The sequence below is a fragment of the Mobula hypostoma genome, assembly GCF_963921235.1.
Source record: "Mobula hypostoma chromosome 13 unlocalized genomic scaffold, sMobHyp1.1 SUPER_13_unloc_2, whole genome shotgun sequence".
Taxonomy (NCBI): domain Eukaryota; kingdom Metazoa; phylum Chordata; class Chondrichthyes; order Myliobatiformes; family Myliobatidae; genus Mobula; species Mobula hypostoma.
The window spans coordinates 363,810-435,898 of NW_026948146.1; the positions used below are offsets into that span (position 1 = coordinate 363,810).

Below are 72,089 nucleotides of genomic sequence, written 5' to 3' on the forward strand. Positions count from 1 at the left end.
ATGTTACCAATATGCCAGTAATTGTATAGAAAAATAAGGTCGTTTTAAATGACTTGGAGTTCTTAGGAGGTGAAGTCCTGTTTTAGCTGACAAAGCTGAAAGTTAATGGATCTCTGGGCCAAAGAACATATATGCAAGGGTACTTAAAGAGATCTGTGATTATATATACAAAGCACTAACATGTACTTTTCAAAAGTCATTGAAGACTGGTGAAATTCAAACTCAATCGTAAGGCCAGTGATGTTGTGGGGATGGAACTAGACTCTCTGATGGTGGTGTCTGAAAAGAGGATGCTGTCCAAGTTGCATGCCATCTTGGACAATGTCTCCCATCCACTACATAATGGACTGGTTGGGCACAGGAGTACATTCAGCCAGAGACTCATTCCACTGAGATGCAACACTGAGCGTCATAGGAAGTCATTCCTCCCTGTGGCCATCAACCATTACATCTCCTTCCTTGGAGGGTCAGACACCCTGAGCCAATAGGCTGGTCCTGGACTTATTTCCTGGCATAATTTACATATTACTATTTAATTATTTATGGTTTTATTACTATTTAGTTATTTATGGTGCAACTGTAACGGAAACCAATTTCCATCGGGATTAACGATGACTATGAGTGGAAATGGGCTAATGTTGCCCTGGTTTATAAGAAGGATCTGGAAAAGCAGCTGATGAGAACATGAATGTCAGCCAAAGGCAGCATGCATTCAGAAAGGGAAAATCATGGTTTAGTAATATGCTGGAGTTCAAGAAAGAGGCAACTAAAATTTATGATAACAATAGAAAGGTTAATATTATTTACATTCAGAAGGCTTTTGACAAGAGGTTAATAATCAAAAGTAAGGTGTGCAAATGGTTGCAGAATAGACTCAAAACAGAAAACACCCAGTTATGGTGAGAGAGTAATTTTCACACCTGTAAGATATCAAAATGGGGTTCAGCAGGGATTGGTTTTGGGAGCACTGCTGATTTTAGTTTACACCAATGACCTAGCCTTTTAAAAAGCAGTCATATGCTATGGAAATGGCAAAATGCCGTCCAATCTACCAGAGAGCGTGAAAAGTCTAATCTCATTAACCCTTCCTCAAAGACAAAAGCCCAAACTCACTCAATTTTTCATCATTAGACATGCTCTCTAATCCAGACAGCATCCTTGAAAATCTGCTCTGCACCCTCTCTAGTCCTTCCCTGTGCTTCCTATAATGAAGCGACCAGAACTGAAGACAATAATCTAAAGTGTTGTCTAACAAGAGTTTTATAGAGCTGCAACATCATGTCCATAGAATTCAGTCCCTTGACTAATGAAGACCAACAGGCTCAACTCTCTCTCCGCACCAATCCCATCCTTACCATCACACCTGCAGACAAAGCAGGTGCTGTGGTGAACTGACCTCTACCTTGCTGAGGCAAGGCGGCAGATCCCTGACACCTCCTTATACCTACTCCTTGAAGACAACCTCACTGCAGACTATCAGAAAACTGCTGTACAATCACTGACCTCACCCACTGCCACCAAACTCATAGTTCTCAAACCCTGCATTGCTCGCTTCTACTTCCTACACAAAATCCACAAACCAGACTGTCTGGGAATGTTTGTCTCCACCTGCTCCTATCCCACAGAACTCCTGCCCTAATAGCTGTTCTATCCACCTTGGTTCAGTCCCTTCCCACCAACATCCACAACACTTCCTATATTCTCAATCTTCTTGGTATTTATCCTGGCCATAAGTCCCTCATTTTCACCATGGATGTCCAGTCCCAGTATACTTCCAACCCCATCAAGAGGGGCTTAAGAAGAACCAATCAGTTCCTCTCCACCACCACCCTGCTCCATCTGGGAGAACTAGTCCTGACCTTCAACAGTGTTTACTTTGGCTCCTCCTATTTCTCCAGACATGAAGGATAGCCATGGGCAGCCGCATTGTCGCCAGCTATGTCTGCCTCTTGGTTGGTTATGTAGAGCAGTCCATATTCCAAGCCTTTCCCAGTAATGTTCCCCAACTCTTCCTCCACAACATCGATGGTTGCATTGGTGCTGCGTCAAATGCCCATGCTGAGCCTGTCAATTTAATCAACTTTGCCTCTAACTTCCACCCTGTCCTTAAATTCGTTTGCTCCATTTCGGACGCCTCCATCCCTATTCTCGATCTCTCTTTCTCCATTTCTGGAGTCCACTTGTTGATCAACATCATTTATAAACCTACAGTTCCCGCAGTTATCTTGACTAAACCTCTACCCACCCTGTCTCCTGTAAAAATACTATTCCTTATTCTCAGTTCCTTCGTCTGTCCCACGATGCAGCTTTCCTTTCCAGGACATGAGTAAAGTCCTCCTTCAAGGAATGGGGTTTGCTTTCCTCCACCATTCTTGCTGCCCTCACCAGCATCTCCTCCATTTCCAAAACATCCACACTCACCCCATCTTCCCACCGCCTTAACAGTGATAGAGTTTCTCTTGTCCTGACCAACCACCCCACGACGCTCCACATCTGATACACTATCCTCTGCAACTTCCGCCGGAAGGAATCCAACCACCAAAAATACTTTTACCTCCCGCTCTCTCTGCTTTCCACAGCAATCAACCCCTCCATGATTCACTTGTCTATCTGTCCCTCCCCACTAATCCCCCTCCTGGTACATATCCCTGCAAGTAGCTTCAGTGCTACACCTGCCCATTCACCTCCTCGCTCACCTCCACTCAGGGCTCAAAACAGTTCTTCCAGGCAAGGCAACATTTTACCTGTGAATCTGCTGTGGTTGCCGACTGTGTCCAGTGTTCCAGATGCAGCCTGCTCTATATTGGTGAGACGCATCCTAAATTGGGGTACTGCTTTGTTAAGTCCCTCCGTTCCATCCACCAAAAGCAGAAAATTCCTGGTGGCCAACATTTTGATTATGATTCCCATTGCTACATGTCGGTCCGTGGGTTCCTCTTGCGGGTGGAGGAATGACACCTCATATCCAAATATACACCTTATACAGTATTCTGGGTGGCCTCCAAACTGATGACATGAAGATTGATTTCTCTATCCCATAAAATAATATATTTCCTACCCCTCCCCTCATTTTCTATTCCCCATTCTGGCGTCTTCCTTCTTCCCAGCTTCCTTTAACCTCTCTCTGGGTACTCTCCTCATTCCCTTTCTCCTATGGTTCAAACTCCTATCCTATTAGATTCCTTCCTCTCCAGTACTTTATCTCTCCGACCCACTGGGCTCCACATATCGCCTTCTAGCAATCCTCCTTCCCCTTCCTGCAACTTTTTATTCTGGCATTTACCCCTTCCTTTTCAGTCTTGAAGAAGGACCCAATATGCTGACTATTTATTCATTTTTATTGATTGTGTTCTATCACTGATCGGCAGTGCAAGAAGAAAAGGCAACCTCACACAGATTCGCGAGTGAAAGTTTTAAAACAACAATGCTTCATGGCAGTTTCCAGAGTTTCAACTGGGCTCACTCAGTGAGCGGGATTGCACGAAGTGTTGACTTCATATCGGTCCACAATTGCAGATTCAAAAAATAACAGAGCTTTGTGGCAGTTTAGAGTTCAAAGTCCAAAGTAAACTTTACTATCAGAGTACCCACAGGTCTGCACATACACCCCTGAGATTCTTTTACTGTGGGCAAATCTATAGAACAGGAACTGTAAACAGTAAACCAACTGTGCAAATGCAGAGAAAAATAAATTGCAATAAATAACGAGCATGAAATAACACTATAACAGAGTCCTTAGATGAGTGTAGTTATCCCCTCATGTTCCAGACCCTGATGGTTGAGGGGTAGAAACAGTTCTTGAACCTGGTGGTACAAGTCCTGAGGGTCATGTACCTTCACCTGATGGCAGCAGCAAGAAAAGAGCATGGCCTGGCTGAGGTGCTTTGATGACGGATGCTGCTTTTTTACAGCAATGTTTTCATGTAGATGTGCTCAATGATTGGGATGGTTTTCCTGTGATGTACTGGGCCGAATTCACTACCTTTTGTAGGATTTTCTGCCAAAATGCATTGGTGTTCCCATACCAGGCTGTAATGCAGCCAGTCAGCACACTTTCCACCACACATCTGGAGAAGTTTGCCAAGGTGTGTGATGACATGCCGAACCTGCACAGACTGCTGAAGAAGTAGAGGCACTGTCGTGCTTTCTTCACAATAATATTTATGTGATGGGTCCAGGAAAGGTCCTCTGAGATAGTGATGCTCAGGAATTTAAAATTACTCTACCTCTGATCCTCCGATGATTAATGGCTCATGGACCTCTGGTTTCTCTCACCTGAAGATTACGATCAGTTCCCTGGTCTTATTGATATTGAGTGAGAGATTATTGTTATTGCTCCACAACACCAGGTTTTCAATCTCCCTCCTGTTTACTGATTCATCACCCCCTTTGATACAGCCCACAACAGTGGTGTCATCAGCAATCTTGTATATCGTGTTTGAGCTGTACTTAGACACACATTCAGAGGTGTAAAGTGAATAGAGCAGGGACTACAGTATGTACACTTTCCTGCACAGCTCCTGTGCTGATGGAGATTGTGGAGATGTTTTTGCAAATCTGAACTGAATGGGGTCTACAAGTAAGGAAATCCATGAATCAATTGCACAAGGGAGTACTGAAGCCCACATCTTGGAGTTTACTGATAAGTTTTGAGGTGATGATGAGCATAAAGAGCATTCTGATGTATGCACCTTTGCTGTCCAGATGCCCCAGTGTTGTCTGAAGAGTCAACAATATAGCATCTGCCATAGATCATTTGCTTTGGTAGCCAAATTGGAGTGGATCCAAGTCACCATTCAGACAGAAGCTGATATGATTCAACACCAATCTCTCAAAACCTCCCTTCACTCTTGATGTAAGTACCAATGGGCAATAGACATTTAGACAGGTTACCACACTCTTCTTGGGTACCAGTACGATTGAAGCCTGCTTGAAGCAAGTGGGTACCACATACTGCCAGAGCAAAAGGCTGAAGATATCCATGAATACACCAGCCAGTTGGTCGGCACACGTCTCAATTCTTGGCCAGGTTCTTCACCTGGATCAGATGCTTTCCTTGGATTCACTCTCTTGTAGGCAACCTGCACATTACCTTCAGATACTGAGGACAAAGAATCATCGGGAAACATGGGGTAAATGATGGCTCCTCCTTGCTCTGGTGGTCAAAGCGAGGATAGATGGCAGTGAGGTCAGCTGGAAATGAATCTCTGCTGTCCTCTCTGTCGTAAGGTTAAACTTTTCAGGAGCTTACGACATTCAAACCCTGCCACAGCTGTCCAGCATCCCTCATTGATTCCAGTCTAGTCCGGAATCTCCATCGCCAGAGAGATGGTTTTCGTGAGATCATACCTGCACCTTGTACAGCTCTTGATTTCTGGATTTGAATGCCTCTGATCGGGCTCTCAGCAGGTTCCGGATTTCATTATTCATCCAGGCCTTCTGACTGGGGAAAACCCTGAATGATTTTGTGGGGACACACTCATCCACAGCTGTTTAAATAAAGTCTGTAATGGCCCTGGTGTAGTCATTCAGGTCCTCAGATGGGTTCTTGAACACGGCCCAGTCCACTGACTCAAGGCAATCCTGTAACCATTCCTCTGCCTCCCGTGACCACCTTTTGGTTGTCTTGATCTCTGGAGCCTTGCTCTTTAGGCTCTGTCTGTTTGCAGGAAGCAGGAGCACAGCCAAATGGTCCGACTTGCCAAAACGCAGTTTGGGGAAGAAGCGATAGGCATTCCTTATCACAGTGTAGCAGTGGTTTTGTGTGTTGGAACCTTTGCTGCAACAGGTTACGTGCTGGTGACAACTGACCAGGGTTTTCTTTAAACAGGCCTGGTTAAAGTCACCGAATATGATTTGAAATGATCCAGTATGGGTCGTTTCTTCTTTGATCATACAGTTTCGCGAGTGTGTGATTGGCCGCTGGTGGTATGTAAAATGGAGTTAGGATCACAGATAATAACTCCCGTTGCAAATGAAATGTCTCATTTAATCGTCAGTTAGAAACACAGAGAAACTACGGCACAATACAGGCCCTTCGGCCCATAAAGCTGTGCTGAACATGTACTTATTTCAGAAATTACCTTGCCACCTGTTACCCATAGCCATCTGTTTTTCTAAGCTCCGTGTACCTATCCAGGAGTCTCTAAAGGACCCTATCGTATCCACCTCCAGCACCGTCGCTGGCAGCCCATTCCACACACTCACCACTCTGCATAAAAAATTTACCCCTGACATCACCTCTGTACCTACTTCCAAGCACCTTAAAACTGTGCCCTCTCATGCCATTTCAGCCTTGGGAAAGAGTCTCTGACTATCCACATGATCAATGCTTCTCATCATCTTATACACCTCTATCAGGTCACCGCTCATCTTTCATCGCTCCAAGGAGAAAAGGCCAAGTTCACTCAACGTATTCAGTTCTGGTCGCCTCACTATAGGAAGGATGTGGAAGCATTGGAAAGGGCACAGAGGAGATTTACCAGGATGCTGCCTGGTTTAGAGAGTATGCATTATGATAGAGATTAAGAGAGCGAGGGCTTTACTCTTTGGAGAGAAGGAGGATGAGAGGAGACATGATAGAGGTGCACAAGATAATAAGAGGAATAGATAGAGTGGATAGCCAGCACCTCTTCCCCAGGGCACCACTGCTCAATACAAGAGGACATGACTTTAAGGTAAGGGGTGGGAAGTTCAAGGGGGATATTAGAGGAAGGTTTTTTACTCAGAGTGTGGTTGGTGCGTGGAATGAACTGCCTGAGTCAGTGGTGGAGGCAGATACCCTAGTGAAGTTTAAGAGACTACTAGACAGGTATATGGAGGAATTTAAGGTGGGGGCTTATATGGGAGGCAGGGTTTGAGAGTCGGCACAACATTGTGGGCCGAAGGGCCTGTACTGTGCTGTACTGTTCTATGTTCTATGTTCTATTCTCATGAGGCATGATCCTCAATCCAGGCAACATCCTTGTAAATCTCCTCTGCACCCGTTCTATAGTTGCCACATCCTTCTGTTAGTGAAGTGACCAGAATTGAGCACAGTACTCCAAATGGGGTCTGACCAGGGTCCTACATAGCTGTCGTATTACCTCTCGGTTCTTGAACTCAAACCCATGGTTGATGAAGACCAATGCACCATATGCCTTCTTAACTACACAGTCAACCTGCACAGCTCCATTTGCCTCTGATACAGCAGCTTTACCCTGAGATCGTCAATCTTATTTTCAATTGACAGTACATTCACTAACAAGATGGTAGGCAGAGGAGGCCTCATACCCCTGCGCTCAGTCTGGTTTGAATTCCGTCTCACGTGGCACGCTTTCAACCTTGGCGTTGACCCTTAAAGGTGCCGCACTTAACTGCTCCACATTTAACCGTCGAACGTAGGATCGGAAAATCATTGATGTAATTTCGTAGTCCGTTGTTAAGAGGAAATTTACCTGCTGCAGATTGTAGTGAAAGCATTTCAAAAGGAGTATATTTAAGGACAAATGCCTGCAGCCGGCAGAGAGCTGACGATGTACACCAACGCCACAGTTTGAACTGTACCCAATCAATGAAAGGGGTTCAATAGCAAGGACGACTCAAAATAACGCAGGTGATTGTGGAGCGGCCATTGTGTGAGTGGGCCAGTGTTACGATGGGTTTGGCTGATCAGGCTTGGGCATGGTGAGTATCTGGTAGTTTTCTTCATTCCTTGTCTATTAGGGCAGAGTTAGTGCAGTGAAAATGGCTCCAGGGCTGTGTTGTATTCATTGTGTGGGATGTAGGATTGCAGCTTTTCAGTCAACCACGTCGGTACCAGGTGCTCTGAGCTGCTGTTCTCCAGGGAACATCTTAAGGATCTGGAACTGCAGGTCAATGATCTTCAGATCATATGGGAGGGTGAGAAAGTGATAGGTACTACAGGGAGGTAAACACCCATAGGTTGCAGGAGGCAGGAAACTTGGTGACTGTCAGGAGAAGAAAGGAGAATGGAAATTGGGCAACCAATACAGAGGCTGTTCCCCTCAATAATAAGTGTACCATTTTGGATTCTATTGGGGGTGGATGGGAGCCACAGTGACTGGGTCTTTGGCATTGAGTCTGGTGCTGGTGAAGAGAAGGGAGCTGAAGAGGACTGCAGCACTGATTGCAGCAGATCCCAGAGTTATACAAATAGAGCGGAGACTCTGTCGATGCGACTGAGAAACACAGGTGGTATTTTGCCTTCCAGGTGCCAGGTTCAGGGCTGTCTCAGGTCAGATTCACAGCATTCTAAATAGGGACTACGAGCCGCCAGAAGTCTTGGTACATATTGTCACTGACATGGGTAGGAAAGGGGAGGAAGTCCTGAAGAGAGATTTTAGGGAGCTAGGTAGAAAGCTGAAAAACAGGATGTCCAGGGCAGTAATCTCTGGATCGCTCCCAGTGAGGGAAAGAATAGGAGCATTTCACAGAAAGCTGTGTGGCTGAGGAACTGATGCAGGGGCAGGGTTTCAGATTTCTGGATCATTTGGATCTCTTCCAGGAAAGGTATGTCCTGTAAAAAAAGAATGCTACTTCTGAATCCAAGTGAACGCATATTACTGCAGGCAGGTGTGCCAGAGCCGTTTGGGAGAATTTAACTAATTTGGCAGAGGGAGGGAACTTGACAGGCAGGGTAGAGGTTTACAAACAGAGATAGTGGGTAGTGAGATTGCTAGCAAGGAAAGGCTGATGGGAAGGCAAAATTGGCATCAATGATATGAGTTGCAATGTAAAAGGGGGACCAATCAAAAAGGGTGATGAATACAGGACTGAAGGTGTTATATTTGAATGCACATAGTTTATGGATTAAGGGAGATAAACTTGTATCATAGTTCTAGATTTGCATATAAAACTTTGTTGGCTTCAATGAATTGTGGCTGATTGAAGATGAAAGCTAGGAGCTTAACATCCAAGGATACACATTATATCCAAAGGACAGGCAGCATAGGCAGAGAGATGGCATTGCTCTGTTGGTTTAAAAAAAATGAAATCATAAACACTGAAAGAGAGGACCAGGTATTGTAGAATCGTGGGTAGAGCTAAGAAACTGCAAAGGTAAAGTGACCTTGATGAGAAGGGGAAGCTAAAATCAGATGTATCAGTATTACAGTGAGTAAAGGGAATTACAGAGGCATGAGAGAGAAGCTGGCCCAAAATGATTGGAAAAGAACACTGGCAGGGATCACGGCAAAGCAGCAATGGCTGGAATTTCTGGGAGGAATTCGGAAGGTGGAGGGTACATATATCGCAAAGAGGAAGAGTATTCTAAGAGTAAGGGGTTTCTTCTTATATATTACTGCGTATGTTAATTAAACTGGCTTCTTTGTTATGTTAAATGCTGATAAAGTCTCTAGCTAGCACTTTGCTTGGGTCATAATATAGATAACAGAGTAAATGAACCAATGGGTGTCCATGTTATTCTTTCTTGGGGTGATATACTGTCTCATATGGCTGGGAACCAGGGGGTTTTGGCGGGGAGTTGGAGGAGAGACTGTGAGGACGACGGACGTACGGGGAGTGCTCTGGTCACTTTGAGCGGTCCCGAGCTGCGAGTCGAAGGGGTCCGAGTGGATCGCAGAGGGAAGAAAGGAGGTCCCGAGCTCCAACGTGTGCACGAAGAAATTGAACTTTGGTAAGTCTGGTGCCTTTTCCATTCCTTTTTGTATTGTAATTCTATTAATCTCATAGACTTAGTAATATTTATAAACTGTAATTGGTAAAACGTACATTGTGTGCTGGTTGATGACTGATGTTTGAAGCCGAATCAGGTGGCATTTGTACAGCAACCGACGTAACCGGGAGAGAAGGTGGGCGGCGGACGAGGCTTCCCCAGATAAATATGAGCCAATATAGCTGAGTGTTACATAAAGACACAATGGCACAACCATGGCTGACAAGTGAAGTCAAAGGTAACATAAGAGCCAAAGAGAGGGTACATAATAGAGCAAAAAATTAGTGGTAAGGTAGAGGATTGGGAAACTTTGAAAAACCAACATAATGCAATTAAAGAAATCATAAAGGAGGAAAAGATTGAATACAAAGGTAAGCTAGACAGTAATATTAAAGCGGATACCAAAAGTTTCTTCAGTTAAGTGAAGTGCTAAAGAGAGGTGAGAGTAGATACCAGACCACTGGAAAATGATGCTGGAGAGGGAGTAATGTGGGGCAAAGAAATGCTGGATGAACTGAATAAGCATTTTGCAACAGTCTTCACTCTGAGCAGTATGCTGGATGTTCGAGAGTGTCCTGGGGCAGAAGTGAGTCAACTTGTCATTAACAGGGAGAAGGTTCTTGGGAAACTGAAAGGACTAGATAAATCACCTGGTCCATAAGTTCTACCCCCCTGGGTTCCAAAAGAGGTGGCTGAAGAGATTGAAAGATGAATGATCTTTCAAGAGTCAATAGATTCTGGAGTGGGTCTTCAGGAAGGGAGCGAGGTAGAAGAAAGTAAATTATAGGACAGTTAGTTTGACTTCAGTGGTTACGAAGATGTTGTTAAGATGTTGTTAATTGTTAAGGATGCAGTTTCAGGGAACTTGGAGGCATGTGATAAAATCAGCCAAAATCATCCTGATTTCCTTGAGAGAAAATCTTGCCTGACAAATCTATTGGAATTCTTTGAAGAAATAACAAGCAGGACAGACAAGTGAGAATCAGTGGATGCTGTATACTTGGATTTTCAGAAGCCCTTTGACAATGTGCCAAACATAAGGCTGATTAACAAATTAAGAACCCATGGTATTACAGGAAAGGTACGAGCATGGATAGATCATTGGCTGATTGACAAGGGGCAAAGAGTGGGAATAAAGGGAATCTTTTCTGGTTGGCTGCCAGTGACTACTGGTGTTTCAAAGGGGTCGACGTTTGGACCATTTCTTTTATGTCATGATTTCGATGGCAGAATTGATGGCTTTGTGGCCAAGTTTGAATTGACACAAAGATAGGTGGAGGGGCTCGTAGTGTTGAGGAAGCAGCCAGGCTGTAGAAGGACTTTGACAGATTAGGAGAATGGGCAAAGGAACGGAAGATGGAATACAATGTCGGGAAGTGTATGGTCATCCATTTTGGTCGAAGAGATAAATGTATAAATTATTTTCCAAATGGTGAGAAAATTCAAAAATCTGAAATGCCAAGGGACTTGACAGTCCTTGTCCAGGATTCCGTTAAGGTTACTTTGCAGGTTGAGTCGGTGGAGAGGAAGATAAATGCAATATTCACATTCATTTCAAGATGGTTCTGCAGCAATTCTAAGTAATAGGCAGATTGGAGGACAAAATGTTGCTGCTGTTGGATATATTTCACCTGTCAGATATGATTGAAAACCTGAGTTTATTAACCAAACAATTAAAAGGATAAGAAATGCAATCCTGTATCATGCAAAGAGGCTGCTATTACCACTTCCCTTGGGAAACAATCTTTTCTGCAGAAATATTGCATGTCGTGAGTTTATGCAATTTCCTTCGCTGGCCACTCAGAACAGAATTGCAAGATGATGATCTGACTGTATCTCTTGATCATTTGAAGCCACTGCAAACTGACACACATACCAAATTGGGTGGAGGATCCATTTGGGAAGAATGTGAATGATGTTGACACCACATATAAAACTGCGGTGTGAAATAACAACACAAGCAAAATTCAATTACAGCAATCAAAATTTCTGGGTAACTAGTGATATTCACAATAAGTTTCCACAGCTCTGGGAGAAAACAAAATTGTTTTTGATTAGATTTCCCACCTCCTATTTAGGTGAATGTGGAGTGAGGTGATCTTCGATTACCTTTCGCCAAGTTGCAACCCGATATTCAGTAATTTGCATCAGTCACAATCATCTCACTAAATTTTGAGCAATATTATAGGTGTCTCCATTGCTGAGTTAAAGAATATTATATATGGATTATTATAAATAAAGTATCTTTAGATTTAGATTATTTAGATTTAGATTATGAGGACACTCAGTCCTCGTTTATTGTCATTTAGAAATGCATGCATTAAAAATGATACAACGTTCCTCCAGAATGATATCACAAGAAAACACAGGACAAACCAAGACTGAAACTTACAAAACCACATAATTATAACATATAGTTACCACAGTGCAAAGCGAGACCGTAATTTGATAAAGAGCAGATCATGGGCACGGTAAAAAAAGTCTCAAAGTCCTGATAGCCTCATCATCTCACGCAGGCGGCAGAGGGGAGAAACTCTCCCCACCATTCAACTTCCAAGCGCCGCAAACTTGCCAATGCAGCAGCATTGGAAGCACCCGACCGCAGCGGACTCTGTGTCTGTCCGAAAACTTCGAGCCTCTGACCAGCCCTTCGATACCAAGCACCGAGCACCATCCTCTGCCGAGCGCTTCGACCCTGCCCCGTCCGCTGAGCAACAAGCAAAGCCGAGGACTCGGGGCCTTCCCCTCCGGAGACTCTGGATCACACAGTAGCAGCAGCAGCGAAGCAGGTATTTCAGAAGTTTCACCAGATGTTCCTCTGTGCTCTCACGTCCATCTCCATCAAATCAGGATTGTACACGGCACACTACTTGACAAATAACAGACATCACCACCAGAGTGGCGGCTGCGAGCTGCATCGCGTCGCCATCTTCTCCTCCCTTTCTTATCTTATTCAGAAGTTTGAAATTGTTTCATTTTTCATATACACTTCTAACATTATATTTAACTGAAGGCCTTCTATTCCCGCTTTGAAAAGGAGGATATAAATACAGCTGTGAGGATCTCTGCTACACTTGGTTGCCCTGTGATCTCTTGGGTGGCTGATATCAGGATGTCTTTCACAAGGGTGTACCCTCGCAAGGCAGCAGGACCTGATGGAGTACCTGGTAAGGCTCAGAAAACTTGTGACAACAATCTCTGATATCTGCAGTCAGAAGTTCCCACCTGCTTCAAAAGGGACACATTTATAGCAGTGCCCAAGAAGGGTAGTGTGAGCTGCTTTAACGACAATCATCCAGTTGCACTCACATATACGGTGATGGAATGCTTTGTGGGTTTGGTCATAGACAGAATCAACTGCTGTCTCAGCAAGGACCTGGCCCCAGTAGAATTTGCCTGGGGCTGCAATAGGTCAACGGCTCTTCATGCAGCCTCAGGTCACCCAGACAATATGAACACCTGTCAGGATGCTGTTCCCTACCTGTAGCTCAGTACTTAACACCATCATTACTTCCATCCTGATCGACAAGCTACAGAACCTGGCCTCTGAACCCCACTTCGGTATCATAGGCCAGACCTATGAACTTAATTCAACATTACATTTTGGCACTGCGAGCGAGCTGTGGCTTTTTGAGCATAAATGCATTTCTGTTAGAAGTTATTTAAAAGAGTGTTGGTACATGGCCAAGTGGTGAAGGTGTTTGTCTAGTGATTTGAAGGTCGCTAGTTCGAGCCTTGGCTGAGGCAGCGTGTTGTGTCCTTGAGCAAGGCACTTAACCACACATTACTCTGCAACGACACCAGTGCCAAGCTGTATGGGTCCTAATGCCCTTCCCTTGGACAACATTGGTGGCGTGGAGAGGGCAGACTTGCAGAATGGGCAACTGTTGGTCTTCCATACAACCTTGCCTGGGTCTGCGCCCTGGAAACCTTCCAAGGTGCAAATCCATGGTCTCATGACACTAACGGATGCCTATTATTATTTAAAAGAGAAGACCCTCTGTTTGAGAGTTGCAGAGTCCCAGGGTGGACAAATAACAGCGCAGGCTTCGGAAGTCCTCGCTAACTTACTGATGTGCTCTGGAATGCCCATTGGTTGGACCAGTTAGATTTCACCGGGGCTCAAGCGGGGATGAAACATTGTTTCTATAATCAAATCGCTGCTTTTTCCCGTGAGGAAAGAGAACTGTCGGATGCTTGCTGGCTGTTTGCAACAATTGTGAGACATCAGTATAAAACCATAGCGAGCCTTAAGAATGAATTGGAAGATCTCAGTCAGCGCTACATTGTTCTGAGCGAGTTGCTGTTGATGGCTCAGAGTAGGGAAATGAAGTTCGAAGATACAAATGTACAGATATTTGGTTAATGAAAGTACATGATTTGGAGTTGGCTGGAAGGGCCAGTTAGGAACCTGATACTGTTAAGGGTCGAGCCATGTTGAGACGGTGTGATGATCCCACTGTGGTGCTGGAAGATGGGGATGTCTGGCTGGATGATGAAAATGTGGGAGAGATGAAAATGATGAAAATAGCCTGGACCACTCAGTCTAATCTTTGATGATCACCCTCTCCCACGTGTGTCTGAAACAGAACGGGCCAGGCCAGGGATTACGCATTCCCACACCTGCCATCGCGGGCAATGTACTGGAGTTTCTTCCTTTCAGCGGGGAGAAGGGGGAGGCTCAGAATGTGTTGGGGATGGTGTAGTGGAGACCTTTGAGACAACAGAGCTCAGGGAATTAGGGGATAGGTACAGACAAAAGGCTGGGGAGACTTTGGCTGTGTGGTTACTGAGGTTATGGGATGTGCTGGGGGCAGTGCCAGAGTGAGCCGAACTAATAGCTAATGTCCCAACATGCAATCAATAACACCCTGAGATCACTGCTTGCTTACCCTGAGCACAATGCATCACCATGGATTTGGGTAACAGCAGCGGTTAAACTTGGTTATCCCACTCTTGCTGAATGGAATATAAAACTCCAAGCAGAATGGAGCAGAGTAGAGGAGGGTTCTAAAGTTCTACACCTGTGGGCTGTTATCACAGAAATATACCGTGACAGTGGTACCCCACCAGAGGATGTTGAATTAACTTTTGGAATGGGAGGACACATGATTCATTAGGTGATTTTCCCAATAAAAGAGGACGTGCTGTCTTTTAATAGCACCACATGTTGGTTATCCTATAAGTACGATTCAATAATTACAAGGTTTAGAGAATAGAGAATAGGCTGCATGTAGCCAAGTACAAAAGTTAGATAAGCAGACGGGGTGCGGGGGTGGGGGAAGAGAGGTCCCACATGTCCTGTAAAGAAGTTCTTTTCAGCGTTGTTTAATGTTGGGGTTCCAGAGGAGCAGGTAAATGAGGCTCCTATCCCCAACCTCTATACAATATGGAAATACTGTGAGGAGAAGCAAAAAAGGGAGACTGTTGAGGGGGAAGGGTCTTTCTTCCAGACCTCGGTAGATATGGGTTTCTTTTTTTCTCTGCCAGATTGGCACCTTCCCTTCAGGGTTCACTACAAAGGCTGCTGTCTAACGTTTGCCAGCAGTGGTTCAGGCCTCATTGGTGTCGGTAGGGTGTCGTTTGACCTGCATCCCTCTTCCTATAAATGGAGTGTGAGTGATTTGAATCCGGAGAAATGTGAGATGAGGCCACACACGTCACTTTGCTTGTGTGTGTGTGGACTTTGCTTTAAGAGACTCCGTGAATGCGTTGGGCCCCTTCCAGTTGCTTTTTCCTTATCAGTTGTTCTCTGATAAGTGTGCTCCTTCTCTGTGAGAAATGAGCTTAAGTCTTTGCATTTCCATAGTTAGTTTTAAAGAAGAGGAGTACAGCCTGAGCATTGTGCTTTGTGTTCTAATTTGTTACTTGTTTACTTGTTTTAGGGATGACTCACTTTTGACACTGGCCATATGGAACTTGGGTAGAAATTTGGGCAACTTTGTTTTGCATATGAAATGCCCACAATTCAGTCGGAATTGAGCATTTGGGAAGGAATTCTGGTAGTTTTGTCATTGCTGTGTTTTTTAAATATCCAGTGACAAACCAGGACTAAGTGTATTTGTATCTTCCTGCATCACAGAATACCAATGTGGTGAATGCTGATTTGTGGAAATGCTGTATTTGTGGAGATGCTGTAGAAAATCCTTCTGGATGGCGTTTGAATTAGTACACTGGACCAATGAGTCAGACTGCTGAATTTGTATGAAGACTCCTTACTACATCAGTGAAAGGATGCCACTGGTATCAATCGCTTTGATGACCGAAAAAAAAGGCTGTTGGGGCAAATGATCTGGCTTCTCCAGTTTTGGCATTCTGCTTGAGGGGAGCTGGGAGGCAGTAGTCTAACTCAGCAACCGCTACCCAGAGTATGGTAACAGCCTTAAGGAACTTGAGCCTTAATAACCCTGTCGGAGTAAGTGCTTTAAGGGCTTGAGTTTCCCTACACACCGTTTATATAATTGGAATGTCTTGACCCTTCAACTGATTTCCCCACCTGACGGGGAGTGTTGGTGAAGGTGAGATGTTGAGTACAGGTACTAGGTATAAGGTGGGTGGCAAGTGTCAGCAGGAGCAGTAATCTGTGATGGTTGCGTAGGCCAAATTTTGTTGTGAAGCTGGGCACTTGTTGGAAGCTGAATGGCACTTACTGGATCTGCAGTTGCTAGGCCGACCTATTATTCCCACAGGGTGTCGTGCTTGATATGTGGTGCTATATGTATGCCATCTAGTGCCCTGGGTGAACACCTTGCCCATGCTGTCTGGTAAGAGGGCTATTACAAAGAAAGCGTATTTTGAATGATAGCCTTTCTCAGCATGGTACAGCCAGACTGTCTGGGAACTGATTTTGATGGCCTTGAATTACCTGCTCACAAAGGAAGCTGACACTTAAACTGATATTAGTCAAGAATGTTGCACCTGCATTCCTGATGGATTGGGTAACATCACTCACCTGGTTGATCACATCTAAGAATCACTGTGTGAAATTAAGTGGAAGACCATCTCATTGGCTATTCTGTTGTGATATGTTAGCTTAGAAACTGCAGCTGCTTCTCCTACTTGTGTCCCGTTTCAAATATCCTGGGTATATAAATTAGCATATGGAAGGGACTTGCTCTCTTCTTCCTTTGTGTAAGGCAAGACGATTGGGAAGGTATGCTTTCTCGTACTTTTAACTAAGTATGCTTGTTGAATATTTGAATTTATAGTGTCTGTAACATGGGGGACATGAATGTTTGGTGAATTTTTACCGTTTGCAATTAAATGGTTAATATACTGTACCTATTCACAGAGATTGCTTTCTGTATCTCTTGCCAGACCCACAAACGTGTTTCAACGTTATCCTGGAGACCACAATCTATGCGAATAGGTAATAACATCTCCTCCTCAGTGACAATCAACTCTGCCGCACCTCAGGGTTGTGTGCTTAGCCAATTGCTCTACTCTCTCGAAGGCCATGACTGTGTGGCTTGGCACAGCTCAAATGCCATTGAGAAATTTGCTGATGATGGCAGAATCTCAGATAGTGACGAGAGGAGTAGCGGAGAGAGATATACCAGCAAGTAGAGTGGTGTCGCAGCTACAACCTTGCACTCAATGTCAGGAAGACTAAAGAACTGATTGTGGACTTCAGAAAGGGTAAAACGATGGAACACAACACAATCCTCAGAGGGATCAGAGGTGGAAAGAGTGAGCAATTTCAGGTTCCTTGGATATAACCTGGTCGCAACATATTGAGGTAGCTATAATGAAGGTGAGACAGTAGCTATATTTCATGAGGAGTTTGAGAAGATCTGGTTTGTCACCTAAAACACTGAAAATTATACAGATATACAGTGGAAAATATTCTGACAGGTTGCATCAGCGTCTGGAATGGGGTAGGGCTACTGCACAGGAGCAAAAGAAGCTACAGAAAATTGTAAAATTAGTCAGCTCTATCATAGGTACAAGGCACTGCAGTACACTAAGACACCTTTAAAAAGTATTGCCTCAGAAAGGGGGCATCCAGTATTAAGGACCCCCATCACCCAGACATACCCTCTTCCCATTGTTTCTGTGGACAAGGAGGTACAGAAGCCTGAAGGCAAACACACAGCAATTCCAGAACAGCATCTTTCCCTCTGCCATCAGATTTTCAAATGGTTATTGAACCAATGAAGACTACATCACTTTTTTATTATTTTTGTTTTTGCATTGCTATTTTTAATTTAACTACTGAATATACATATATATTTACTGTAATTCATTTATTTTTCTAGTTTTTATCGTGTTATGCATTGTATTGCTGCCACCAAGTTAACAAATCTCACAACACATACTAGTGAGCTTAAACTATTAAAACATCCAGATTGTATCAAAAATATTGACAACCACTGCATTATTGTCTTATGTAAGGAATCATGACTTGGATGGGAGTTTATTCCCATGTGCCTTCTGCTTTGACCTTCTACACGGGGTGGGAGCAGACTCGAGAGCCACTGTTAGAGAAGACAATTGGCAAAGTGGCACTCTCCCTCCGTGGTGTAACCCCTGACACACATCGCAATCGATATTGGTCTCGTCGCACTCTCTTGTTGATGCTGCAGTCTCTCTTCTTGAATTTGGTGAAGACACAGATCCAGAGGCAGGCCTCTGTAGCATTGACGGCCACCAGGTCCACGTTTTTCTTCCTGCCCTTGAAGACAATGGTGAAGGAGATGCTGGTGGGCATCTCCTTGGTGTACCACTGCTTGACCTCTGACTGATGACCTGGCTTCAACTCCTGGATGTTGTCAATCAGTACTGCAGGGGTTCAGGGATGGGGATGGGGATGGGGATGGGGGGAGGAGAAAAACAATAGCAGAGATCAGAACAAGAGATTCAGGTTCATAAAGACAAGAGATTCTGCTGATCCTGGGAATTCAGAGTAACACACACAATTTGCTCATTATTTATTTAGAAATATAGCATGGAGCAGGTCCTTCTGTCCCAATGAGAAGCACTGCCCAACAGCCTACCTACTGAACTTAGCCGAACCACAGGACAATTTACAATGACCAGTTACGTTTCTGTAGCACAAATCCTTCACTACTGGTGATGATGAGGGCCTCTGTCAGTCAGAGTTGACCATGGATGTTGTGTCCTCGCTGTCGAGGTACGCAAGTCTGGGCAGTACCACATTGAGAGCAAACTTCCCCTCTCCACACATCTGATGAATTCAAAGGCAGACACCGATAGTTTGGTACCAGAAGCATCACAGAAGTTGCTGGTCAGCATTGAACTCAGTATTCCAGTTCCGGATCTTTCCCTTAGGGTTTACTCCCCAAGCCATCCGCATGAGTGGGTATGGCAGCAAGGCAGCAGAGCTTTGAGATCAGACTTTTCCTTCTCCTAGATGAGCTGCCAACCACAGTTGATGAGCCTCATCTGTCGGAAGTGACTGATTTTAAGGCCACAGTAACTCTCCTTTGCCCCTTCTCACATTAGTAGAAATGGTTCCGCCGGGCTTGGTAGCAAAGCCACAGATGAATTTGGTTATCAGAGGCACACACCACTGGGAGCATTTAATAGATAACGGGAACTTGGCCCCATTACCACCCCTGGCTGTAACAACCTTAAAATAGTCACTCAATCCAAGCTAACTAAATCCCTTCTGCCTACACAATGTCCATATCTCTTCATGTACCTACCCAAGAGCCTTTTCAAATACCTCCATTATAGTTCCCTCTATTACTAACCCCAGCAGCAACCACTCTTGTGTGGAAAAAGAACCTGTCCCATATATTTCTTCTGAATTTACCATTTCTCATCTTAAATGCTTGACCTTTATTCCATTATCCAGTCTGAGTGTACAACTTCAAATGGAGCTGGTATTAGTAACATCCTTTGGTACAGGAGACATTCCCTCTTCGGCAGGTACCCCTCATGCAGTAAATACCTATCCAAGTCCACGTTTGTGCTGTTGGAATCTCACCTGAATTACTCTGCTGCTCCTGGAACCAGAATAACTGTCAGCCTAAAGTATCTTTGGGGCCATTGAATATCTAAGTTGTGGAAGGTTACATTTCAGATGCAGATCACTGGGGCTGATACAGATGTATCTGCATTGAGATGTGGGCCAAAGGGCCTTTTCCCTGCGGTAGGGCTCTGTGACACCTCATGGCCTGACAGATGCTTTAATTAACTGCACTCTCCCATCGTGTTCATTAGCTGTCAGTCAGTGCCAGCATTCACCACTCGAGGTTCAATTCCCACTGCTGTCTGTAGGAGATCTCCTCATGACTGTGTGGGTTTCCTCACACATTTCAAAGTCGTGCAGGTCATGGTTAGTAGGCTGTACTCCTATGTCAGTGTGGGAAGCATGGCGACTCTTGCGGGTCATACCAGCACAATCTCACACTGTTTATTATTGACGCAAATGACACATTTCACATACTAAGGAATAAAGCCCTCGCCTGACCAAGGTGCAAAAAGCAGAGATACAGCTTACGTTTACACCTGTCTTCACTGTGATTCAGGATTCTTGATTGCACTCTGCTATTTTGTGCTCATCACTGTATTTGCTTGTGCAATTTCTTCCATGTGTACTGTTTACTCTGTCAGTTTCCCATAAGCAAGCAATTGCTTTGCATCCTGGTGTTTCTGACAGAAACTGTCTGTACATAATCATACCCAAGCATTTTCCCTTCAGTGATATCAGCGGGTATGAGATGAGAAAGTGCAAGCTAAGCTTTATCAAAAACAACATTAGTTTTATTTCCCACATATACATTGAAACATACAATGAAATGCATTAATTTTACATCGATGACCAACACTGTGCGAGGATGTACTGGGCAGTCTGCAAGTATCACCACACTTCCAGTCCCAACAGAGCACGCCTACAACTTACTAAACTTAACCCGCACATCCTTGGAATGTGGAAGGAAATCTCAGCACACGGAGGAAATCCATGTAGTCACGAGGACAATGTAAAAACTCCTTATAGAGAGCGTCAGAATTGAACTGACTGGTGACCGTGAGCACTGTGAGAGTGTTGCACTGTTACTCTACTGTGCTGTACCAGTGACAAGGGGCAGTTAAATAATTAATGCTGATAGGAAATGGCAGGTAATCAAAGGATCTGTCAGGCCATGAAGTGTAGTACAGCCATACAGCACAGAAACAGGCCCTGAGCCATCTAGATATACTAGTCCCAGTTATCAGCATTTATTCTGTAACATTCTACAACCTGAATATTCAAGTGCCGCAAAGGCTTTGACATACTGACCACTTGACTCTGGCTTCTGCACGCTTCCTTTTCAATCCTGATGAAGGATCTCAGCCTGAAATGTTGACACAATATTCACATCCATGGATGCTGCCTGACCTGCTGATTTCCTCCAGCATTTTGCGTGTTAAGCTTTGAAACATAGTGATGGTTGTATTGTAAACAAAGACCACTTACTAATCAAGAACCCATCACCTTCACTTCATATATTCCCAATGAATTAACCTCTACTACCGTCTGTGGCGATGAGTTCCACAGATTTATCAAACTCTGGCTGAAGAAATTCCATTATCTCTGTTCAAAAGGGATGTCTCTCAATTCTGAGTACGTGCCCATTTGTCCTCGACTCTTCAACTATTGGAAACATACTCTCCATGTCCACTATATCTAAAATTCCAATATTCAATAATTTTCAATGAGATCCCCTCCCCCACTCATTCTTCTAAACCACAGTCAGTACAAACCCAGAGCCATCAAGTGCTCTTCGTATGTAAATTGTTTCATTCGCAGAATCATCCCAGTGAACTTCCTATTAACCCTTTCCAATGCCAGCAATGCTTTCTCAGGTAAGGCTCCCAAAGCTGCTCACAACACTCCAAGAGCAGTCTGAGCAATCTTTGTAAAGCGATAGGATTACACCCATAATTTTATATTCCAGTCCTCTTGAAATGAATGCTAACATTGCCTTTACCTTCCTTACCGCTGACTCAGTCTGCAAGTTACCCTTTAGGGAATCAAGTACAAGGTTGCACAAGTCCCTTTCCAACACTGATTTCTGAATATTTTTCCCATTTATAAATTCCTTTAAAAGTGCAAGACAGGAAATTGGAAGAAACTGGTACCTCCTCATTGAGTCGTTCCAGAAGCTCAGTTGAACATGGTTACCAAGACCTGTTTCAATCAAGCAAGAGTTCAGAACTCCCTCTATTAGTTACCAGCTCGGGTATCACTATTGCCAAGTGGTTAGTGCAATCATTTTGCAGTGCCATGATCATAATTGGGGATTGATTCTCACCAATGTCTGAAAGAATTTTGTATAACTGGAATAGTTGCTTTCGGGTGCTATGGTTTTCTCCCTCATTCCAAAAACGTCTGGGTTCAGGTTAGTGAATGGTAGGCGTATTATGTTGGTCCGAGTACTGTGGGCTGCCCCCTGCACCCCCTCCCCCCGCTAACCACATCCTCAGACTGTGTTGGCCGTTAACACAAAATCAGGCATTTCACTGACTGTTTCAATGCATTTGTGATAAATAAAGCTAATCTTCAAAAGGACAGTCTAAATTACTTCACAGAGAGGTAAAAAGAGAGGAGTTGTCAAGAAAGAGATGGCAAACAGAAAGATGAATTCAGCACTTAACAGGGAGCTGTCACAACCACTTCCTGTAGTTCCAGAGTCATCTTCTACAACCACCACGGAGGAGGCCCCAGAACCTGAGATTGTTTCACAACCACAAATCATACCTGCCAAACAGAGTGACTCCCCTCATCAGGAAGGACAGCCTAGATTACTTCACAGAGAGGTAAAAAGAGAGGAGATGGCCAAGAAAGAGATGGCAAACAGAAAGATGAATTCAGCACTAGCAAGGAACAGAATCAGCATTCATTTTTGAGTCACAGTCTTTTGTACTTACTAATACTGCCGAAACTTTACAGAATTGCAAATGATACTGAAAGTACACTCAATGGCCACTTTATAAGGTACAGATATACAAATGCTTGTTAATACAACAATCTTATCAGCCAATCATGTGACAGCAACTCAATTAATGAAACCATGCAGACGTGGTAAAGAGGTTCAGTTGTTATTCAGACCAAACATTAGAATGGAGGAAGAAATGTGATCTCAGTTACTCTGACCGTGGAACAATTGTTGATGCCTGACGGGGTGATTTGAGTATTTCAGAAACTGATATTGTTTGGGGATTTTCACTCACCAGTATCTTGAGTTTACAGGAAAGAATGGGATAAACAATAAAGACATCCAGTGAGCAGCAGTTCTGTGGGTAAAAACACCATGTGAATGAGGGGTCAGAGGAGAATGGCCAGATTAGTTCAAGCTGACAGGATCATGGCAGTAACTCAGATAATCATGCATTACAAGAGTGGTGTACAGAAAAGCATGTCTGAATGCACAATATGTCAGTTTGAAGGGGATGGGTTACAGAAGAAGAAGACCACAGATATACATTTGTGCCAATACGTATAATTTCTCAAACTCTCTCAAGCAAACATAGACAGATCTATTTATATAATCCTTTTTACCTTCATCTACTCCATAAGAATTGGGATTCCAGACATCTGTTTTTGATGAAATATAAGGACTCATCTTTTCAATTTCTTGATTGACTGTCCTATCTTCAGACAACGGTGTTCTAACTCCAGAAGCCCCTCTGTTGACTTTGTGTCACCCCAGTCCACTTCTCTGCCTGCCTGAATCCTCTTGCTGTTCGGAATCATCTTGGCTGTCGCCTTTTGCACCTTGACCTTCCCCTCCTCCGTCAGTTCCACTCCTCAGCTGACCTCTGCCCCCACGGAGATCCTTCGCTCACTTCTTGGCCTCTTGGCTACAGATTCTATTCTCCCACTCAGCCACTCAATTTCTGGTCCAGCTTGCTGGCCCGTCCCACTGAACCTCCGGCGAGCCAACCAGCCAAAAACAATGGTAGACACACCCGGCGATAATCCAAGGACCATCACCACAGTAGGTAAGATGACTTCCGTTGGTCAGATTCAGGACTGCCTGCCTGTCCCAAGGGAATATGATCACAGCTGCGAACGATAATTCAGAGAAAAGGTGGGAAGACACAGCCATCTTCAGCTGAGCGGGGGATGGACTTGTCAGGTACAGCTTCTACCTTGCAGTTATCAGACCTTTGAATAGTTCTGTAGTACAGTCAGATTGACTCATGACTTCACAATCTACCTCACTGCAATCCAGCATGTGACTACAAGAAAATGAAGTGTCGTGGAAACAGCTCAGCACATCATGGTAACCAGCTTCCCCCAGTACAATAAAATGGATTCATGTCTTCACAATCCATTTCATTACGATCTTACATGTGACTACAATCAATGTGCCATATACCATGCATTTTGACTGGTTGCATAAACTTCATATATGGAGGTGCAATTGCACAGGATCGGGAAAAGCGACAGAACTTCATAATTGCCACTAGCTTCCTTGGCATCAAGGACTTCATCAAAAGGCGACACTAAAAGGAGGCACTCCCATCACTTTGAATATGCCTCTTCTCTTGCTACCATCAAAAAGGAGGTCCATGAGACTGAAGACCCACACTCAATGTTTACAATATTGGGAGAATATTTGCATGACCTCCTTGTTTCTGTAAAACTCGCTTCAAATCAATTGCATTTCAAGATTGTCTTTCTCGACAACTTTGTGAGGGAAATGAAGAAGATTATGAATGGCTTCCAATGCATACAGAGGTCCGATGGCTATGAAAAGGTAATTCTCTTCGCTGCATTGTTAAACGAAGTATTGTAGCATTTCTAAGTGATAAGCATCTCGGAGAACAAATTGTTGCCGCCAAGTCTGACATATTTTACCTGTGGGATCAATATGAAAAACTGAGTTTATTAAACCAACATTTAAAAGTAAAAAATGGCAATTTTATATCATGCAAAGAGGAGGCTGTTCCTTGTGAAACTTACATTTTTCAGCAGCAATATTGGACATTGAGTTCATGCAATTTCCTTCACTGGCCACTCAGCATAGAATTGCAAGATGATGATCTGATTGTATCTTGATCATTTGAGATCACTGCAAACTGCTATGCAATTTCGGTTCACAGACCTGCAGGAGGTGCATATACCAAAATGGGTGGTGGATTCATTTCAGGAGAATGTGAACGACATTGACAGCAAATTGCAGGAATATCTTATTAAGTTGCACAGTCAGATAATGAAGCAAAATTTAAATGCAGCAGGCAAAATTTCTGGATTCTAGTGATATTAAGTTATTTACAGTATTACTTATGTTATTTGTTGTATTTTTTTCATGGTAACACGTTGAAGCTGCATCCTCTCTAACATGCTGGTGGAGAGAGTTTTATTTGGGTTTTTAGCGCTGGAATTAGTTACATTCGGACACGTCTCATTAGCGGGGCACCAGTATGGTCGCATTGTTTATTCCAGGGACCAGCTGATTGCGCTTATGCTGGCCAGTTTAGCGAAGAGCGGCGGACAACCCTGCTGAAATCTGGAGGAAAACACACAGAGGATGCAGAGGGGGATCCCAAAGGCGAGGAAAGAGGACTGGGTCGCGACAACAGAGACTTATGGAGAAGAGGAGTTCGGTGGGCAATAAAATGGACGAGTTGACGGCACTAGTCAGGAGTCAGAGAACATTTCAGGAGTGCACTGTTATGTGTTTTACCGAAATGCGGCTGCATGAGGACATACCCGACCAAAACTTTTCCATGGAGGGCTTCCAGACCGTTTGGGCTGACTGGAAGTGCACTGAGAGCGGTAAGCATAAAGGAGTTGGGGGCTTGCTGTTCTGGTTAACAACAGATGGTGCAATCCTGGTCATATTACGATCGAGGAACATGGTTGTAGACCAGATATTGAACTTTTTGCTGTTGGACTCCGGCCATATTCCACCGAGATACAACACTGGGCGTAATGGCAGGTTGTGCCTGCCTGTGGCCATCGAACTTTGCAGTTCCTCCCGTGGAGGGTCAGACACCCTGAGCCAATAGGCTGGACCTGGACTTATTTCCATCTGGCATAGTTTGCATATTGTTGTTTGATTGCTTGTGGTTTTTTTATTGCTATATTTATGCTCTATTCTTGGTTGGTGCAGCTGTAACGAAACCCAATTTCCCTCGGGATCAATAAAGTATATCTATCTATCTATATTCACAGTAATTTTCTGCAGCTCCGGGAGAAAGCAAAATTGATTTTAATTGGACTTCCCATCACTTCTCTGGATGAATGTGCTTTTAGTCAATCCGTTCACCTGCCATCAAGACATTGTAACCATCTTGATTTTGCAAAAAGGGGTGATCTTCAGTTATTTTTAACTAAATTGCAACAGGTATTTAAAACCTCACTAGTTTGTCCTCAGTCACAAGGATCTCACTAATGCGCAATGTATAAATATTATACACAGTATTATAAATAGAGTACATATAACATTTTAAAACATAGAAGTTGATTGTAAGTAATTACTGACAACCACTGCCTTATGGTCTTATGTCAGGAAACGTGACTTGTGGAGGGGGTGAAGGTGATCCCCATGTGCCTGCTGCCTTTGACCTTCTACACAGTGTGAGGGCGGACAAGGGCAGCTTTTGGAGAAGACAGTGAGTGAAGTGACACGCTCTCTCCTTGGTACAACCCTGGCACACATCGCGAATGATACTAATCCAGTCACTCCCTCTTCTTCAAGCTGGAGTCTCAGTTCTTCAGTTTGGTGAGGCCATAGTTCAAGTGCCAGGTCTCCTTCGTGTCGGTGGCTACCAGGTCCAGGTTCCTGCCTTTAAAACTGATGGTTAAGCAGTGGTCAGTGGGCATCTCCATGGCATTCTGCTGCTTGCCCTCCGACTGGTGACCTGGCCTCAACTACTGGACGTTAGTGATCGAGACTACAGGGGTCTAGGGGGCGGCAGTGTGGGGGGGGGGTGGTGGGGGGAGTAAATCAGCAGCAAGGTAAGAACAAAAGATTCAGATCCAGAGGTATAAACACAAGAGGTTTTGCAAATGCTCGAGTAACACACACAATATGTTCTTCATTTATTGTTTTATTAAGAAATATAGTGTGCCCTTCCAGCCCAAAGAGTCACTCTGCAGTGCAATCCACCTATTTCACACCAGCATAATCACAGGATCTCTACAATGACTAATTAACTAACTCTTCGGTGTGTCTTTGGATTGTGGGAGGAAACTGGAGCACCCAGAGGAAACCCTCGTGGCAGAGGGAGAAACTACGAACCCCTCATAGACGGTACCGGAATTGAACTCTGAACTCTGATGCTGTGAGCTGCAATAGCGTCATGCCAACCGCCACACTGCCATGACGCCCTAAAATGCCCGGGGGACTCAGCAGCTCAGGCAGCATCTATGCAGAGCAATAAAGAGTCAGAGTTTTGGGCTGAGACCTTTTATCAGGAGTCCTGATGTAGCACCTCAGCCTGAAATGTCAGCTCTTTATTCTCCGCATATAGAGCTGCCTAACCAGCGGATCCAGATTTTTGTCTCACATGTACATCAAAAGATACAGTACAGAACCTCTCTCACCCCAAACATGCACAATTCTGCCCGTTCCCATCAAGATAAAAAAAAGCTTGAAAATACATACCACCAGGTCGACAGTTCCTATCCCACTGTCATATTTCTGGTGACCTCATTAAAGGAAGAATGTGGAAGTTTCAGACAGGGTGCAGAGAGATTAACCAGGATGCTGCCTGGACTGGAGGGCACATCTTAGGAAGATAGGTTCTGCAAACCAGGACTTTTCTCTTTGGAGTGTAGGTGGATGAGAGGTGATTTTATAGATGTCTACAAGATAATAAGAGGCATAGTATTTATAGCCAGAGATATTTTCCCAGGGTGAAAATAACTAACACGAAGGGGCATACTTTTAAGGTGAATGGAGAAAAATAGAGGGGGGAATGTCAGAGGAAAGTTCTTCATACAGACAGTGGTGGGTGGGTGAGTGGAACACCCTGCCAGGTGTAGTGGAATAGGCATTGAAGAAACTCTTAGACAGGTACATGGATGACAGAAAAATGGAGGGCTATGTGGGAGGAAAGGGTTAGATTGATGCTAAGACCAGGTTGAAAGCACAGCACAACAAAGGGACTGTACAGTGCTGTAATGTCCTATGTTCTATATTATAGGACTGTTGAATGGAGCTTGTATGATGGAGATGAGGTCCTGACCTCACAATCTAATTTGTCATGACCTTACACCCTATTGTCTACCTTCACTGCACTTGCTCTGTAACCATATGCTACATTTTGGTATTGCTTTTTCGTCTGTACTATCTCAATATAACTATGTTTTGAAATGATCCAGCTGAAGTATCAGTTTATTGTCATTCAACCGTGCACATGTAGAGCGAAATTAAACAATGTTCCACTGGAACCAAGGTGTCAATCACAGAACAGATTACAAAAATAAATTAATAAAAGGTGCAAAACAGAGCAGAAATATGAAATTTGTGTTCATGGGTTCTTACCTAAAAACCTGAGTGTGAGGCTTCAGACTCCTGTACCACCTCGCAGATTGTAATTTTGCAAAAAAGACATGTCCTGGGTGGTGGGGATCTTTAATGATGGACGTCGCCTTTTTAAGGCATCGTGCAGGGGTTGGTGCCCACGACAGAGCTGGCTAAATTTAAAAGTCTCTGCAATTCTTTCCAACCCTCTGCAGTGCCACATCCTTAGCAAGGCAGTAATGCAACCATTTAGAATGCTCTCCATAATATCATAAGACATTGGAGGAGAATCAGGCCATTTGCCCATTGAGTCTGCTCAGCAATCTGTACGTCAAAGAATTAGGAGGCTGGAGAAATGAATTGGAAGGCATGCAGGTAAGATGCAAGGATGCTCATATGGAGCACAAATAGTAGCAGGGATCAATGGGCTGAATGGACTGCTTATGCTCCAACTTTCTGATGTGCCAGTGAATGCACAAAGAAAATAGTCAACCTTTCATCAACAGCTTCACCATTTAGAAAGTAAATCAATTGTTTTCCTGAAAGCCTTGAAAATGCCACCACAGACAGTATCTGATCTCTTCCAGCAAATCTGAGCTGTAAACTCCTTCATCGTGACTTGTCCTGAGTCCTGCACATGGATGCAATCATCAGGAAAGCACAGCAGTGTCGGTAATTTCCTGGGAGTTAAAGGAGGTTTGGAGTGTCATCAAATAATATTCGACAGATGTACTAATGAAATTATCCTGACTCGTACCATCATAGTCTTTTATGACAATTCCAATGAGAAGGAACCCAAGAAGCTGCAGGGAGTAGTGGACCCTGCCCGAGACAACGCAAACACTCCCTCCCCCACCTGCAGTAGTATCTACAGGAGGTGCTGTGTCAAGAATGCAAATTCCATCATGAAAGATCCCACCATCAAGTCACTGAGACCACTGGGCAGGAGGTCCAAAAGCCTGAAGTCCCACACCACCAGGTTCACAAACAGCTACCTCCCTTCAACCATTTGTTTCTTGAACAAATTGATACAACCATTGGTATAATAATACTCAGACCACTTTGGTAACGTTGTCCTAAAATTCTCTTTATTTTGTTCAAATTCTTCTTTCTTGTAGGAATTCTGTATAAATTATGTTCAATTTATGTTTTTCCAGTGAACGTTGCTTATCTGATGTACTATGCCTGTGACCCTGCTGCAGTTAAGTTTTTCATTACATCTGTGCGTACATGACTTGTGCAGATGACAATGAACTTGACGTCATCTTTGACATTATACAATACTTCAGGTGCTCTCACTTTCTCCTGAAAGACCATAAGACAGAGGAGCAGAATTAGACCATTTGGCCCATTGTGTCTGCTCCACCATTCGTTCATGGCTGATTTATTTCACTCTTTGAATCACAGCTCTCCTGCATTCTCCCCATGACCTTCGACGCCCTGAATAGTCAAGTTCTTGTCAACCTCTACTTTAAAGATACCCATTGTCTTAGTCTCCACGACTGTCTGCAACTGTTACGTACGTGTAACGGTTTAAATGAACCAACAGCTACAGAACACACCTGGAGTCTGATTTTGATCCTAAAACCATAATTTATTAGTAACGACTTAATATAGTGACTTAAACCAGGTAAATCCAAATTCAGCAGTGTTATGTGTATGTGTATATATGTGTGTGTGTAAATATATTTCCCAAACTGGTTCAAGCTCAGGTAGCAAGATTTAAAGTCTTACAATGGTAATGTAAGGAAGTTCAGTTCAATGCACGGAGTTGGTGGGGGAGAGAGAGGTGTTTGTAAGCCGAGGTGAAATCCACAATAGGAGAAGAACGAATAAACAGGTGCTGTTGGTCTTCTGTCGTCAGACTCCGAATTCACTCTCGAGTTAGCAAAACATAGCTCATCACAAAGGGGACCGTCTTCGAGGGCACTACCACCCAGGCAAGGGTAGACACACCGGTAGCCTCCACCGGGTCAGCCCTCCTACGCACAGTGATAGCCACTGATCGAACCTCAACCCACCCTTGTGGGCACTCGAAAGTTCCACCCAGTGACTCTTCTGTCACTGGCTTCCTTTCGTTGATCGGTCGTCTTAACCGGTGTTCCACTCTCTGTCCGTGACAGTCATCTGACCTTGCTTAAATAAATGCTGCAAAGGAACTGTAAACATCGAACTGTCCATCACATAACTCCATCGCTCTGTCACCATAGCAACCCAGAAGCAGGCAGCAGTACTGTGGTCAGTTTCTTTCTTTCTTTCTTCTCTCTCTCTCTCCCCCCCCTTTTGAAGGGACAGTCCATGTCCGTCACACAACAATGAAGTTCACAGATTAACCACCCACAGGCTAAGGAAAACTTCTTCCATCTCCTCAGAATAGAAGGGATGTCTTTCTATTCTGCGGCTGTATCTTTTGCTCGTAGACTCCCCGACTATAGGTACCATCCTGCCCAAACCACTCCATCTTGCCTTTCAATATTTGATAGGTTTCAGTTAGATCCCCTTAATTTTTCTGAACTTTCGTGAGTCGAGGCCCAGAGCCATCAATCACTTCTGATATGTTAACCCTTTTATTCTTGGGTTTACTCCCATGCTCTTCTGGACCCTGTCCAAAGCCTCCAATGCTAGCAAATCCTTTATTACCTAAGGGCCTCAAAACTTCTCACAATACCCAGAATAAGAATCAGGTTTAATATCACTGGAATATGTTGTGAAATTTGTTAACTTTGTGGTAGCAGTACAATATTGATAATATGGAAAGCAAACCACTTATTACATCAAGTTTAAATATGTATACAAAATAGTTAAATAGTTAAGCAGTGCAAAAACGGAAATTCAAAAAGTAGTGAGGTAGTGTTCATAGTTTCAATGTCCATTCAGAAATTGGATGGCAGAGAGGGAGGAGAAGATGGCGGCACGACAGCGCGTGCGGTCGTTCCGAATGAATATCGATTATGTGTAACTAGGGGCCGTGCACAATCTGGATTTGATGGAGACAGCCATGAGAAGCGCAGAGGAACATCTGGAGTAACTTCTGAAATGCCTGTTTCGCTGCCGCTACTACTGTGCGATCGAGAATCTCCGGAGATGAAGGCCCCAAACCCTCGGCTTTGCGTATCGCTTGTTGCCGGGACCGGGGTTGAAGCACTCGGCAGAGATGCTGCTCGGTGCTCGGTGTCGAATAGGTGGTCGGAGGCTCAGAGTTTTCGGACGGACTCGGAGTTGGACTGTGGTCTCATGCATCGGCAAGTTGGCGGCGCCGGAGGTTTACCGTCTGCGTGAGATGATGGGACTTTCGAGAGACTTTGAGACTTTTACTGTGCCATGGTCTGTTCTTATCAAATTACGGTATTGCTTTGCACTGTTGTAACTATATGTTATAATCATGTGGTTTTTGTTAGTTTTTAAGTTGGTTTGTCATGTGTTTTCCTGATATCATTTTGGAAAAACATTTTATCATTTCTTAATGCATGCATTACTAAATGACAATAAAAGGGGACTGCGAGTCCTCATAATCATAAATAAACTATTCCTGAATGGCTGAGTGTGTGCCTTCAGGCTTCTGTACCTCCTTTCCAATAGTTAACATGAGAAGGGGGCATCTTCTGGGTGGTGGAGGTCCTTAATAATGGACACCGTCTTTCCAAGGCACCACTTCTTGAAGGTATCTTGAATACTGCGAAGGCTAGTACCCATGATGGAGCTGGCTAATTTTAAAACTCTCTGCAGCTTACTTCAATCCTGAGCAGTAGACACACCCCATACCAATTAGTGATGAAGCCAATCAGAAATATTGAAATGTTTCAGGTAACATTCCAAATCTCCTCAAATTCCTACTGAAACATCGCCGCTGTCTTGCCTTCTTTATAGCTGCATTAGTATGTTGGGACCAGGTTAGGTCCTCAGAGATATTATCACCGAGAAACTTCTAATCCCTCTGAAAGGATTGCTGAGTTTTCCCTCATTTTATCCTCTCTGAGCACCACAATCAGCTCTTTGGACTTACTGACTTTGATTGCAAGGTTGCTGCTGTGACACCACTCAACCAGCTGGTATACCTCGCTCCTATCCACTTTTTCATCACCATCAGAGATTCTGCCAACAATGGTTGTTTCATCAGCAAATTTATAGATGACATTTGAGCGCTGCCTGGCCATCCAGTCAGAGGTATACAGAGAGTATAGAAGTGGGCTAAGCACGCATCCGAGATGCCCCAGTGTTGATTGTCAGTGAGGTGAAGATGTTGTTACTGAACCGCACAGATTGAGGTCTGCTGGTTAGGAAGTTGAAGATCTTGTTGCAGAAGGACATACAGTATACTCAGAACAAGAGATGGGACACTCAGCAGATTAATAAATGGAGGGACTGGTGCACAGAGAGGCATTCAGAAATGTCGCTCTCATTTTGACATATGACAATTCTTTTTTTTTATATAATTTTTATTAAATTTTCAAAAAGAATACATGAAAAGATAAAATCTACCCATCCCCCCTCCCCTTAACCCTCCCCCCCCATATATATAGTCCTACCTAAAAGAAAGAAAGAGAAAAAAAAAGAGCCACCTGGGTATTGGAAGGTTTCCACACGCTCCATGGGATTCAAAATAAATTTGGTATAATTATTCGTTACTTTCCCCAAGTAACCAAATTCTTTGTCGGAGCACTTAAATATGACATCCTATCTTTTGTAAATAAGGGCGCCAAATATTCAAGAATGTTACATAATTATCTCTTAAATTATAAGTAATTTTTTCAAGTGGAATAGAACTAGCCATTTCATTATTCCAACGATCCATACTTCAATACGAATCAGATTTCCAAGTAACTGCTATAGTCTTCTTAGCTACTGCCAATGCAATTTTTATAAATTCTTTCTGATATTTATTCAATTTAAGTTTCGGTTTTATCCCTTCAATATCACCTAATAGAAATAATACAGGGTTATGTGGAAGTTGAATTCCAGTAATTTGTTCCAATAAGACTCTTAAATTTATCCAAAAGGGTTGAATTTTAAAACAAGACCAAGTAGAATGTAAAAAAGTACCAATTTCTTGATTACACCGAAAACATTTATCAGATAGATTTGAATTTAATCTATTTATTTTTTGTGGTGTAATATATAATTGGTGTAAAAAATTATATTGTACTAGTCTAAGTCGAACATTTATTGTATTTGTCATACTGTCCAGACAAAGTCTTGACCAATTTATTTCATCAATATTAATATTCAGATCTGTTTCCCATTTTTGCTTTGACTTATGGGTTCCTTGTTTAATTGTCTGTTCTTGAATCAAATTATACATACAAGAAATAAATTTTTTAATTTTACCTTTTTGAATTAAAAGTTCAATTTCATTAGCTTTTGGCAAAAACATTGTTTGACCCAGCTTACCTATTAAGTAAGCCCTTAACTGAAAGTAACAAAAGAAAGTATTATTAGATATTTTATATTTATCCTTTAATTGTTCAAATGACATCAATATACCTCGCTCAAAACAATCTCCTATAAATTTAATCCAATATGACAATTCTTGTGCATGTTGATGCTCTGGGACAACCAGATCAAAGTCTCAAGAGAAGATGTAAATGCCATGTTTATCAAAGCTCCTGTGTTATAATACAGGATCTGCTTGCAAGTTTGGAACACAACCAACTCACATCTATAGTCCTCCTGTGTTTAGCTATTTTCAGCTAATGCCCTCTCCCACCTCATCGTGAAGCAGCTCACACCATCGCCTCATTATAGAAGGGATGTGGAAGCAATAGAGAGTATGCAGAGGAAATTTACAATGATGCTGTCTGGACTAGTGCACATATTTTATGAGGATAGGTTAAGCAAGTAGAGTGTTCTCTTTGGATTGAAGGAGGATGAGAGAAGACAATAAAAGTGTACAAGATGATGAAAGGCATTGATCGAGTGGATAGCCAGAGACTTTTTCCCAGTGCAAAAATGGCTAATGCGAGAGGGCATAATTTGAAGGTGTTTGGAGGAAGTCCAGGGTGCATGTCAGAGGTTGTTTTTTTCACTACACAGAACAGTGAGTGCGTGGAACACACTGCCAGCACTAGTGGTAAAGGCAGATACATTAGTGACATTAAAGAGATTTCGTCCATCTATCACTTCCAAGCTTTGTAGTTCATCCGCTTTCACACATCTACCCACCAACCACTCCACCCCCTCCTCTCGCCTTCTTCTTCTGGCTTTTGCTCCCTTACTATGCCATCCTAATGAAGTGTCTTGGCTGAAATGTTGACTGTTTATTCTTGTCCACAGATGCTGCCTGAACTGCTAAATTCCTCCAGTATTTTGCGTGCGTTACTCTCCACAGCTTCACATCAACACCCCCTTTATTCTACCACTAACCTACCCACGAATGGCTATTGACAGTGGCCAATTAATCTAAAAGCCTTTAAAGCCACCAACATAACCAGAGAATCCTACCACACGAGTCATTCTCTCTTCTCCCTGTTCCTGTTGAACAGAAGATATAACAGCTCAAGAATACAAGCACAGCTACAGCCCGATGTTATAAGACTTTTGAAATGTCCTCTCACCAGTGGGAGGTGGTGCTTCAGCACTGCTGGCCCACCACCTCGAGGGAGTCTTGATCATAAGCTGGCCGAAACTCCTGAAGACAGGTGACAGATCAACTGATGATCCCACTGGTGATAGCACAGGACAGTTAACATCTTAGTCCATGTGTATTTTGTAACCCGTAATCCCTTGTACAGCATCTCCTGTCATATGTAAAGTACATGTGTGAACGGGGGCAAAGAAAAATTTACTTGCAGCAGCATCACAGGCTCACAGTATCAGATCAGTAGCACTCCTTAGAAAATAAAATTATATGAAATGTATTGAAGAAAGAACATAATTACAAAAAACAAGGTCCATTTCAGTGATGTGATTTATGCAAAACAGTTGTTCGCTGTATCTCATCATGTGTGAGAATAATAAACCAATTATTAATAAGTGGAAGGAAACTGAAGCTCCCAGGGTAAACCCTACGGCGACAGGGAGAAGCTGCAAACTCCACACAGACAGCATCAAAGGTCAAAGGGTGCAGTGGTTCGTGCAACACAATTACATCTTGGGACATGGGTGCTTGGACCGGTAACCCATCTGTAAAGAGCTTGTACATTCTTCCCGTCAGTGTGTGGGTTTCCTCCACGTGCTCCGGTTTCCATCCACAGTCCAAAGACGTACTAGTTGGGAGGTTAGTTGGTGTTTGTAAATTGTGCTGTGATTAAGCTAGTGTTAAATAGGTGGGTTGCTGGACAGTACGGCTCAATGGGCCAGAAGGGCCTGTTCCACGCTGCTCTCCAAATGAAATAAATAAAATGTATACTGGTGCCTTGATGTAGAAACTCCACTGGCTTCAGCATGGAGCCATATCAGGAATCAGGGACTAATCGCAGGCAGGTCTGTTGCTCTGGACAAATACTTCTGTAAACTTTCTTTAAACATGCTCCGTCTCCCATCATCCCTCCAAAACTTGTAAATACTCACAGAATGATTCCTGGGCAACATCAAGATCTTTTCGGAATTGTACCACACTGTCTGACAGTCATCCTGGTGTTTGTAAAAGCGGAACTTCGTCCATGAGCCAGATTTGATCTTCTGTATGCCCTGAGCAAGACTTTCATACCTTCATCCTTGATGAGGAGAACAGAGAGGAAGTGTCAGTCAAACAGATGTTGTCAGGGAAGGGGAGGGTGGGACGCTGGGTATTGAAGAGGAAGACCAGTGGGGGTTCAGATGGGGCGGGCAAGTCGAGATGAGGAACTGGAGAGATAGGCATCAGGAGTTGGGAATTAGGAAGGTAGGGGTGAGCAACAGAGAGAAGGGGAAATTTGTTAATGTATGGGAAGGTCAAGAAATTGCATTGAATGAGACTGAACACATTATGGGCCTTTCAGCCAACAATACTGTGCAAACCGTTAAGCTGCTCCAAGAACAGACTAACCCTTCCCTCCTACAGTAGCACTCAAATTTTCTAACATCCATATGACTCCAAGAGTTTCTTCAAAGTACCTAATTTATGTATCTCTATCAATCCCTGGGGTTGTTCACCATACCCATCAGGCTCTGTAAAAAAAAAACCTTTCTTACCTCTTATACATAACTTTAAATTACTCCACTTGTTATTCAGCATTTCCGCCCTGCGAAAAAGCCTCTGGGTATCCACTCAATCAATGCCGGTTATGATCTTGTAAACTTCTATCAAGTTACCTCTCATGCTTCTTTACCCTAAAGTGAAAAGCCTCAGTTCACTCATCCTATCCTCAGAAGACAATATAAGGATAGGTTGAACAAGTCCAGGCAGCAACCTGTCGAACATCCAAGGCACAACAGATAGTAGAGAGGAGGAACAATAATGGTTGAGTGAAAATTGTAACTTGTGATTGATCTTGGAGTTGGTTAATAAGTTGGCACAACATCGAGGGCTGAACAGCCTGCTGTAACGTTCTTGTAAAGAGTCCAGCAGAGGCTCAGCAGAATGGTTCCAGGAGAAAAGGGTTAATGTTTGAGGTGCGTTTGAAGGCTCTGGGACCGTACACACTGGAATTCAGAAGAACGAGGGGATCTCATTCAAACATTGAATATTGTCATAGCGTAAAGTGTAAAGGATGTTTCCTGAAGTAGAAACTCTTGAACTGGAGGGGACAGCCTCAGAACTGAGGTACATCCATTAATAACAGAGAGGAGGATGAATTTGTTTTGCCAGATGGTGGTGAATCTGTGGAATATAAAGGCGGGAGGAGAAGATGGCGGCGCGACGCAGCGCGTGCAGCCTCTCCGGTGAAATGATATTGTATTTGTTAAATAGGGTACCGTGCACAATTCTGATTTGATGGAGACAGCCGTGAGAAGCACGGAGGAACTTCTGCAGAAACTTCTGAAATTCCCGGTTCGCTGCCACTTCTACTGTGCTGTTGAGAATCTCCGGAGGGAAGGCCGCAAATCCTCGGCTTTACCTGTTGCCTGTTGCCGGGGCCGGGGTCGAAGCCCTCGGCAGAGATGCTGCTCGGTGCTCGGTGTCGGAGGGCTGGTCGGAGGCTCGAAGTTTTCGGACGACTCAGAGTCGGACTGTGGTCGGGCATGGCAGGGAGAGTTTTCTTCCTTCTCCTGTCTGTGTGAGATGTGGGACTTCTGAAAGACTTTGAACTTCTTTTACCGTGCCCATGGCCTGTTCTTCATCAAGTTACGGTATTGCTTGCACTGTTGTAAATATATGTTATAGTTATGTGGTTTTGTCAGTTTTTCAGTCTTGGTCTGTCCTGTGTTTCTGTGATATCACACCGGAGGAATATTCTATCAGTTCTCAATGCATGCATTACTAAATGACAATAAAAGAGGACTGTGTGTCCTCATGATCTAATCTAATATTTTGCCACAGACAGCTGCACAGGGTAAGTCACTGGATATATTTAAAGCATAGTTTGACAAGTTCTCGATTAACCTATGCATCAAAGGTTACATGGAGAAGGCTCCAATATTGGGTTGAGAGGGATAATTAACCAGCCATGATGGAATGGCAAAGCAGGTTTGATAAACCGAATAACCAGATTTTGCTCCTATGTGTTATGTTCCAAGAAAGGTGATGAGAAGAGGGCAAAGATGAAGTGGGGGTGGGGTGGAAGGTGGCATGAGAAGGCAAAGGGAGGGAGGAGAAGGCCAGAAATGGCCGCAGATGTTGTGGGGGGGGGGGAACAGACAATTTAAGGATAAGGATGAGGAAGGGAAAAGTTAGACGGGAGCAGAGAGTAAAGTGGAGAAGGGTAAAAGCTGCAGGGGAGAGGGCAGGGAGCTGAACTACTCTCATCGTATACGACAATCACACATTGACTGTTTCACCATGTGCAAAGTCGAGCTACTGGAGAAACTCAGCAGGTCAGGTCAAATCTATTCAGCAGAATGATCTCAACACGAATTTTCAACCATCCATTTCTGTCCCTGGATGCTGCCTGACCTGGTTAGTACCTCTGGTTCTGCCTGTTCTCGCACTCCACATCCCAGCATTTGCTGCCCCTTGTTTCTCTGTTTTGATGACCATTGAGTATCATGAGATAACCTGTGGTACTTTGGGCTGAATGTCATTGTCGAGATGGTAGCAATCAGTTACTCAAAGCCCAGCTCTCTTCATCGAAAGTGAACAAGCACCAAGATATCCGGTGTCACTGAGATGGCAATTTTTCAATCCGAGGGAACACAAGGCCCTTGAGACTCTTCTGAGACCTTGAAGGTTCTGGTCCAAGCACACAGACACCATGGCTACAAAGCCCACCGGCACCACTCCTCCCTCAGGATGCTAAAGAAATTGAACAAGTCCCCTTTGACCCTCACCAATATATCTCAATACATCATGTAGAAAAAATCCTATCGGGATGTATCGCGGTTTGGTGTGGCAACTGCTCTGCCCGTGAATGTAGGAAACTGCATAACAAAGGACACTCTTAAAAGAGTCAAGTACCCACTCTGCAGAAATCACAGTCGAGGTAATGAGAGACTCCATCCAGTCTGCTGTCTAGAAAATGGAACAGCACAGATCTGAAAAAGGGTCTTTACCCCACAATACGTGGCCGAAATAATTAAAATAGTAATGAATTCCTAACTAACCTACTCTCTCTGCCTACACAATGTCCATATCTCTCCACCCCTACATATTCATGTACCTATTGAAGAGCCTTTCAAAACACCTCTATTACAGTTTCCGTTAGTACCATCCCTGGCAGCCACCACTTTCTGTGTGAAAAACAACTTGATCCACACATCTCCTTTGAATTTACCCTTTCTCATTTGAAATACATGCCGTACATGCCATTATCCAGTCTGAGTATAAAACTCCATTCTGGAACTAATATCCGCCAGTGCTCTTTGGCACACCAGACATTCCCTCTTCAGCAGGTGTCCCTCCTGCAGTAAATGCTCAGCTAAGATTGTGCTTTTGGATTCCCAACTGAACCACATCTGTCTTAAACCACTGCTCTTGGAAGCAAAATCAGCGTCATCCCAAAGTAGCTTTGGGGCCCCTGTTGAAGGCAACAAATCTATGACACTTCATGGCCTGAGAGATGCTTTAACGAGCTGCAGCCTCCCATCTCGTTCAGTAGCTGTCAGTTTGTGCAACACTTCACAGTGCCAGCATTCACTAAATGGGGTTCAATTCCCACTGCTGTCTGTAGGAGTTTGTACATTCTCCCCATGACTGTGTGGGTTTCCTCTGAGTGCTCCCATTTCCTCCCACATCTCAAAATCATACAGATTATGCTTAGTACAACGTGGGACTGCCATGCTGGCGCTGGAAGCACGGCGACTCTTGTACACTGTCCCCAGCAGAGTCTTCAGACTGTATTTACCATCGACACAAACAACATATTTCACCCTATGTTTCGGTGACATTGTGACACATAAAGTTAACCAGAAATCTCTCCTCTCTTGCTTAAACCTATGCCCTCCAGTTCTTGGTTCAGCAAAGCTAGGAAAAAGACAGAGTACCATCACCCTATCTGAGCCCCCCATGATCTATAAGATCACCATCAGTCTCCAATGAATAAAGCCCTCAGCTGACCAATATTGAAGATCTAAGATGCAGAAGTTCAGCTTATATTTACATCTGTCTTCACTGTGATTCAGCACTCTTGGTTGAACTCTGATGTTTTGTTCTCATCACTGTATTTATTGCTGGAATTATTAACATCTGTACTGTTTACTTTGTCTCCTTTCCATGAGCAAGCAATTCCATTGTTTCAGTCACAGAAACCAAGATGCAAATTGTACATAGTGAACCTCAGGCACTTTCCCTTCACTGATATCAGTGGTGTACTGGATTAGATAGTGCCAGCCTAACTTTAGTAAAGAAAAAAAAAATTTCCTTGTTTTCTTATATATGTATGTATCAAAACGTACAATGAACTGCGTAATTTCTGTGTCAATGACCAACACAGTGTGAGGATGAAATTCCTTACCACTGTCTCAAACTGCAAGTTACCCTTTAGGGAATCCTGCATGAGGTCATACAAGTCCCTTTGCAACTCTGATTTCTGTATGTTCTCCCCACTTAGAAATTGTTTTGACAGTACAAAGCCAGGCACTGGAAGAAACTGGTACGTCCTTACTGAGTCCTTCCTTCAGCTCATTTGAACATGGTTACCAAGACATGTTTCAAACAAGCAATAGTTCAGAACTCCCCCTTTTAGTTAATGGCTCGGGTATCACTATCGCGTAGTCATTAGTGATATCGCTTTGCAATGCCAACGATCACAATGGGGCTCAATTCCCACCCATGTCTGTAAGGAGCTTGTATGACTGCATGGATTTCCTCTGGGTGCTCCGGTTTCCTCCCACAATCCAAAGATGTATAGGTTCAGGTTGGTGAATTTTCGGAATACTACGTTGTTACCAGAAGCGTGGTGACACTTGTGCGCTGTCCACCAGCACATCCTCGGACTGTGCTGTTCGATGTCGCAAAATGATGTATTTCACTGAATGTTCAATATACATGTGATAAATAAAGCTAATCTTTAAAAGACTGGCCTCAATTCCTTCTTTGAGCAAGGCAAAGAGGGAGAAGGAGGTTGCGAGTGAGACGCGAAAAGAGAAAGATGAACTCAGCATCACCAGGAACAGGGCAGTCAGCTCCAGTATTCAAGTCAGAGTCCCCTTTCTCCTTATTAATTCTACCTGAACCTTACAGAAGTGCAAAAGATACTCGGAAGTACAGTGAATGACCACTTTACTAAGTACACCTATACACCTGCTTGTTAATGCAAATATCTATTCAGCCAATCATTTGCCAGCAACTCAATTCATAATACTATGCAGACTGGTAAAGAGGTCCAGCTGCTGTTCAGACCAAACATCAAAATGGGGAGAAAAGTGTGGATGATTGTTGATGCCAGGCAGGATGGTTTGAGTATTTCAAACTGCTGATCTCTTGGGCTTTTCACGCACAGCAGTATCTCCACTTTACAGAGAACAGTAGATAAACAACAACAGCAACAAAAAACATCCTGAGTGGCAGAACTCTGTGCAAAAGCGCCTGGAAAATGAGAAAGTTCAGAGGTGTAGGGCCAGACTGGTTCAGGCTGACAGGAAGGGAACAGTAACTCAAATAATCACACGTTATAACAGTGGTGTGAAAAACAGCATCTCTGAACGCAAAACATGTCAAATCCTGAAGGGATGGGTGACGGCAACAGAAGACCGTGAACGTTCATTCAGGAACCACTTTATTCGATACAGGAGACCATTGTCTTAATTTTATATTTTTAAAAAATTGATACAACACTTTTCCCTAAACACTTAATCGCTCGAACTCGCTCACACACAGAGAGATCGATTTTATTATCATTTTTACCTTCATCTACTCCGTAAGAGTTGGGATTGGGCCTTCTGTATTTTTTACGAGATCTCTTCCGGCATTGGTTTCCAAACTCTGGAAACCCTCTGGTGCCTCTGCATCACCAGATTCTTTTCCCCTGCCACTTTCTGACCTCTTGGTTGTCTCCTTTTGCAACTTGAACCCCCACTCCCGCAGCTTTCTCTCCCTCACGGACTTTCACCGCTCATCCCGGCCCTTCCCTCGACCATCTGGTGCCACCCATCCCACCCCCGGACTCTCCCCTTACTCCCCTTCGGATCTTTCTTCCTCTTTGGAATGAACTGATCCTGCACCTTCTGCATTATTCCCAGAAATACCTGCCATTGCTGTTCCACTGTCATCCCTGCTAGGGTATTGTTCCATTGAACTTTGGCCAGCTCCTCCCTCATGGCTCCATAGTTCCCTTTGTTCAACTGTATTACTGACACTTCCGATTTTACCTTCTCCCTCTCAATTTGTAGATTAAAAGTTATCACATTACGGTCACTACCTCCTAATGGCTCCTTTACTTCGAGGTCCTTGATCAAATCAGGTTCATTACACAACACTAAATCTAGAATTGCCTTCTCTCTGGTAGGCTCCAGTACAAGCTGTTCTAAGAATCTATCTTGGAGGGACTCCACAAACTCCCTTGCTTGGGGTCCAGTACCAACCTGATTCTTCCAGTCTACCTGCATGTTGAAATCCCCCATAACAACTGTAGTATTACCTTTGCGACATGCCAATTTTAACTCTTGATTCACCTTATACTCTACATCCAGACTACTGCTTCGGGGCCCGTAGATAAACCCCCATTAGGGTCTTTCTACCCTTAGAATTTCTCAGTTCTATCTATACTGACTCTATGTCTCCTGATTCTATGTCCCCCCTCGCAAGGGACTGAATATCATTCCTCAGCAACAGAGCCACCCCTTTCCATAGGACGTATACCCTTGAATATTCATTTCCCAGGCCCTGTCCACTTGAAGCCATGTCTCTGTTATTCCCACAACATCACACTTGCCAATTTCCAACTGTGCCTCAAGCTCATCTACTTTATTTCTTATGCTTCATGCATTCATACATAATACTTTTAATTCATTACTCCCCTCACCTTTCGTATCAATTCCTATTTCACTTGGCCATACTGTACCATCCCTTCTTGAGCTTTGTGCTCTGTTTTTTCTGTTGTCTTTCTTATCTTTTCTTATTCTCACTCCATCCTTATATTTCCAGTTCGTCCCCTCCCCTCCACTACTTAGTTTAAACACACCCGTGTTGCAGTGGCAAACCTGCCTGCCAGAATGCAGGTCCCCCGCCTATTAAGTTGCAACCCGTCCCTTCTGTACAATTCATCCTTACCCCAAAACATACCCCAGTGGTCCAAGAATGTAAATCCTTGCTTCCTGCACCAGTTCCTCAGCCACACATTCAGATCCATTATCTCCCTGTTCCTGCCCTCTCCAGCACGAGGAACTGGAAGCAAACCAGTGATAACCACCCTGGAAGTCCTGCTTTTCAGCCCTCTTCCGAGTGATCTTCGATCATTTTTAATGAAATTGCAACAAGATATTCAAAAACTCACAAGTTGCTCCCTCTTGTTCATGCTGGAGTCTCGTTTCTTGAGTTTGGTGAAGTGATAGTTCCAGTGCCAGGCCTCCTTGGTGTTGGTGGCCACCAGGTCCAGGTTCCTTGCTGCTTTTAAAGCTGATTGTGAAGCAGCGGTCTGTGGGCATTTCCATGGCATTCTGCTGTATGCCCTCCGACTGGTGACTGGGCCTCAACTCCTGGATGTCATTGATCAAGATCGAGATGACAGGGTTCAGGGGTGGTGGTGGGAGAGGGGGAGTAAAATAACAGTAAAGGTAAGAACAAGTGATTCTCATTCAGAGGTATAAACACAAGACATTTTGCAAATACTACAGTAACAAATACAACATGTTATTCATTTATTGATTTATTAAGAAATATTGTGTGGATCAGGCCCCTCGACCCAAAGAGCCGCTCTGCAATGCAATCTACCTATTTCACGCCAGTATAATCACAGGATATTTACAATAACTAATTAACCTACTCATCAGTACGTCTTTGGGTTGTGGGAGGAAACTGGAGCACCCAGAGGAAACCCTCGTAGGCAGAGACAGAAAGTACAAACGCTTATAGATGGTACCGGAATTGAAATCTGAACTCTGATGCCGTGAGCTGCAATACCATCATGCCAACTGCCACACTGCCATGACGCCCTAAAATGCCAGGGGAACTCAGCAGGTCAGGCAACAACTATGGAGAGGAATAAAGAATCAGTGTTTCAGGCTGAGGCCCTTTATCAGGAGTCCTGATGTGAGATCTCAGCCTCAAATGTCAGCTCTTTATTCTCTGCATATAGAGCTCCCTAACCTGCACATTCAGATTTTTGTCTCACATGTACATCAACAGATACAGTAAAGAACCTCTCTCACCCCAAACATGTACATTTCTCCCCGTTCCCATCAAGATTAAAAACAAAACTTGAAATTTCTGGTGACCTCATTAAAGGAAGAATGTGTAAGCTTTGGAGAAGGTGCAGAGAGATTTATCAGGATGCTGCCTGGACTGGAGGGCACATCTTAGGAAGATAGGTTCTGCAAGCCAGGATTTTTTTTCTTGGGAGTGAAGGAGGATGAGAGGTGACTTAATAGATGAGTGCAAGATGATAAGAGGCCTAGATAGAGTATTTATTGACAGAGACATTCTCCCATAGTAGAAATGACGAATACAAACTTACAGGTGATTGAAAGATAGAGGGGGATGTCAGAGAAAAGTTCTTCACACGGAGAGTGGTGGGTGGGTGCGTGGAACACCCTGCCAGGTGTAGTGGAAGAAGCATTTAAGAAACTCTTAGACAGGTACTTGGATGATAGAAAAATGGTGGGCTATGTGGAAGGAAAAGGTTAGATTGATGTTAGATAAGGTTAAAAGGTCAGCACAACAATGGGACTGTATTCTGCTGCAGTGTTTCCTGTTCTGTATCATAGGAGTCTTGAATGGGGCTTCTATGATAAAGATAAATTTTAACCTCATAATCTAATTTGTCCTGACCTTACACCTTATTTTCTACTTTCACTGCACTTGCTCTGTAACCGTATTCTACATTTTGTTATTGCTTTTCCATTTCTACTATTTCAATATAATTATGTTTTGAAATGATCCAGTTGAAGTATCAGTTTATTGTCATTCAACTGTGCATGTGTATGCAGTGAAATCCAACAACGTTCCACTGGAATCAAGGTGTCAATCACAGAACAGAATACAAAAATAAATTAATAAAGTGCACAACAGAGCAGAAGTATTGGAGTATTGTTCATGAGTTTATACCTAAAGTAAAATCCCTTACTCACTCTTCCTTCAGTTAGTCCTGACGAAGGGTCTCGGCCTGAAACGTCGACTGCACCTCTTCCTACAGATGCCGCCTGGCCTGCTGCGTTCACCAGCAACTTTGATGTGTGTTGCTTGAATTTCCAGCATCTGCAGAATTCCTGTTGTTTTTATACCTAAAGAATTGAGTTTGAGTCTTCAGACTCCTGCACCTCCTCGCTGACTGTAATAATGGAAACAAGACATGTCTTGGGTGGTGGGGATCTTTAATGATAGATGCAGCCTTTCTGAGGCATCGTGAATTGAAGATGTCCTCGACGCTTGGGAGGTTGGTGTCCACGATACAGCTGGCTAAATGTAAAACCCTCTGCAATCCTGTACAGTGGCTCATCCATAGCAAGGCAGTGATGCCACCAATTAGAATGCTCTCCATAATACCATAACACATAGGAGAATCAGGCCATTTGCCTCTTGAGTCTGATCAGCAATCTGTACGTGGAAGAATTGGGAGGCTGGAGAAATCAATTGGAGGGCATGCAGGTAAGATGCAAGAATGTTCATATGGAGCACAAGTAGTAGCAGGGATCACTGGGTTGAATGGACTGCTTATACTCCAACTTTCTGATGTGCCAGTGAATGCACTAAGAAGATAGTCAACCTGTCATCAAAACTTCACCATTTAGAAACAAGATTATTTGTTTTCCTGAAAGCCTTCAACACGCCACCACAAATAGTATCTTATCAGTATCATATCCCTTCTGGCAAATCTGAACTGTTAGCTCCTTCAGTGTGACCTGTCTTGAGCCCTGCATATAGATGCAATAACAAGGAAAGCATCCCAGTGTCCTTAATTTCCCGGGAGTTTAAGGAGGTGTGGATTGTCATCAAACAATATTCTGGATGTACTAATGAAATTATTATTCTGGCTTTTGCTTCCATCCTATGCCATCGTATTGAAGGGTCTTGGCCCAAAATGTCAACTGTTTATTCTAGTCCATAGATGCTGCCTGACCTGTTAAATTCCTCCAGTATTTTGCTATGAGCCTGTGATGCTCCACAGTTTCACCTTAACTCCCCCTAAATTCTACCACTCAACTACCCACTAATGGATATTGACAGTGGCCAAATAACCTGAAGGCCTTTAAAGCCACCAATGTAACCAGGGAATCCTACCACACGAGTCATTCTCTCTTCTCCCTGTTCCTGTTGGGCAGAAGATATAACAGCTCAAGAATACAAGGACACCTACAGCCCGATGTTATAAGACTCTTGAAATGTCCTCTCAGGCAATAAAAATGTACTTTAGATCTCACAAAGCACATGACTTGAACTGATGCAAAATGACATATTTCACTGTGTCTCAATGTATATATGTGACGAATACACTCCATGGCCACATTAATTGTTCCTGTACCCGAATAAAGTGGCCACCGAGTAGACAACCGTGGTCTTCTGCTACGGCAGCCCATCCACCTCAAGATGCAATGTGTGGTCCATTGAGTGATACACTTCTTATACCACTGTTGCAACTTGTGCTGAATTGAGTTACTGTCACCTTCCCGTCACTTTCAAGTAGACCGACCGTTCTTCTCTGACCTCTCTCATTAATGGGCATTTTATCCCACAGAACTGCTGCTCACCAAATCTTTTTAGCCTTTCATATCATTCTCTGTAAACTTTAGAAACTGCTGTGCATGAACATCCAGCAGATCAGCAGTTTCTGAGATACTCAAACCACCTCATCTGGCACCAACCATCACCAACATTCAAGTTCACCAAATTGCATTCCTTTCCCACACTGATGTTTGGTCTGAACAACAACTGAACCTCTTGACCATGTCTGCATGCTTTTATGCATTGAGTTGCCGCCACATGATTGGTTAATCAGTTATTTGCACTAATGAGCAGGTGTACAGGAGTGCCTAATAAAATGGCCACTGAGTGTATATTATGCATTTTGGTATTGTTTTTCCCTTGTACCACCTCAATGTACTTACATTTTTAAATAATCTGTGTAGCTGTCAGTCGTATTTATTGTCATATCTAAAGTAAATGTGTGAACAGGGCAACGAAAAACTTACTTGCAACAGCAGCACAGTCTCATAGCATCAGATCGGCAGCATTCACTAGAAAATAAAATTATATGCAATGTACTAAAGAAAGAACACAATTACAAAAAAAACAAGGTCCATTTCAGTGCACAGTTGTTCACTGTATCTCGTCATATGTGAGAATAATAAACCAATTATTAATAGGTGGAAGGAAACTGAAACTCCCAGGGTATACCCTTCATCAACAAGGAGAAGCTGCAAACTCCACACAGACAGCATCAAAGGTCAAGGGGTGCAGTGGTTCATGCAACACAATTACAGCTTGGGACATGGGTGCTTGGACCGGTAACCCATCTGTAAAGAGTTTGTACATTCTTCCCGTCAGTGCGTGGGTTTCCTCCGGGTGCTCCGGTTTCCATCCACAGTCCAAAGACGTACTAGTTGGGAGGTTAGTTGGTGTTTGTAAATTGTGCTGTGATTAAGCTAGTGTTAAATAGGTGGGTTGCTGGGCAGCACGGCTCAATGGGCCAGAAGGGCCTGTTCCATGCTGCTCTCCAAATGAAATAAGTAAAATGTATACTGGTGCCTTGATGTAGAAACTCCACTGGCTTCAGCATGGAGCCATATCAGGAATCAGGGACTAATCACAGGCACGGTTGTTGCTCTGGACAAATACTTCTGTAAACTTTCTTTAAACATGCTCCCTCTCCTATCATCCCTCCAAAACTTGTCAATACTCACAGATAGGTTCCTAGCCAACATAAGGATCTTCTCGGAATTGTACCACACAGTCCGACAGTCATCTGGTGTTCGTAAATGCTGGACTTCATCCATGAGCCAGATTTGATATTCTGCATATGGTTACCCCTCAGCATAGCTTAATATCTTCATTCCTGATGAGGAGAACAGAGAGGAAGTGTCAGTCAAAGAGATGTTGTCGCAGAAGGGAAAGTGGGATGCAGGGTAGTGAAGAGGAAGACCAGTGGGGGTTCAGATGGGGCAGGCAAATCGGGACTGAGAAACTGGAGAGATAGGCTTAAGGAGTTGGGAATTAGGAAGGCAGGAGTGAGCAATGGAGAGAAGAGGAAATTTGTTAATGTATGGGAAGGTCAAGAAATTGCAATGAATGAGACTGAACAACACAGCACAGTATGGGCCTTTCAGACCACAATATCGAGCAAACCACTTAAGCTGTTCTCGGATTAATCTAAGCCTTCCCTCCTACAGTAACACTCAATTTTTCTATCACTCATATGCTTTGAGAGTTTCTTGAAAGTACCAAATTCATCTATCTCTACCTCTATCCCTGAGGTGGTTCAGCATACCTAACAGGCTCTGTAAAAAAACCTTTCTTACCTCTTTCTGCCCTGGGAAAGAGCCTCTGGGTATCCACTCAATCAATGCCAGTTATGATCTTGTAAACCTCTATCAAGTTACCTCTCATGCTTCTTCATCCTAAAGAGAAAAACCTCAGTTCACTCATCTTATCCTCAGAAGACAATATGAGGATAGGTTAAACAAGTCCAAGCAGCAACCTGTTGAATATCCACTGCACAATAGATAGGAGAGAGGAGGAACAGTAACAGCTCAGTGAAAATTCTAAGCTTTTGATTGATCTTGGAGTTGGTTACTACGTTGGCACAGCATCAAGGGTTGAAGGGCCTGTCCTGATGTTCTATATAAGAGTTCAGAAGAAGGCTCAAAAGAATGATTCTGGGAGCAAATCCCGAAGTTCCAGGAGGCGAGTAGCTGGGTGACTGTCAGGAGAAATAGAAATAGGCAGGTAGAGCAGAACACATCTGTAGCCATCCCCTCAAAAATAAGTATACTGATTTGGATACTTTTGTGGGGGATGATTTCGCCGGACAATGTCATGGTGACCAGGTTACAGGCACTGAGCATGGGTCCCTGGTGCAGAAAGGGAAGAGAGAGAAGAAGGGAGCGGTCGTGATAGGGGACTCAATAATGAAGGAGATTCTGTGGACATGAAAGGGGATGCAGTGGATGTTGTATATTTGGACTTTCAGAAGACCTTTGACAAGATGCCACACATGATGCTATCTACCAAGTTAAGAGCCCATGGTATTACAGAAAAGTTACTAATATGGTTAGAGCATTGCCTGATTGCTAGGGGGCAGCGAGTGGGAATAAAAGGATCCTTTTCTGGTTGGCTGCCAGTGACTAGTCATATTCTACAGGGGTCGGTGTTGGGACCACTTATTTTATACTGTATATAAATGATTTAGCTGATGGAATAGACAACTTTGTTGCCAAGTTTGCAGATGATATGAAGATTGGTGGAGGACAGGTAGTGTTGAGGAAACAGGTAGGATGCAGAAGGATTTAGACAGATTAGGAGAAGGGGCAAGAAAGTGGCAAATGAAATACAAAGTTGGAAAATGCATGGTCCTGCACTTTGGTATTAGAAATAAATGTGCAGAACATTTTCTAACTGGGGAGAAAAGCCAAAAATCTGAGATGCAAAGGGACTTGGGAGTCCTTCTGCAGAACACCTTAAAGGTTAACTTGCAGGTAGAGTCAGTGGTGAGGTTTACAAATGCCATGTTAGCATTTATTTCAAGAGGTCTAGAACACAAGAGCAAGGATGCGTTGCTGAGGCTTTATAAAGCATTGGTGAGGCTTCACCTTGAGTACTGTGAACAGTTTTGGGCCTCTCATCTTAGAAAAGATGTGCTGGCATTGGAGAGGGTCCAGAGGTTCACAAGGAAGATTCAAGGAATAAAAGGGTTATCATACGAGGAACATTTGATGGCTCTGGGTCTGCACTCGCTGGAATTCAGAAGGACAACCTTGAAACCTTTCGAATCTTGAAAGGCTAGACAGAGTGGATGTGGAAAGGATGTTTCCTATGGTGGGAGAGTCCAATTATAACAGAGAGAAGGATGAATTTCTTTTGTCAGATTGTGGTGAATCTGTGGACATTGTTTACCACAGACGGCTGTACAGGACAAGTCATCGGGTATACTTAAAGCATAGTTTGACAGGTTCTTGATTTATCTCTGCATCAAAGGCTCAATAATTGGGCTGAGTGATAATAAACCAGCCATGGTGGAATGGTGAAGCAGGCTTGATAAACCGAATGGCCGATTCTGCTCCTATGACTTATCCTTTATGGTCGAAGAAAGGTACTTAGTGAAGGGTAATGATCTCAGCAGAATGATCTCAACCCGAATTTTCAGCCATCCATTTCTCTTCTTGGATGCTGCCTGACCTGCTGAGTACCTCTGGTTCTGCCCGTTTTCGCACTCCACATCCCAACATTTGCTGACCCTTATGTCTCTTGTTTTGATGAAGACCACTCTGTATCATGAGATGACCTGTGGTACTTTGGGCTGAATGTCATTGTCTATACGGTAGCAATCAGTTACCCAAAGCCCAGCTCTCTTAATCGAAAGTGAACAAGCACCAAAATATCTGGTGTCACTGAGATGGCAATGTCTCAATCCGAGGGAACACAAGGCCCTTTAGGCTCTTCTGAGACCTTGAAGGTTCTGGTCCAAGCACACAGACACCATGGCTACAAAGCCCACTGGCACCTCTCCTCCCTCAGGATGCTAAAGAAATTGTACAAGTCCCCTTTGACCCTCACCAATTTCTCTCAATACATCATGTAGAAAAAATCCTATCGGGATGTATCGCAGTTTGGTACGGCAACTGCTCTGCCCGCGAACGTAGGAAACTGCAGTGAGCTGTGAACACAACTCAACATATCACAGAAACTAGTCCATGGATTCAGCACACAGCTCTCACTGCCTCAGTAGCAGCCAACATAATCAAAGACCCACCCACCCTGCACAATCTCCCTGAAAGCATGTACCATCAGTCTCAGGAACAGTTTCTCTCCCAGTGTTATAAAACTATTGAATGCTTCCCTTCTACAGTACGATTTGCACATGACCACAAAATCTACCACATCATGGCCTTGCACCTACACTGCACTTTCTCCATAACACTTTATTCTGCATTCTCTTATTGCTTTTCCCCTGTACAAACTCAATGCACTAATGTGGCAAATGATCTAAATGGATGGTGTGTAAAACAAAGTTTTATCAGTGCAACTTGGTACATGTGGCAATAATAAACCACTTAACAGTTATTGAACTGTCTCAAATTCTCGCCATTTTGCAGAGAAGTGTGAGACGCCTTGTGTTGTCAGTACTTTCAGTTCCTAGTCCAGGAAAAGCTAGTTTATGACAGAGGGTACATTCTCCTGCAGGGTGGGGAAAAACAGGGTTAAATAATGGATGGGTATGGCGATAAACACCAGTTGATTGGACACCCTATTACTGAGATCACGTTAAATGACAGTCCATGGAAAGTGGCTTTCCACTAAATTACAAAGTAAAATTGTGGCAGATTGAAAACAAAAAATATTGCTTGTGTGGAATGTCCCAAGATTGCAAAACAAAGGACACTCTTTAAAGAGTCAAGTACCCACTCTGATGTGGCTGGTGGCGCAAAGGCATCAGCACCGGACTCCGGAGTGAAGGTTCCCGAGGCAGATCCAAGCCGGGCCGCCCCGCCGCCCCCACCCCCGAGCACGTTTTCCATCCGGGCCGTGCTGAGCATCGAGTTAACCACTCGGCCTCCTGTAAAAAAAAGGGTCGAGTCAGGAACGTTCATATCGTGACCTGGTTAATCCGAAAGGAGACCAATCCTGACACCACACACCAGACAAGAATGGCTGACTGGTGCAACACGCCAAAAAAAATCCCACTCTGCAGAGATCACATTATAGGTAATGAGAGACTCTGTCCAGAGTCTGCAATCTAGAAAATAGAACAGCACAGCATTGAAAAAGGCCCTTTGCCCCACCATACCTTGAAAAAATAATTAAAATAGTAATTAATTCCTAACTAACCCACTCTCTTCTGCCTACACAATGTCCATATCTTTCTATTCCATACACATTCATGTACCTATCGATGAGACTTTCAAAACACCTCTATTCTACTTTCCTCCAGTACCATCCCTGGCAGCTACCACTCTCTATGTGGAAAACAACTTGCCCTGCACATCTCCTTTGAATTTACCCTTTCTCATTTGAAATTCACATCCTGTAGTCCATTATCCAGTCTCAGTATACAACTCCATTCTGCAACTAATATCGTGTTCTTTGGCACAACAGACATTTCCTCTTTGGCAGGTGTCCCTTGTACAGTAAATACTTATCTAAAAACAAGTTTGTGCTTTTGGATTCTCACCGAACCACATCTCTTGGAGCCAGAATCAGTATCGCCCCAAAGCAGCATGGGGGCCCCTGTTGAAGGCAACAAATCTGATGCTCACAACTGCGATAGTATTGATGGGTCAGCATGGAGATTGTGGGCCAAAGAGCCTTTTTCCCTGTTGTGGGGCTCGATGACACTTCATGGCCTGACAGATGCTTTAACGAGCTGCAGCCTCCCATCTCGTTCAGTAGCTGTCAGTTTGTGCAACACTTCACAGTGCCAGCATTCACTAAATGGGGTTCAATTCCCACTGCTGTCTATAGGAGTTTGTACATTCTCCCCATGACTGTGTGGGAGAATGTACAAACTGAATGCTCCCATTTCCTCCCACATTTCAAAACTATACAGATTATGCTCAGTACAATGTGGGACTGCCATGTTGGTACTGGAAGCTTGGCGACTCTTGTATGTTCCCAGCAGACTTCAGACTGTATTTACCATCGACACAAACAACATATTTCACCCTATGTTTCGGTGAAATTGTGACACATAAAGTTAACCAGAAATCTCTCCTCTCTTACCTTAAACCTCTGGTTCTTGATTCACCAAAACTGGGAAAAAGACTGAGTACATTCACCCTATCTGTGCCCACCATGACATTTTACACCTCTATAAGATCACCCTGAGTCCCTTAGTCTCCAATGAATAAAGCCCTCAGCTGACCAAAACTCAGGATCTAAGATGCAGAAGTACAGCTTATATTTACGTCTGTCTTCACTGTGATTCAGCACTCTTGGTTGAACTCTGATGTTTTGCACTCTTCACTGTATTTATTGCTGGAATTATTGAGCAAGCAATTTCATTGTTTCCGTCACATAAACCAAGATGTAAATTGTACAGAGTGAACCTCAAGCGTTTTCCCTTAACTGATATCAGTGGTGTACAAGATGAGACAGTGCCAGATTTCCTTGTTTTCTCATATATGTATGTATCGAAATGGACAATGAAATGCATAAATTCTGTGTCAATGACCAACACAGTGTGAGGATGAACTTCCTTACCACTGACTCAAACTGCAAGTTACCCTTTAGGGAATCCTGCATGAGGTCGCACAAGTCCCTTTGCAACTCTGATTTCTGTATATTTTCACCACTTAGAAATTCCTTAACACTACAAAGCCGGGCACTGGAAGAAGCTGGTAAATCCTTATTGAATCCTTCCTTCAGCTCATTTGAACTTGTTTACCAGGACATGTTCCAAACAAACAATAGTTCAGAACTCCCTCTGGGGTATCACTGTTGCATAGTCAATAGTGAAATCGGTTTGCTGTGCCAACGATCACAATGGGGTTCAATTCCCACCCATGTCTGTAAGGAGTTTTTATGACTGCACGGATTTCCTCTGGGTGCTCCGGTTTCCTCCCACATTCCAAAGATGTATAGGTTCAGGTCGGTGAACATTGGGAATACAGCGTTGTTACCAGAAGCATGGTGACACTTGTGGGCTGTCTAACAGCACATCCTCAGACTGTGCTGTTTGCTGTCGCAAAAGGATGTATTTCACTGAATGCTTCAATTTACATGTGATAAATTAAGCTAATCTTTAAGAGACTGGCCTCAATTACTTCTTTGAACAAGGTAAAAAGGGAGAAGCAGGTCGAGACTGAGATGCGTAAAGAGAAAGATGAACTCAGCATTACCCAGGAACAGGCAAGTCAGGTAGTATTCAAGTCAAAGTGTGGATGACTGTTGATACCAGACAGGATGGTTTGAGTATCTCAACCCACTGACCTCTGAGGCTTTTCACACACAACAATATCTCCATTTTACAGAGAACGCTAGGATAAACAACAACAATAAAACATCCTGAGTGGCAGTACTCAGTGCAAAAGTGCCTTGTTAATGAGAAAGTTCAGAGATGCATGGCCAGACTGGTTCAGGCTGACAGCAAAGGAAAAGTAACTCAAATAATCACTCGTTATAACAGTGGTGTGAAAAACAGCATCTACCAATGCAAGCACCACACACAAAATGCTGGTGGAACCCAGCAGGCCAGGCAGCATCTGGAGGAAGAAGTACAGTCGATGTTTCAGACCGAGACTCTCCATCAGGCCTCCCTCCCCCCTCTGATCCCAGCTCTCATCCGTGCCGGGTCTTTACCATCCCCTCCGACCATCAACTCTCTGAGGCAGAGCGCTCTGTCCTCAGTAAGGGCCTTACCTTTGTCCCCATTTCCCCAGACCTCAGCGAGTTCTGCAGGCGCCATGACGCTGAACTCTCCTTCCACCGGCTCCATCTTCGAGCCTACTTCTTCGGCAAGAACTCTCCCACCCCCAATGACCCCTTCTCCTGCCTTCAACCCTCCTCCTCCTCTTCATGGACACCCCGCTCTGGTCTTCTGCCTGCTCTGGATCTCTTAATTGCTAACTGCCGACGGGATATCAACCATCTCCACTTCACCACACCTTGTTCCAATTCCAACCTCACTCCTTCCGAACGCTCTGCTCTCCACTCCCTCTGCAACAATCCTAACCTTACTATAAAACCCACCGATAAGGGGGGCGCTGTTGTAGTCTGGCGTACTGACCTCTACCTTGCCCAGGCACAGCGACAGCTGATACCTCCTCTTATTTACCCCTCAATCATGACCCCACTAAGCAGCACCAGGCCATTGTCTCCCACACCATCACCAACCTTATCAGCTCTGGGGATCTCCCATCCACTGCCACCAACCTCACACTTCCCACACCCCGCACTTCCCGTTTCTGCCTTCTACCCAAGATCCATAAACCTGCTTGTCCAGGTAGACCCATTGTCTCAGCTTGCTCCTGCCCCACCGATCTCATTTCTGCATACCTCGACACTGTTTTATCCCCCCTTGTTCAATCCCTTCCCACCTATATCCGTGACACTTCTCACGCTCTGAATTTTTTCGATGATTTTAAGTTCCCTGGTCCCCACTGCCTAATTTTCACCATGGATGTCCAGTCCCAAAATACCTCCATCCCCCACCAGGAAGATATCAAAGCTCTCCGCTTCTTTTTGGATTCCAGACCTAACCAGTTCCCCTCTACCACCACTCTCCTCCATCGAGCAGAATTAGTCCTTACTCTTAATAATTTCTCCTTTGGCTCCTCCCACTTCCTCCAAAATAAAGCTGTAGCCATGGGCACCTGTATGGGTCCCAGCTATGCCTGCCTTTTTGTTGGCTTTGTGGAACAGTCCATGTTCCAAGCTATACTGGTATCCGTCCCCTACTTTTCCTTCGCTACATCGACGACTGCATTGGTGCTGCTTCCTGCATGCATGCTGAGTTCGTTGACTTCATTAACTTTGCCTCCAACTTTCACCCTGCCCTTAAATTTACCTGGTCCATTTCTGACAACTCCCTCTCCTTTCTTGATCTTTCGGTCTCTATCTCTGGAAATAGCTTATCTACTAATGTCTACTATAAGCCTACGAACTTACCTGGACTATTCCTCTTCCCACCCTGTCTCTTGCAAAAATGCCATCCGCTTCTCTCAATTCCTCCTTCTCCGCTGCATCTTCTCTCAGGATGAGGCTTTTCATTCCAGGACGAAGGAGATGTCTTCCTTTTTTAAAGAAAGGGGCTTCCCTTCCTCCACCATCAACTCTGCTCTCAAATGCATCTCTGTCATTTCATGCACATCTGCTCTCACCCCATCCTTCCACCACCCCTCTAGGGATAGGGTTCCCGTTGTCCTCATCTACCACCCCACCGGCCTCCGGGTCCAACATATCATTCTGCATTACTTCCGCTACCTCCAATGGGATCCCACTCCCAAGCACATCTTTCCCTCCCCCCATCTTTCTACTTTCCGCAGGGATCATCCCCTACACAACTCCCTTGTCCATTCATCCCCCCATCCCTTCCCACCAATCTCCCCCCACGGTACTTATCCTTGTAAGCAGAACAAGTGCTACACCTGCCCTGACACTTCCTCCCTCACCACCATTCAAGGCACCAGACAGTCCTTCCAGGTGAGGCGACTCTTCACCTGTGAGTCGGCTGCTGTGATATACTGCGTCCAGTGCTCCAGGTGTGGCCTTCTATAAATTGGTGAGACCCGACGCAGACTGGGAGACCGTTTCACTGAACACCTACGCTCTGTCCGCCAGAGAAAGCAGAATCTCCCAGTGGCCACAAGTTTTAATTCCACGTCCATTGCCCATTCTGATATGTCAGTCCATGGCCTCCTCTACTGTCAAGATGAAGCCACACTCAGGTTGGAGGCACAACAAGATGAAGCCACACTCAGGTTGGAGGAACACAAAAACACCTTATATTCCATCTGGGTAGCCTGATGGCATGAGCACTGATCTCTCTAACTTCCATTAATGCCCGTCCTCCCCTTCTTACCCAATCCCTTATTTATTTATTATTCCCCCCCACACACACTTTTTTCCTCTCTCTGTCCCTCTCACAATCACTCCTACCTGCTCTCTATCTTCCTCTGGGCTCCCCTCCACCTTTCTTTCTCTCAAGGACCCCCCTCTGAAGATCCTCTCCATTCTCCAGCTCTGTATCCCTTTTCCCAATCAACTTTCCAGCTCTTAGCTTCATCCCTCACCCTCTTGTCTTCTCCTATCATTTCGGATCTCCCCTCCCCTTCCCACTTTCAAATCTCTTACTATCTCTTTTTTCAGTTAGTCCTGACAAAGGGTCTTGGCCTGAAACTTCGACTGTATTTCTTCCTATAGATGCTGCCTGGCCTGCTGCGTTCCACCAGTATTTTGTGTGTATTGCTTGAATTTCCAGCATCTGCAGATTTTCTCGTGTTTGCGTCTCCGAATGCAAAACATGTCAAACCTTGAAGGGATGGGCGACAGCAACAAAAGACCTGAACATTCATTCACGAACCACTTCATTCAATCCAGGAGACAAATGCGTTAATTTTGTATTAAAACTAAACTTGATGCAGCATTTTCTCCTTGACATTTAAACGCTCAAACTCTCTCACGCACGCAGACAGATCGACTTTACGATCATTTTTACCTTCATCGACTCCATAAGATCCATGATTCGGCCTTCTGTACTTTTTAGGAGATCTCTTCGGGACTGGTTTCCCAGCTCCGGAAATCCTCTGGCGCCTCTGTATCGCCCCATTCTTTATTTTTCCATGCTAGAGTCTGCTCAGTTTCTGACCACTCGGTTGTCTCCTTCTGCGTCTTGTCCACCCCTTCTCCGCTCCTTGACAGGCCTCTCGCCCGATACCATTCTCCCGCTCAGCCAGGCCCTTCCCCGACCCCGCAGCTCGAACTCGCTCACACACAGATAGATCTATTTTACTATCATTTTTACCTTCATCTGCTCCGTAAGAGTTGGGATTCTACCTTCTGTATTTTATTTTACGAGATCAGTTCCTGAGGCTCGACTCCCTGCTCCTTTCCTCAGACCCTGGCTCCATATTCCCGCCTGTAAATTGTGGCATCCAGGCTCCAGATTTAGATCCAGATCCTCTGCCTCCATCGAGCTCCTCAGGATCAGTCTCCCCTCACCCACATGCAGGTTCCCTACTTCCTGATCTGATTCCCTCTCCCCTGGATCTAGGCTTCCAGCCTCCTGATTCTCACGTTTGGTTCTCCAGTCTCCCGGCTTCACTCCCTCAGCTTGGGGCCCGCTCCCCGACCTTCCGACCGGGCCGTGCCGCCCCAGCTTGGGGCTCCCCGGTCGCTTCCTCTCCCCCACGGGCACAATTCCCTCAATTCCTGACCTCTTGGCCACCGATTCCCTTCTCCTGCTCAGACCACGGCTCGGCGACCCTTCCTATCGAACACCCGGCGGGCCTAAGTGCCGAAGACGAAGGCGGCCCCGCCGGCCGACAGTCGCAGCCCCAACGCGGTGAGTGTGCGGACTGGCATGGGTCGGACGCGGGACCCGTGTGTGGGGACGGTCAGCTTCGATCTTGCAGTTATCAAACTATCGAACGGAGTGTGGCGGACCGACACGGAGGTTGAGAGAGTGTGGGGGGAGGATTGGGCCGGGAGAGCGGCTGACAGGGAGCGGAGACAACTGGAGTGTTGGCGCCACAGTGACGGGGCTGGCGGTTCGCAGCACCGGGAATGTGACTGAGGGGAGCCGATGGCGGGGAATTCAAATGGGAGAAAAGTGATGGTCTGGGATGGATTTTGGCAAAGAGTGAAAGGAAAATGAGTCGGGGAAGGGCGAGTTCGGATCAGAAAGGTCACCCGGTGCAGGGCATTAGGACTGGGCTCACTGATCATGTCGACTTAAAGTAATGATTATTTTCATTTCTAATTGTGTTAAACAGCTTCATCAGGTTCGTGAATGTGAATATGGGAATTGTGAAGCTAATGCTGAGGCAAGATTCTGCAACTGTCAGGACGTTCATAGTGCAAATTATTTAGTTTGCCCTATTTTGCAAAAGGCTTGGGAAATTCAGAGGTGAAGATAGCGAATAATATTTCTTATGTTGAAGGTGTGAGAAGATTTGATTCCTGCACATCTGTTGGACATCGAGATAAAACCATACACTTGCAAAGATTTGGATGGAGCAAGAGCATGGAGTGAGGTTATGTAGGCGGGGAGTCTGGGAGGTGAGGCATCTAGTGAGGTATTGATTTTTAAAAATATATCTTTTCTTGTGTTTCTTTGTGCCGTGGTTCATTGAACTGCACCAGTGTGAGAGAAATCTGGTAAACTTAGAATTGTGGTGGATGCAGCATCAAGATATTTGCGATTAGTGGAAATTACTGCAGAACAGGGACATGAAGTACTTTGGGGAGAAGATTTGGGAATGACAGTAGAGGGAATGGGCTGGTGGTTGAGGGTGATTGAATATGGGGTGCTACAGACTGATCTTTACAGTTCTTACATCAACTTCCAGTACTTCATTGGAATGCAAAAGGTCTGTTAGCCAGTGGTCTGGAATTTAAAGCATATGTGTCACGTTTTGGTCTTCCCTTAAGTGATATTTCTATACAAGTAACTTGATTGCAATCTTGTGATTCTTTAGAATTTGACTGTGCAATTGAATTGATCAGGAGCATTGACTCTAATATGATTAATTTTTTTGCGAAGGCCCTGAGTTCAGTTGCTGATATCTTTTGTAGATGCCAGATGGAAAGTTTTATGTCCTCCCTGACTTGGTTTGTTAATTTATTTATGATTACTGGATCTCATTGCTTACTTGTAAGTTCACAGCTGTTGTTGCTTACTTGTTATTACATTGTTAAGTGATTAGGTTTCATTCATCAGTCCAGCTATTTTATATCATTTGTACATTCCATTTAGCCGCTATTAGTTAGAAGCACTCTGTTAGAAGTCGAAGGAATCTTAAACAATATTTGAATCTACCTTTCATGAGAACGCCAAGATGTACTGCCTTTACTCAGCTCTTTGTGTACTGTAACACATTGGTGAACAGTAACACCATCTTCAAACTACAACTGTGCCGGGACTGGAGTTTACCTATCTGTCCAGCTTAAGAAAATGGGTATACCAGTGAACGAAGGCAGAATGGGATTGTCGGTAATATACAGGCAACTGAGCCAATTATTGGGTAGATCTGGGGTTCCTAATGTGCAGGATATTCTGGGACCTGAGGCAGGGACGGTTAAATCGTACAGGACCCTGGTGAACTTTTTAATGAAAAGGGGCTTGTGAAAGAGGATCTGATCCCCATCATGGCTCCCTTCATACTACATTACAGTAGGTGGTGGAAATGCAACTTCCTGACAGGTGCAAGCCACCATTCGCACAAAAGAAGAATAGTCATTTGAACCATCCCACAGTACAACCAGATGGACTCATCACTTCACAATCTCCCTCATTATGATCTTGCCCGTGACTACAAGAAAATGCAAAGGATTATGGATACTACTGAACACATCACAGAAATCAATCTCCCTCCATGAACTCTTTCTACACTTCTCACTGCCTCAGTAAAGCAGCCGGCATAATCAACAACACCTCTACATTCTATCTTGTACCCTTCCCCATCCAACAGAGTATACAAAAGCCCAAAAGCACCTTCCACCATGCTGAAGGACAGCTTGTACTCCATCTGTCCTTGACAATAGGACAAATACAGTAGGGACAATGAAGAAACTGTACAAATGACCACAAACTGCAAATACAAAAATAAGATAAAATAATTATATAATTACATATAATAAATAAGCAATAAATATAAAGAACATGAGGGCTATGTGGGGGGAAGATTTAGATGGATATTAGAGCTGTTTAAAATGTTGTCATAACAACATGGGTTGAATGGTCTATACTGTGCTGGAATGTTCTATATTCTATTGATGGATTCTTGACCTCACAATTTACCTTATTATGATGTTGCATCTTATTATTTAACTGCACTGCACTGCGCTATCTCTGTAGATGTTCAACTTGCTCATTCTAAACTCGTAAAAGATCAATAATAACTGAGATCCAGTAGTTTTTGCTGCACTTTGTGGGTCCGGTTACATGAAAGAAACAGAATTCGAAGAATTCCTTCGTCAATTAAAGCAATTTTTGATACACATCCAGGAGGTAAGAGAGCTTCCTCCATTCTTGAATTGTCAGAGAATCATCAGATTCTGCTTCAGCACACCATTTAGAGGGAGTTTATGAGTGACAACAAAACTGTATTTTACTTCGTTGTGGATCACTACTGAGAAATTACGAGTTGCAACTCTAATGGGCTAAGAGATGAGCCTTCATAAATCTGTGGATTAAGAATAAGTCCTGATGAATTCTTGGGCGCATCTGGCTGTCAGCCCTACTAAAAAATAAAGCAATTTGTAAGCCAATCATCATACCTTTCAGCAACTATGACATCGAAATGTGAAGAGTAATCATTAAGATCAAACTTAAAATAATGGCCAAAGTTCTCCAAAAACCCCAGAGAACAGTTAACAGTGTGGGAATCAGTGGGGAGAGAGAGTGATCTTTGCAGAAAGATGAAATTAAGAGGGAGGGAAAGATGTGCTTGAAGGCATGAATATTGATTCCTCAAACTTCCAGTGATTACAACTTCCCCTTCACCATTCCTCATTCTTGTTTCCTTCTCATATATTTTCTTCTTACCTGCCCATCACTTCTCTCTGGTGCTCCTCCCCTTTCTGTTTCCTCCATGTTCTTCTGTCCTCTCCTATCAAATTGCCCTTTCTCCAGCTCTTTATCACTTCCACCAATCAAATGTCCAGCTCTTTACATATCTGCTCCCATCTCTTTCACCTTGTCCATCTTCCTCCACTCCCCCACCCTCTTATTCTAACTTCTTCCCCCTTCATTTCCAGTCTGGACAAAACATCATGGTCTGAAGTGTCATGCAACGGCCATTACATCAGCAAAATCAACTACAACAGTACAACAACTTCAATCATTTTGGGTTTGTGCAATTGTAGCAGAGCATGGGTCGATTCATATGCTGAAATTGCTCAACCTCTTATTAGTCTGCTGAAAGACAGCAAGTACTCCAACGACCCTGTGACTCTTAAAGAAGAACAGATGGAAGCATTTCAAACTTTTAAATGATACTAAGTACTGTATCTGCATTAGGAGTCCCTGATACGTATGGCCATTTACCCTGTACATCAAAGTGAAGCATGACTACATGACAGCAATTCTATCTCAAAAACATGGAGACCAGCAGTGATCTGTTGCCCTTTTATAAGTGACCTGGATGAGGAAGTAGAAGGGTGGGTTCCTAAGTTTGGTGATAACACAAAAGTTGGGGGTGTTGTGGATTGTCTGGAGGGTTGTCAGAGGTTACAGCAGGACATCAATAGGATGCAGTTCTAGGCTGAGGAGTGGCAGATGCAATTTAACCTAGATAAGTGAGTAGTGGTTCATTACAGTAGGTTAAATTTGAAGACAAAATGTACTATTGATGGTAAGACTCTTGGCAGTGTGCAGGATCAGTGAGATTTTGTGGTTCGTGTCCACAGGACACTCAAAGCTGCTGCGCAGTTGATGTTGTGAAGAAGGTGTATGGTTTGATGGCCTTCATCAACCGAGGGATTGAGATCAAGAGCCATGAGGTAATGATAAATCTATATAAAACTTTACTTCGGCCTCACTTGGTGTACTGTGTTCAGATCTGGTCACCTCACTACCGTCAAGATGTTGATACTATAGAGAGAGTGCAGAGGAGATTTACAGGGATGTTGCCTGGATTGGAGAGCATACCTGAGGAGAATAGGTTGAGTGAACTTGGCCTTTTCTCCTTGGAGCTACGGATGACAAGAGGTGACCTGATAGAGATGTATAAGATGATGAGATGCATTGATCATGTGAAGAGGAAGAGGCTTTTTCCCACAGCTGAAATGGCTAACACGAGGGGGCATAGTTTTAAGGTGCTTGGAAGTAGGTACAAGGAGGATGTCAGAGGTAAGTTTTTTTACACAGAGAGTGCTGGGTGCGTGGAATGCACTGCCAGTGACAGTGGTAGAGGCAGAAACAAAAGGGTCTTTGAAGAGACTGTTAGGGAGGTACATGGAGCTTAGAAAAGTAGAGGGCAATTAGGACAATTTTCGGCAGTATGGTACAAGTTGGGCACAAATTGTTCACTGAAGACCTGTAATGTGCTGTCGATTTCTATGATTCTGTGAAGTGACAGCTGCTTGGTGGTCCAAGTATTCCACTGTTCTTGTGGTAACAGGGCAACCTACATCACTACAAGAAACTCTGGATCTCAAAGTCACTGATATACACATTATCTGAGAAGTTTAGTTGATTATTCTGTAAAACTAACCCGAGTTGTTCAGTCTGTTTCTCAACAGGTTTCTGCTGTTTGAAGTGGTCTCTCGGAAGGAGGACACACCTTGATTCCTGGTGACTAGATCCTGGTCAAAAAAAAAGGAACCACTTGGAGCTCGGTGGAAGGTCCTGAGCAAGTACTGTTAATTACCAATTCAGCAGTCAAGGTAGAGGGTGAAAGTAGGTGGATAAACACCAGCCACTGCAAGTGGGCTAAGGTGACTCCAGATTAAGACACGTGCTGTGGGAAGACTTTAAGCACAAGTAATTTGTGAACTGTAAGTGTGCAAAACCCAAACATTACTCAACAAGATCAAACTTGTGTAAGTATTCCTAATGTATCCAATCATGACAGAATAGTATAGATGCTTTTAAGAACTCATATTCCATTTGTTACTGTACGATCAAAGTAGTTTCTAATTACTCTGTAACGTAGAAACTTCTAAGATTTTCTGTCTGAATTTTCAGATACAGTGATTGTAACGTACTACCTCATTGAATCAAAGGGAAGACTTTTGGAATCGGTTTTATAAGATATCAGTTGAATTAATGCAAGACTAGGTGTTAATTGTAGTTTTTTATTGACATAGTTTGGATCTATAACAAACTTGTGTATTTTTCACAATATCTGGTGTTCATCCCCACTTACTGGCAGAGGACGATATAGCACTTACATAATACCTTTTCATTTTGCAATTGGCCAAGTGTTGGGCTCATTACCCATGCATCTGTCATTGTGCAACCACTGGTTAGATGGTACTTGTTTAAGAAATTTGCATTAACTCAAGTTTTGTGGTAATAGATTTTTCAAAGGCGCCATCTTTTCGTTGAATCTATTGTATCTCTTTAATCTCTGCTTGCTTCTTGGCTCCTCATCTAATTTCAAATTCTCTGTATCTTGGTTTAAACTTTAAAATAAATGATTGTGGAGAATCAATGTTTCTTCCTCATTCCTGAACTGAAAGAAGCCAAGGATTGAAAATTACTGAGATCCGACACATGACATCCTGACCCTCTGCATTGAGTATCTTGACTGATGAAGAGCACCGTGCCAAATGCGTTTCTTTCCATCCGGGCTACCCGTTTTACCACTTCAAGGAACTGAGTACCTGCATCCCTAGTTCTTTCTATTCTACAGCATATCTCAACAGCTCAATCATCTACTGTGGATGTCCTGCTCCAGGTTGTCTTTAACAAAATTGGACATTGAATTTAACTTTATTTCATGTAAACTTTACTTGTCACTCCTTGGCCTGTAAAGTCCAATTGATCAAGATCCCATCGTAATCTCAGATAACCTTCACTGTCCAGTGTACCACCAGTTTCAGTATCATCTGCAAACTTACTAACCATACATCTAGATTCTCTTCCAAAGTAATGAATGAAAGAGGGCACAGCACTGACCCCTGTGGTACTCTGCTTCTAACTAGCCTCCCCTCTGAAAAACCATCCTCTGCCACCCCTTGTCTCCTACTTCAAGCCAACTTTACACACTAATTGACAACATAGAACAGAAGAGCACAGTACATGCCCTGACTCTTGTGTTGTGTCAACCTTTCAGCCTGGTCCAAGATGTTACCAATATGCCAGTTATTGTATAGAAAATTAAGGTTGTTTTAAATGACTTGGAGTTCTTAGGAGGTGAAGTCCTGTTTTAGCTGACAAAGGTGAAAGTTAATGGATCTCTGGGCCAAACAACATATATGCAAGGGTACTTAAAGAGATCTGTGATTATATATACAAAGCACTAACATGTACTTTTCAAAAGTCATTGAAGACTGGTGAAATTCAAACTCAATCGTAAGGCCAGTGATGTTGTGAGGATGGAACTGGACTCACTGATGGTGGTGTCTGAAAAGAGAATGCTGTCCAAGTTGCATGCCATCTTGGACAATGTCTCTCATCCACTACATAATGGACTGGTTGGGCACAGGAGTACATTCAGCCAGAGACTCATTCCACTGAGATGCAACACTGAGCGTCATAGGAAGTCATTCCTCCCTGTGGCCATCAACCATTACATCTCCTTCCTTGGAGGGTCAGACACCCTGAGCCAATAGGCTGGTCCTGGACTTATTTCCTGGCATAATTTACATATTACTATTTAATTATTTATGGTTTTATTGCTATTTAATTATTTATGGTGCAACTGTAACGGAAACCAATTTCCATCGGGATTAACGATGACTATGACTGGAAATGGGCTAATGTTGCCCTGGTTTATAAGAAGGATCTGGAAAAGCAGCTGATGAGAACATGAATGTCAGCCAAAGGCAGCATGCATTCAGAAAGGGAAAATCATGGTTTAGTAATATGCTGGAGTTCAATAAAGAGGCAACTAAAATTTATGATAACAATAGAAAGGTTAATATTATTTACGTTCAGAAGGCTTTTGACAAGAGGTTAATAATCAAAAGTAAGGTGTGCAAATGGGTGCAGAATTGACTCAAAACAGAAAACACCCAGTTATGGTGAGAGAATAATTTTCACACCTGTAAGATATCAAAATGGGGTTCAGCAGGGATTGGTTTTGGGAGCACTGCTGATTTTAGTTTACACCAACGACCTAGCCTTTTAAAAAGCAGTCATATGCTATGGAAATGGCAAAATGCCATCCAATCTACCAGAGAGCGTGAAAAGTCTAATCTCATTCACCCTTCCTCAAAGACAAAAGCCCAAACTCACTCAATTTTTCATCATTAGACATGCTCTCTAATCCAGACAGCATCCTTGAAAATCTGCTCTGCACCCTCTCTAGTCCTTCCCTGTGCTTCCTATAATGAAGCGACTAGAACTGAAGACAATAATCTAAAGTGTTGTCTAACAAGAATTTTATAGAGCTGCAACATCATGTCCATAGAATTCAGTCCCTTGACTAATGAAGACCATCAGGCTCAACTCTCTCTCCGCACCAATCCCATCCTTACCATCACACCCGCAGGCAAAAGACGTGCTGTGGTGAACTGACCTCTACCTTGCTGAGGCAAGGCGGCAGATCCCTGACACCTCCTTATACCGACTTCTTCAAGACAACCTCACTGCAGACTATCAGAAAACTGCTATACAATCACTGACCTCACCCACTGCCACCAAACTCATAGTTCTCAAACCCTGCATTGCTCGCTTCTACTTCCTACACAAAATCCACAAACCAGACTGTCTGGGAATGTTTGTCTCCACCTGCTCCTATCCCACAGAACTCCTGCCCTAATAGCTGTTCTATCCACCTTGGTTCAGTCCCTTCCCACCAACATCCACAACACTTCCTATATTCTCAATCTTCTTGGTATTTATCCTGGCCATAAGTGCCTCATTTTCACCATGGATGTCCAGTCCCAGTATACTTCCAACCCCATCAAGAGGGGCTTAAGAAGAACCAATCAGTTCCTCTCCACCACCACTGTCCTCCATCTGGGAGAACTGGTCCTGACCTTCAACAGTGTTTCCTTTGGCTCCTCCTATTTCTCCAGACATGAAGGATAGCCATGGGCAGCCGCATTGTCGCCAACTATGTCTGCCTCTTGGTTGGTTATGTAGAGCAGTCCATATTCCAAGCCTTTTCCAGTAATGTTCCCCAACTCTTCCTCCACAACATCGATGGTTGCATTGGTGCTGCATCAAATGCCCATGCTGAGCCTGTCAATTTAATCAATTTTGCCTCTAACTTCCACCCTGTCCTTAAATTCGTTTGCTCCATTTCGGACGCCTCCATCCCCATTCTCGATCTCTCTTTCTCCATTTCTGGAGGCCACCTGTTGATCAACATCATTTATAAACCTACAGTTCCCGCAGTTATCTTGACTAAACCTCTACCCACCCTGTCTCCTGTAAAAATACTATTCCTTATTCTCAGTTCCTTCGTCTGTCCCACGATGCAGCTTTCCTTTCCAGGACATGAGTAAAGTCCTCCTTCAAGGAATGGGGTTTGCTTTCCTCCACCATTCTTGCTGCCCTCACCAGCATCTCCTCCATTTCCAAAACATCCACACTCACCCCATCTTCCCTCCACCTTAACAGTGATAGAGTTCCTCCTGTCCTGACCAACCACCCCACGACGCTCCACATCTGATACACTATCCTCTGCAACTTCGCCGGAAGGAATCCAACCACCAAAAATACTTCTACCTCCCACTCTCTCTGCTTTCCACAGCAATCAATTCCTCCATGATTCACTTGTCTATCTGTCCCTCCCCACTAATCCCCCTCCTGGTACATATCCCTGCAAGTAGCTTCAGTGCTACACCTGCCCATTCACCTCCTCGCTCACCTCCACTCAGGGCTCAAAACAGTTCTTCCAGGCAAGGCAACATTTTACCTGTGAATCTGCTGTGGTTGCCGACTGTGTCCAGTGTTCCAGATGCAGCCTGCTTTATATTGGTGAGACGCATCCTAAATTGGGGTACTGCTTTGTTAAGTCCCTCCGTTCTATCCAGCAAAAGCAGAAAATTCCTCGTGGCCAACATTTTGATTATGATTCCCATTGCTACATGTCGGTCCGTGGGTTCCTCTTGCGGGTGGAGGAATGACACCTCATATCCAAATATATACCTTATACAGTATTCTGGGTAGCCTCCAACCTGATGGCATGAAGATTGATTTCTCTATCCCGTAAAATAATATATTTCCTACCCCTTCCCTCATTTTCTATTCCCCATTCTGGCATCTTCCTTCTTCTCAGCTTCCTTTAACCTCTCTCAGGGTACCCTCCTCATTCCCTTTCTCCTATGGTTCAATCTCCTATCCTATCAGATTCCTTCCTCTCCAGTACTTTATCTCTCCGACCGACTGGGCTCCACCTATCACCTTCTAGCAATCCTCCTTCCCCTTCCTGTAACTTTTTATTCTGGCATTTACCCCTTCCTTTGCAGTCCTGAAGAAGGGCCCAATATGCCGACTATTTATTCGTTTTTATTGATTGTGTTCTATCACTGATCGGCAGTGCAAGAAGAAAAGACGACCTCACACAGATTCGCGAGTGAAAAATTTCAAAAATACAATGCTTCATGGCAGTTTCCAGAGTTTCAATTGGGCCCAATCAGTGAACGGGATCGCATGAAGTGTTGACTTCATATCGGTCCACAATTGAAGATTCAAAAAATAACAGAGCTTTGTGGCAGTTTAGAGTTCAAAGTAAACTTTATTATCAGAGTACCTACAGGTCTGCACATACACCCCTGAGATTCTTTTACTGTGGGCAAATCTATAGAACAGGAACTGCAAACAGTAAACCAACTGTGCAAATGCAGATAGAAATATATTGCAATAAATAACGAGCATGAAATAACAATATAACAGAGTCCTTAGATGAGTGTAGTTGTCCCCTCATGTTCCAGACCCTGATGGTTGAGGGGTAGTAACAGTTCTTGAACCTGGTGGTACAAGTCCTGAGGGTCATGTACCTTCGCCTGAAGGCAGCAGCAAGAAAAGAGCATGGCCTGGCTGAGGTGCTTTGATGATGGATGCTGCTTTTTTACAGCAATGTTTTCATGTTGATGTGCTGAATGATTGGGATGGTTTTCCTGTGATGTACTGGGCCGAATTCACTATCTTTTGTAGGATTTTCTGCCAAAATGCATTGGTGTTCCCATACCAAGCTGTAATGCAGCCAGTCAGCACACTTTCCACCACACATCTGGAGAAGTTTGCCAAGGTGTGTGATGACATGCCAAACCTCCAGAGACTGCTGAAGAAGTAGAGGCACTGTCGTGCTTTCTTCACAATAATATTTATATGATGGGTCCAGGACAGGTCCTCTGAGACAGTGACACTCAGGAATTTAACATTACTTCACCTCTGATCCTCCAATGATTAATGGCTCATGGACCTCTGGTTTCCTTCACCTGAAGATTACCATCAGTTCCCTGGTCTTATTGACATTGAGTGAGAGATTATTGTTATTCTCCACTCTGCCAAGTTTTCAATCTCCCTCCTGTTCACAGATTTTTCCCTTTGATACAGCCCACAACAGTGGTGTCATCAGCAAACATGTATCTGCTGTTGGAGCTGTACTTAGCCACACATTCAGAGGTGTAAAGTGAATAGAGCAGGGGCTACAGTATGTACACATCCCCGCACTGCTCCTGTGCTGATGGAGATTGTGGAGATGTTTTTGCCAATCCAAACTGAATGGCGTCTACAAGTGAGGAAATCCATGAACCAATTGCACAAGGGAGTACTGCAGCCCAAGTCTTGGAGTTTACTGATAAGTTTTTGAGGTGATGATGAGCATAAAGAGCATTCTGATGTATACACCTTTGCTGTCCAGATGCCCCACTGTTGACTGAAGAGTCAACAACATGGCATCTGCCATAGATCATTTGCTTTGGTAGCCAGATTGGAGTGGATCCAAGTCACCATTCAGACAGAAGCTGATATGCTTCAACACCAATCTCTCAAAACCTCTCTTCACTCTGCATGTAAGTACCAATGGGTGATAGGCATTTGGACAGGTTACCACGCTCTTTTTGGGCACCAGTATGATTGAAGCCCGCTTGAAGTAGGTGGGTACCATATACTGCCAGAGCAAAAGGCTGAAGATATCCGTGAATACACCAGCCAGTTCGTCAGCACACGTCTCAATTCTTGGCCAGGTTCTCCACATGGACCAGATGCTTTCCTTGGATTCATTCCCTTGCAGCCAACCTGCACATTACCTTCAGATACTGAGAACAAAGAATCATAGGGAAACAGCCAGAGACTCATTCCACTGAGATGCAACACAGAGCGTCTTAGGAAGTCATTCCTGCCTGTGGCCATCAAACTTTACAACTCCTTCCTTGGAGGGACAGATACCCTGAGCCAATAGGCTGGTCCTGGACTTATTTCCTGGCATAATTTACATATTACTATTTAATTATTTATGGTTTTATTACTATTTAGTTATTTATGGTGTAACTGTAACGAAAACCAATTTCCTTCGGGATCAAAAAGTATGACGATGACTATGAGTGGAAATGGGCGAATGTTGCCCCGGTATATAAGAAGGATCTGGAAAAGCAGCTGATGAGAACATGAATGTTAGCCAAAAGTCAGCATGGGTTCAGAAAGGGAAAATCATGGTTTAGTAATATGCTGGAGTTCGATAAACAGGCAACTAAAATTTATGATAACAATAGAAAGGTTAATATTATTTATGTTCAGAAGGCTTTTGACAAGAGGTTAATAGTCAAAAGTAAGGTGTGCAAATGGGTGCAGAACTGACTCAAAACAGAAAACACCCAGTTATGGTGAGAGAATAATTTTCACACCTGTAAGATATCAAAATGGGGTTCAGCAGGGATTGGTTTTGGGAGCACTGCTGATTTTAGTTTACACCAACGACCTACCCTTGTTAAAAAGCAGTCATATGCTATTGAAATGGCAAAATGCCACCCAAGGTACCAGAAGGCGTGAAAAGGAACAACACCACCTATATCAAGTCTAATCTCATTCACCTTTCCTCAAAGACGAAAGCCCGAGCTCACTCAATTTTTCATCATTAGACATGCTCTCTAATCCAGACAGCATCCTTGAAAATCTGCTCTGCACCCTCTCTAGTCCTTCCATGTGCTTCCAATAATGAAGCGACTAGAACTGAAGACAATAATCTAAAGTGTTGTCTAACAAGAGTTTTATAGAGCTGCAACATCATGTCTTTAGAATTCAGTCCCTTGACTAATGAAGACCAACAGGCTCTCCTCTCTCTCCGCACCAATCCCATCCTTACCATCACACCCGCAGACAAAGCAGGTACTGTGGCGAACTGACCTCTACCTTGCTGAGACAAGGCGGCAGATCCCTGACACCTCCTTATACTTACTCCTTGAAGACGACATCACTGCAGACTATCAGAAAACTGCTATACAATCACTGACCTCACCCATTGCCACCAAACTCATAGTTCTAAGACCCTGCACTGCTCGCTTCTACTTCCTACACAAAATCCACAAACCGGACCGGCTGGGAATGTCTGTCTCCGCCTGCTCCTATCCTACGGAACTCCTGTCCTTATAGCTGTTCTATCCACCTTGGTTCAGCCCCTTCCCACCAACATCCACAACACTTCCTATATTCTCAATCTTCTCGGTATTTTTCCTGGCCATAAGTCCCTCATTTTCACCATGGATGTCCAGTCCCAGTATACTTCCAACCCCATCAAGAAGGGCTTAAGAAGAACCAATCAGTTCCTCTCCACCACCACCCTCCTCCATCTGCGAGAACTGGTCCTGACCTTCAACAGTGTTTCCTTTGGCTCCTCCTATTTCTCCAGACATGAAGGATAGCCATGGGCAGCCGCATTGTCCCTAGCTATGTCTGCCTCTTGGTTGGTTATGTAGAGCAGTCCATATTCCAAGCCTTCCACAGTAACGCTCCCTAACTCTTCCTCCGCAACATCGATGGTTGCATTGGTACAGCGTCAAATGCCCATGCTGAGCCTGTCAATTTAATCAGCTTTGCCTCTAACTTCCACCCTCTCCTTCAGTTCGCTTGCTCCATTTCGGACGCCTCCGTCCCTGTTCTCGATCTTCCTTTCTCCATTTCTGGAGGCCACCTGTTGATCAACATCTTTTATAAACCTACAGATTCCCACAGTAATCTTGACTAAACCTCTACCCACCCTGTCTCCTGTAAAAATACTATTTCTTATTCTCAGTTCCTTCGTCTGTCCCACGATGCAGCTTTCCTTTCCAGGACATGAGTAAAGTCCTCCTTCAAGGAATGGGGTTTGCTTTCCTCCACGATTCTTGCTGCCCTCACCAGCATCTCCTCCATTTCCAAAACATCCACACTCACCCCATCTTCCCACCACCTTAACAGTGATAGAGTTCCTCTTGTCCTGACCAACCACCCCACGATGTTCCACATCTGATACACTATCCTCTGCAACTTCCGCCGGAAGGAATCCAACCAACAAAAATACTTTTACCTCCCGCTCTCTCTGCTTTCCACAGCAATCAACCCCTCCATGATTCACTTGTCTATCTGTCCCTCCCCACTAATCCCCCTCCTGGTACATATCCCTGCAAGTAGCTTCAGTGCTACACCTGCCCATTCACCTCCTCGCTCACCTCCACTCAGGGCTCAAAACAGTCATTCCAGGTGAGTCAACATTTTACCTGTGAATCTGCTGCAGTTGCCAACTGTGTCCAGTGTTCCAGATGCAGCCTGCTTTATATTGGTGAGACGCATCCTAAATTGGGGTACTGCTTTGTTAAGTCCCTCCATTCTATCCAGCAAAAGCAGAAAATTCCCGGTGGCCAACACTTTAATTATGATTCCCATTGCTACATGTCGGTCCATGGGTTC

At 44.0% G+C, this 72,089-nt stretch overlaps 1 long non-coding RNA gene across 3 annotated transcripts; it reads right to left on the reverse strand.

Annotated features, from left to right (window-relative positions):
* Positions 1-17,882: 17,882 nt before the first annotated feature.
* Positions 17,883-48,752, reverse strand: LOC134341286 (uncharacterized). Of its 3 annotated transcripts, XR_010016744.1 has the most exons (7): positions 46,903-46,947; positions 44,845-45,044; positions 43,053-43,254; positions 35,614-35,759; positions 24,597-24,738; positions 23,187-24,491; positions 17,883-18,457 (listed from the first exon to the last, which is right to left on the reverse strand). It is a non-coding gene; the product is annotated as an uncharacterized LOC134341286 (long non-coding RNA). The 3 variants fall into 3 exon arrangements; XR_010016742.1 differs by lacking the exons at positions 44,845-45,044; positions 46,903-46,947 and adding an exon at positions 47,614-48,752; XR_010016743.1 differs by lacking the exon at positions 44,845-45,044.
* Positions 48,753-72,089: the final 23,337 nt, after the last annotated feature.